General features: G+C 46.8%; 3 long non-coding RNA genes across 9 annotated transcripts; 2 read left to right on the top strand and 1 right to left on the bottom strand.

Annotated features, from left to right (window-relative positions):
• The first annotated feature begins 3,543 nt into the window (after window positions 1–3,543).
• LOC103160324 lies at window positions 3,544–24,645 on the top strand. 6 transcript variants are annotated; one of them, XR_003485809.2, is made up of 5 exons: window positions 3,544–3,646; window positions 3,800–3,880; window positions 4,942–5,051; window positions 13,008–13,118; window positions 17,814–19,602. It is a non-coding gene; the product is annotated as an uncharacterized LOC103160324 (long non-coding RNA). The 6 variants fall into 6 exon arrangements; XR_004770132.1 differs by lacking the exons at window positions 3,544–3,646; window positions 17,814–19,602 and adding an exon at window positions 24,508–24,645 and having other exon boundaries at window positions 3,676–3,880; XR_004770131.1 differs by lacking the exons at window positions 3,544–3,646; window positions 17,814–19,602 and adding an exon at window positions 13,289–13,348 and having other exon boundaries at window positions 3,676–3,880.
• On the bottom strand, window positions 13,464–41,013 carry LOC103160323. Of its 2 annotated transcripts, none has more exons than XR_003485816.2 (4): window positions 40,749–41,013; window positions 40,246–40,361; window positions 27,039–27,092; window positions 13,464–13,908 (listed from the first exon to the last, which is right to left on the bottom strand). It is a non-coding gene; the product is annotated as an uncharacterized LOC103160323 (long non-coding RNA). The 2 variants fall into 2 exon arrangements; XR_004770136.1 differs by lacking the exons at window positions 13,464–13,908; window positions 27,039–27,092 and adding exons at window positions 31,234–31,937; window positions 34,751–34,909.
• Window positions 24,711–30,223, top strand: LOC118238847. Its single transcript, XR_004770135.1, has 2 exons — window positions 24,711–26,278; window positions 28,628–30,223. It is a non-coding gene; the product is annotated as an uncharacterized LOC118238847 (long non-coding RNA).
• Window positions 41,014–62,958: the final 21,945 nt, after the last annotated feature.

Genomic DNA, 62,958 nt, shown 5'->3' with positions numbered 1-62,958 from the left:
GGGCTGGCATCCATGGTCTCTTAGTGTAGGTAGAATATCTATCCAGGACCTTCTGGCTTTCAGAGTTTCCAAGGAAAAGTCAGGGGTGATTCTGATAGGTTTGCCTTTACAGGTTACTTGACCTTTTTCCTTTGCTTCTCTTAATATTTTCTCTTTGCTGTGTATGCTTGGTGTTTTGATTATTATGTGTTGAGGTGACCTTTTTTTTGGTTCAGTCTATTTGGTGTTCTGTAGGCTTCTTGTATTTTCATTGGCGTGTCTTTCTTTAGGTTGGGAAAATTTTCTTCTATGGTTTTGTTGAATATGTTTTCTGCACCTTTGAGTTGGATTTCTTCACTTTCTTCTATACCTATTATTCTTAGTTTTGGTCTTTTCACAGTATCCCATATTTCCTGGATATTTTGTGTTAGGGATTTGTTGGACTTAAGATTTTCTTTGGTTGATGAATCTATTTCCACTAGTGTGTCTTCAACTCCTGAGATTCTCTCTTCCATCTCTTGTATTCTGTTGGTTATGCTTACATCTGTAGTTACTGATCGTTTACCCAGCTTTTCTATTTCCAGCATTGCCTCAGATTGTGCTTTCTTTATTTTCTCTATTTCAGTTTTTAGGTCTTGAACTGTTTCTTGTATTTTTTGGTTTGTTTTGTCTTCAATTTCTTTAAGGGATTTTCTCATGTCCTCTTTGAGTTCCTCTATCATTTTCCTGAAGATGTTTTTAAAGTCTTTTTAGTCTTTTAAAGTCTTTAAAGTTTTTAAAGATGTTTTAAAGGAGTCTTTCTGAAGGAGTAGCACGTCTTTATTCTCTTCTGGTTCATCTGCATTGTGATGTTGAGGTCTTACTGGTGTATGGTTCCTAGTCTCCAGTGGTGTCATATTGGGTTTTCTGTTGTTGGATGTGCTTTTATCTTGTCCTCTTCTCATCGTTTCTTCTGGTGGGTGTAGCAAGTGTTTCTTGTTCTCCTGGTGGGTGTGGGACCACATTTCCCTTCTGGTAGATGCAAACAGATCCAATACTCTGATGTCCGTTCTCTTCATGTGGATGGAGGTGCCACTGTTACCCGGGTGTTGGCAATGTCTGGGTGTGCCGAGTCCCGCTGGGAGGGCAGTTGGAGGCAGAGCTGTCATCAGGCCTCGGGGTGTCGGATCCCGCTGCCGAACTCAGTATGGTCACTGTGTCAGATGACTCTGAGCAGCGACGATGAACTGGAACTGGAAACAGTTCCTGGCCTACCTGGGCCGGCAGATGGAGGCCGGGCTGCCTCTGGGTGTTTGGTGTTTGGAACCCACTGGGCCCTGGTCACTAACTAATGTGGAGGACGAGAGGGGATGGTGGCCATACCACACTTGACTTAGAGTGGTCCACATCTCTCTGATGGCCTCAGCCATCCTTGATGGCTGCTTCTCCTGCCTACCTCCTCTCTTGCAGCTTCATTCCCAATCCAATCCTCAAATCCCTTCTCTTTCTTTTGTACTATACTGGTCCCCGCCCCGACACACACACACACACACTTTGTGTTTCCTCTTAGCCCATCCAGGCTTTACATAGTGGCGTCTCATTTCTTTTCCCAAGAGTCTTCCTGGTTCTGGGTTGGTCTGAGGCTCTCCAGGAGACCCTGACATCATCTTGTAAAGGAACCGTTTCCCTTTCTTCACAGTAGCAGTTTTGATGGTCACCTGAGGTATGATGGTCTCACGAAGGAGTCTTTCTGAAGGAGTAGCACGTCTTTATTTGTCTGACCTTCATTTATAGGCCCCTGTTGTTCCTTCTTTTTTGGAAATACTGTAAATATCCAAACAACTTTTAGAGCCAAATCCTTCCCTTTTCATTGCCTAGACTTCAGTTGTACATATGGTTCAAATAAGAAGATGATCAAACTATGAGTTCATGAGTCACACGGTCTATTGCCAAGGGCCAATTTTTATTTAGGTTCATAACCCTTTAAAGGGGAGAATAAATGTGAACAGCTCTCGCAGGGATGCGCGTAATAAATGAATGTGGTGGTTAATCTTGCTTGTCAACTCGATGGGATCTGCAATCCACTGGATGAGTCTGCCAGGACATTTGCAGTGTGCAGAGAAGAGCCTGCTTGGAGCATGGGGTTGTGCCTTCTGTTGAGTGGCCTACATAGAAACAAGTCTGAGGAGAAGGCTGTGATGCATGCCCATCATTGCTTCTTACCAAGCAAGTGCATCTATCCTGTCACTGCCGTTGCCATGCATTATCAGACCATAGTCTCTTCAGGTCCTGACACAGACTGATGATCAGTTTCTCTCAAGTCATCTTCAGCCACTTTCCACACCAGACTGACCTGCAGAGGCACCTAGCTTTATGGACAGAACAGCTCCCCATTTCTGAGGCTCTCTAGCATCCAGATGGCAATTCTAGCAACCCCCCACCCCTCCCCGCCCCGTGATTGGTTCTGTTTCTCTAGAGACCCTTGCCTGACACAATGAGGTACATTATTCATAACGTGAGTTCCAAAGTTATTAATCTGTTGCTCACTGAAGCAGGGCTCTGTGAACAGCAAGTTGTAATTAAAACCTGAACTCTTTATGTGAGGTGACCAGGAAAGGTGACATCCCACACAGTGCAGATTTACAAGGATTCCAAAAGTCCCTGCATGCTGGGAGGTGGGGCTAGGGACTGAAGAAAAGGTTCCCAGGTTCACATGCTTATAGGTTGTGGCCTTGGCATCGAGCTCTCAAATGTCTGTCAAATTCTTAAGTTTATATATGGTTTGAGTCTGGTATCTTAGACCATTTGGTCATCCTGACATCCTGTGAGGGTGTGCGTGCGCACACACCCACATCCCCCCCACACCCACGCATGGCTGCTCTTCCAGTGGTCCTGAGATCAATTCCCAGCAACCGCATGGAGGCTCACAACCATATGTAATAAGATCCGGTGCCCTCTTCTGGCCTGTAGAAGTCATACATACAGACAGAGCATTGTATACATACTAAATAAATAAACAATAAATCTAAAAAAAATACTTAATGAAATTTTTATTATTTATCTGTGCATGTGGGTGTGTTTGCCTGTGTGTGAGCATCCATGTGCATAAGTGAAGCTGCACACATGTGCTCATACATGTGAAGGCCTGCAGTTGACGTCAGGTGTCATACTCTACCACTCTTTGTCTTATGTATTGAGGCAGGCTCTCTCAGCTCTGCCTCCCAAGGGCTGGGATTATGGACGGACTGCTGGGCTACTTGCCACAGCTTCCCTGCTTTTACATGAGTTTCAAGAATCAGAATTCTGGTCCTCCCACCTGCATGACAAGTACTTTATCCGCCTAGCCATCTTCCCAGCCCTTATGGGATTGTAAGGACTTGTTGCATCTCGTAAGGACATCTGAAGCCATGTCCTTATCCTCTACCCTCTTCTGCCCATCACAAACATTCTTCGTTCTGACTCAGGATCCACACTCCAGTCTGCCTGCTGAAACAATTGTTCTTTGGACTGTCATTGACAATGAATTCCTTTAAATCATCTAAGAAAACATGTGTAATCCACTGGAAATTTCAAGGCATTGAGTCATCATCACTCGCCTTGTCCCCCTCAAATTCCCATCTCTTATGTAAGGCTGAGTCACATTTCATGAGGTCCGGGCACTGAAGAAAGGAACTGGAAAACTCTCAAGGTGTGTGTGTGTGTGTGTGTGTGTGTGTGTGTGTGTGTGTGCGCGCGCGCGCGCGCGCTCGAGTGTGTGCATCTTTGAGGCGCTGGCAGCAGCTGTCTTGCACGAGACCCCACATCCTCTGATCTCACTCTCTCTGCTTCATGTTCTACCCAGGGAAATGTCTGATGGAGTTTGCAAGAGTCAACTGCTGTTCTGCTCCCAAGCTCAGGAACATTGTGACTGGTGCCAGGACAGGTAGACGGTGCTCTGGAGAAGGGCTGGGTGGGAACCTTTTCTCTGTGCAGAGTCCAGAGGCAGATATGATATGTTTGGGGTCAGCTCGCAGGTGTGGATTCTGGCTAGAGCCGGTTTTCTCAGAAAAATGCAGAGGACATGGAGCAGAATCCAAGAGGATGAAGAATAGAGAATTGGGGGGTGCAGAACCGGGGAGCCCATTCCTTGGACGATGAGGTAGATCATTGAGAGTTAACCATAACATTGTCACATGGGAATCAAGCAGATGAAGGCAAAGTCTCCCCCAAAGGGAACAGAATGAGCCCCAGGCCAGCATGACTGACATATCTAAGGCTACAAAAAGGTGTGGGAAAGAGCTGTTCCCTAGTCTCATGATCACATCCATTTGACTATGCCGGTACAGAGATGCTGGGTGAGTCCTCCAGCAAGGAGAGAGTTTCTATTGGGGAGGTGGGGGCCTTGGATTGTCAGCCACCTTCTGTAGAGACATCTCTTTCTTCTGAGGCCAGGTACTTAGGACTCAAGAACAGTGTTTCCTGGGAAAAGGGGTGGGAGTACTCAGGAGCTCATCTTTCTTATGAATGAACAATGCCATCCTTGGGTTGATACCGCAGTCCTGTGTCCTTGCCTATCTGAATTCCTCCCTCCACTGCAAGAGACAGCCATCTGTCAAAGGTGACAAATAACCAGAAGTTGACGAATGTGAAGCTGTCTAGTAACTGCTGCCCCTTGGGGTCAGTGGGCCTCCAAAGGGATGTCCCCAGCATCACCGGAGACCTTGCCTCATGTTTTCCTAACTTCATGACCTTCCATAGAGATGGCCACTAACCACATGTGCTCATTAAACTCTTCATATGTGGGCAAACTGCTGTGATCATCAAAGACTTGTGGGATTTTTAAAGACTTAGTGTGAAAAAAAGTAAACACAGCACATCAAATGATTTTCTAGACATCAAAGATTACATGTTGAAATGATAATGTTTAGATATATTGGGCTAGATTACAATATGGCATTAAAATTAATCTCAACTGTTTCTTTTTACCTCTGGCCCCACTCCAAGGCCCATGAAATGAACAAAGGGACAAAGACAACAGAAGGATAAATGACAGCAACAGAGTCAAGGGGGGCCAAAACTCGGATGGATGCAGGGTCACTGACTTCAGCAACTAGGTAAGTCTGGGTCTAAAATGGTGCCTGAACTGTGTCCCTTGTCTCCATGGCCTTGGAATGTGATGTTATTTGAAAAGAGAGGGTCTTTGTATTGTAACTAATTATGATGAGATCTTACTGGTTTATGGTGGGTTATAAAGCCAGAACAGGTTTTCTTGTAAGAAGCCATGTTAATGTGCGAATGTGCGCACATGTGCGCGCGCACACACACACACACACACACACACACACACACACACACACACACGTGATGGAAGAGGTGGACCCTGGAGTGATGCAGCCACAAGCCAAGGAGTACCATGGGTTGTCCTCAGCCAGAGAAGCTGGGAGAGGCTTGAAGAGTGGGAAGACTTCTCTCAAGCCTTCACAGGGTTCTACCTACACCTTGGTTTCTGACACCCAGCCTCCTTAATGTGGGATGCTAAATTCTACTGTTTTAAGCAACTCAGTTTGTGGTACTTCACTGTAGAAGCTGAAGGAGAATATTGTTCTCACTATGGACAAATACCTTATTTGTAATTTCTATGAATTGTGAACAATCACTCAGAACATATTGAATATGTTGAATTGGACTAAATAAGATTTAAGACACAACTAAGCTGCCATCATGTCTCATACGGCTTACGTTATGTTCCTGCTGGGCAATACTACTTTAAGAGTGAACAAAAATGTGAGATCTTGGGTTCTTGGGCTCTTCATTTGAAGAGAGTGGAGAGGTGGTGGAACAAAAGCCACAAAGGCAAGAAATGATGTCCCATGCAGTCTAGCAGAATCAATAGCATCGGGTTATACTGGCATTTCGGGCATTTCAGGCCACAGGAAGTCAGGACATCAACTTCCTCCCCACACAGGATAGGAGTCTCGTGCTAGTCCCCCACCATCCCAGTGTCTCCCAGTGGGTCTTGTCCAGGGAAGACTGGTAAGGTGGAGGTATAAGATGGCCACAATGAACATCCCAGTCTCTCCTGAACTGGCTGGAGTTAGAGCCTGGTATTCTATTCCCAAAGCAGGGGTTCTAGGTGCCTGCTAGCCTGCATGTCCCTAGGCTGTGTGGGAATGGTGTCTTGGGGTATTTTATACAGTTCATCAGTATAAGAATGCAATGTTAGAACCCAGTTGTTGCTCAGGCCTCAATACACGTGCATCTGCCCTTCCCTCTCTTAGATATGACAAGCACCCTACTGAAACATTGTCTATGAAGCCTTAGCTTACAGACTTCAGGGAGTCTCTCACCTGGGGAAATGAGTTTACATCAGAGTGGATACCAGTGGCCACGCCCCCTGACCCCCACCCCCCACCCCCACCCCCGCGCCATCCCCTGGACTCCTACCTGGGAAGTGAAGAGCCTATCTACAGATTTTGCTATGAAACCTCCTCAATCCTCAGAAAGATATGAAAAAAAGTTCCTGCTCCTGCCACATAGGCCCTGATTTCCACACTTCAGAGCCTCTGCTATGATGTCTTTGTCTCTGGTGCTGGGGCCCTGCTTGTGTCTGCTAATCTCTTCCAATAAATCCCACACCCCCCAATAATCTGTCTGTGTCCCTTTTGAACTGGCATCCAGACCTTTCCATTGTCTCCAGAGTCAGTGGGATGGAGTGAAAAGTGGGAAAGAGAGAAGCCACCTGGCTTCATGTTTTCCTTGGCTAGAACTAGGATTCTACTCAAGGTTTCTGCCTGGGGATAGTAGTTTGGTTGAGCAGGGTGGCAGCTGGTTGCTGTATTTTTCTCTGTCTATCCAGGCTGAGAGGGGACTGAAGGTCGGTCACAGAATATGTAAACAGGAGGAGGTCTCCCTGAAAGCTTGCCATTCTGGAAGGGCCTGCATGTCTTCAGGGTTGGGAGTTCCAGGGCTAGAGTCCTGATGGGGGATCCTACCTGCTTTTAAGGGGGGCTTCATATACAGAGTGTTATAGACCAATCTGATATGATAAGTCTTCCAAGATCTAAGAGACCACAAAGGTGACCTAAAAACCACTCTCCAGAGCCCCTGTCTGAAGAGCGTTCCTTTTCTCAGTATAAGAGTTGTGCCTGCTGTTATGTCTAGTGGCTTTCCCAATAACACCTCAGACAGGCATAGCTCCCCTTCCCGAGCTGCCTGTATCTATTCAAGTTCTCGCACTTACTCTGAGGGACACCTGGTTGTTCTCTCTGTTTCTGAGATTCCATTCCTGGAGAGCCAGTCCTGGCTAACACTTTAGCTCACTGCAGGAGTTGGACAGCGGGTCATTCTTTATTAACCAAGTGCTTTGAGGCTACATGGGAGCACACAGCAGTGTGAACCCTAGTGATGGTGTTAGCTCTGCTTGTCTTCCTTTCTGGGAAAGTGTTGGGGGTAGCCTCAGAGTTTCTGACCAGTGAACTAGTGACTGGGCCTGTGAGTCAGACTATCCTGAACCCCACTGTGCAGTGTAAAGCAAGGTCTCTGCATACACATCAGCATGTGTCCGTGTGTTCCAGTAGGTTTAGGTGTCTGTCTATTGAGCTGACTTTTCTCCCTGGCCCCAGATTTGGTTCCCAAGTTCCCTAGCCTTCTCCCCTTGTCTGTTCCTTATCTCTGGCTTCAGTGTTTTAAAAAAATGTCATATTGAGCAGCCAGGACTACTCAGAGTCCAGAATGCAATAAGTTTACAGCAGGGGATGGGGCTCCGCCAGGGTCTGGCTTCACAGCCTGCAGCTGGTCAGAGTCAGAGGGGTTCTTGGAGACTAGCCATGCCTGCTGCAGGCTGTTCCCTGGCTTCCCACTCAGCCATCTCAGCCTCAGCTCAGGGAATTTCGGAGATTAGTAGTTATGATTGGGGGTGGGGGCTGAGGGTAGGGAAAGAGAATGATACTCTTCTTGTCTACCAGCATTTAAATAGGAGATGGAGGGACAGGGTTTCTCTTGGTTGGGACAAGACCCACTGGAACACCCCTCCCAGCAGGCAATTGAGTCAGCACTCCTGGGTGTTCTGGGGTGAGAGAGTTCTGGCTGCTCCCCACAAGCCCCCAGCCCCCCACTGCCCTTCTCTAAGATTCCAGAGAGACACAGATCACTGGCTCTTTCAGGATCTTGGCTGCTTTTCAGTTCCCACGAGGACTAACAAGAAGAAAAGGGCTTCCACCCTAGCAATGGGAAAGTAGCTAGGCCCCAGGTGGGGAGTGTCTCAAGATAGTCAGGGCTCTGACAGTTTCTCCAAGCTGAGTGTTCGAAGATCAACCTCTCCTCATGGACTCAGGTGTGCACCTAGAAGGGGCCCAGCCAGAGACAGATGTTTTCTCTGTCTTTCCAGACCATGGCTTTTGCAATTAGACCTAGGAAAACAATTTTTTCCCCTTTCTTCAGTTCTTTAAAAAAAATCAAGATTGGCTTAAATACAAAGTGATCATTTGGGTCTTTTGAAGGTTTAAAAAAAAGTTGGGGGAGAGATGACCTTTCGAGAATAAGGCTTTGTTTCCAGTTGCCTCCCACCCCCAGAGTTCCCAGCTCCTTCTTGGTCAGGAAAAGGCTTTGCTTGTCTTTGACTGAAGACTGGAGATGAGATAACACCCCTGTGTTTCAAAGACATTTCCCCAAGGGCCCAACTGCTTGCAAGGCCTCTGAGGAAACCTTGGCCAACCTCCTGGCTCCAGCAGCTGGCCTCAAAACTAAGACTGCTTGGCCTGTCCCGGAAGCCTGTGAATCCCCAAGTCGGCAAGAGGCTGCACTGCGAGATCACCCTGTGGCTCAGATGCCTGGCTGCAGGCCCTGGGCCTGCCTCAGCCAGGCTAGAAGCTAGGGTAAATAAGCACATTTATCTTATACAGACCTCATCTTCTGAGGAATTGTACTGTGTGGTGATGCTATCAGCATCAAAAGGTCTTTGCTCCTGTGGAGAGGGGGAGGCACAATTCTCCTCATCGGACACTTGATAATTATTGATGGCTGCTGTCATCTATAGGATTTTTTGGCCATCAGGTTGTAATTTTAGTAGAATGTTAACTTCTTTGCCCCAAGACAGAAGACGGTGGCTCTCCCAAAACCCATTTGACTATATAACCCACAAAGGCTAGTTTGCATGATGCTACTGTAGGCACCGCTTGAAGACAGGGCATCTGAGAGAGGCATATTGGGAGAAAAGAGGGAGTCTTAGTCTAGAGAGAGAACAGACTGGAAGCCTCAGGACCTGAGATCTTGACACCAAAGGGCAGCCAGTGTGGAATATGGAGCCCTACCATGACCTTGTGTCCAGGTGTGGTACAGAGGTAGCCAGATGCCTCATCAGACACTGGCATCATATGTGGCACAAGAGTGGCAGGCAGGGTCCAGGCTGTCTCACATGGATAAAACGTGTCAGTAGAGCAACTGTTTACTAGTTCTAGACCACCTTTACACGCTCAGTGGCCACCTGGCCCCATGGCCAGTCCCTTGAACTCGGTGTCTTATTTTCTTCCTCTGTGGTAGAAGATGGGGAGAAACACACACACACACACACACACACACACACACACACACACACACACACACAGAGTGAAACAGCCCAACGCAGGGGTCACCTGAGACAAAGGGACTGTTTTGGGACCACCAGCTAAGTATCACCAGCTGAGTTCTGTCTTGGGCCACAGAGGCAGGTTTATTGCCAAAAAACCAGCCTATTCCCAGTTGGCCAGGGCTGGTCTGCCTGCTGGAGAGATCTAGAGAGTTCTTGGTGGACGGCGGCTGCCTTGGGAGATTGCGGCTGGCCCTTTCCCTCTTGCTTGTGTTTGGGATTAACACGTAGCCCCTTTAACCTTTTCATTTTTCTAACGAGATGGAAACTTGGCTGGTGACCAAGCCTGGACGTGCTTGCAGAGTGGCTGGGCTCAGGCCCAGCGCACGGTAATTGTGGTCATATGTGAGATGCTGGCCTGCTGGGTGTTATAGCTGCAGGACAGGACTTCCAGGCAGAGAGAAGCTGAGGAAAGAAAGGCAAATGGTGTGGCTTTGGGCTCCCATCCTCACCTATCTGTCCCTTGGTTTTCCTGTTAAAAATAGTGGGATTGGCTTGTAGGACCTGGCTGATCTGAGAGTCCAGATGGCTTGAGAAACAGCCTAGCTCTCATAGAGTCCCTCTTCTCAGCTCTGGAATAACCTTCCGTGTACACAGGAAAGATGAGGTAAGAGGCTCCAGGGCTGTGAGTCTGCTCTGCCTCGTCAGTCTAAATGTGTTTTCACAGGACACACAGAAGGCTGGGTACCCTGAGCCACTACATACCTACGTAATGGTTGTGACTGCCACTATCCTAGGAAGGAGAATTCTGGGTCAAAGAGGCTAACAGAGTGGGATGGGAATGCAAGCAGAAGGGTATAAAAGTGGTTTACAGGAGCACACGGTGAAGTCCTGAGCATACAGAAGTGAACTTGTTAAATACCAGGAGCCAATAGCTTCAGGGGCTGGAGGTGGGGACTGGGAAAATCACTTGGCTTGTAAAGGGGCAGTAAGTATGACAGCTGAGAAGGAGACCCTGACTCTGGACCTCTTGGCTTGCCACTAATCCTAATAGTTAGGAGACAGAAGCAGGAGGATCCAGAGGTGAAGGCCAGCCTGGGCTGCAGAGGGAAACCCTGTGTGTGTGCGTGTGTAGTACTAGTATAGGAGTAATAGAAGGAGAAGGAGAAAGAGGAGAAGGAGGAGGAGGAGGAGGAGGAGGAGGAGGAGGAGGAGTTATCTACATAGCTCAGTCAGTAGAGGCCTGCACACAGGCCTGACAATCTAATCTCCTAAGAGTTCTTTTCTGACTTTTGTATCACACACACACAGCAGAAAAACTTAAAAAGAAAGGAAAAGCAAAACAAAGGACTTGAGTAGTTATTTTTTTCCAAAGAGAGTATATAGTTGACCCATCAACATGTGAAAAAGCACTTGGCTTCACAGGGAACAAGGGAAATGCATATCAAAAGCACAGGGAGCTACCACTTTGCATCCAGTAGGAAGGCAATAAAAAAAAAAAATGGAACCGGAAAATAACAAATGATAAATAAGCACTGCTGCTGGGAAGGTAGCCTGGTATAACTGCTGGGAGAAATGGCTGCCTGGCTCCCCGAAGCATTAAACACACAACGATCCACCCACTCCCCTCCCAGGTATATATAACCAAGAATGAGAGGCAGGAACACCAGAGCTGACAGCCAGTTGCAAATCAGTGTCCACAGCAGCATTCACAAGACACAAAGGTGGAAAAACCCAACTGCCTATCACTAGAAAAATGATAAAGATGCTATATGTATACCTGGCTGAATGTCATTGAGTCACAGAAGGAAATAGAATTTTGATATATACTGCAACATGGATGGACCTGAAATAAAATGGAAACAGAGGTAAAAATACTGCGTAATTCCATTCAGGCAAGGCACTGAGGTCAATTGAGCTACAGACAGAGAGTAGAATAGATGCTACCAGAGGGTGGGAGATGGGAAAGGGAGAGTTATTATTTAATGGGCATACAGTTCAGAAGAGGGATGATGAAAAAAATTCAGAGCATAGATAAATCTGCCTATCATGTGATAGACACACAACCTTCAATGTAGTTGATTTTCCTGGAGCAAACTGTCACAAGCTGGTTGGAATATTACATTGTACACTTTTATAACAAAAAAAAACGTATAAAAACTCAAACAGAAATGTGTCATTAGAATTATATATTACAAATCCCACAGTTATACAGCCGCTGCTTTAATACAAACGTGTGTGGGTGTGAGTTTGTTTGTATCCTCGAGCACAGGTACCCATGGAGACCAGAAGAAGCAACAGATCCTCTGGAGCTGGAGTTACAGGTGGTTATGTGCACCAGAAACCAAACTCAGGACCTCTGAAAGAACAGCCAGAGCTCTTAACCACTGAGCCCTCTCCCCAGCCCTATACCCTGCTTCTTCAAGTTACATTTTGTCATGGGCATTTCTCCTTTCTCTTTTCTTTCCCTCTCTCTCTGTGTCTCTCTTTCTTTCTTTTCTCTCTCTTTCTTCATTTTTCTTCTCTCTCTCTCTCTCTCTCTCTCTCTCTCTCTCTCTCTCTCTCTCTCTCTCTCTCTCTCTCTCAAGACAGGTTTTCTCTGTATTGCTTTGGAGCCTGTCCTTGAATCTCGAACTCACAGAGATCTGCCTGCCTCTGCCTCCCGAGTGCTGGGATTAAAGGCGTTGCACTACCAACCCCTGACTTTCTTTTCTCTTTCTTCTTTCTTGCTCTCTTCCTTCCTTCCTTCCTTCCTTCCTTCCTTCCTTTCTTTCTCTTTTCTTTTCTTTATCTTTTCTCCTTTCTTTCCTTCTTCCTTCCTTCCTTCCTTCCTTCCTTCCTTCCTTCCTTCCTTTCTCGTCAGCTTCTACTTTAAATGTTGCTTTGCATTCCATTCAGTGTCAAGGGCAAATACAGTTAACCACTTGTCTGCTTTAGGGCATGTCTGCCCACTCAACTTCATTTTTTTAAAGTAATACTGCAGAGGGTTTGTGTGTGCCTTTCCACATTTTTGAACCCTTGCCAAAATTTCCAGGGGGTAGAATTACTGTGGATGAGAACAAACATTTTTATAGTCTGCAATCTCTGTCACCATATTATTTTCCTTGAGCATTGCAAGAAGCTGGCAACACACTGAGCTGCCTATTTCACCATGCTTTCCTGAGTCCTTGAGTATCAGTTCAAACACTTCTTTCTATTTAGCTTTGTATTTTGTTGGTGATTAGCAAGCTGGGGCGTGTTCCTGCGAATCTGTCTACAAATTGTAATTTGTTTTATGTAAATTGCTTCATCATCTTTGTCCCCATTTATAAGTAAGCTTTTTGGTTCATTATTGTCAGTTAGCATAAACTCCTGATATAATATTCCTATCTGAAAACTTTTAAGGAAAGAGATAGAATACAAACGTGTGTGTGTGTGTGTGTGTGTGTATACATACACACATATGTTCTACTTTAAATGTTCTAAATATTTTGCCCTTTTTCATTCTTTGCTTGTTTTGTTTTGACAGGATCTCATGTAGCCCAGGTTGGACTCAAATTCTATAAGTAGCTGAGAAAGACCTTGACCTCTTCTGATCCTTCTGCCTCCATGTCCTGAGTGCTGAGATATTGAGATATAGGTATGCACCACCAGGCTCAGTTTGTGTAATCCCGGGTCTCTAATCCAGGACTTTGTGCACTAGGCAAACACTCTATCATTTTTTAAGTACAGAAACTTTGCATTACTTTGTACTCAAACCTGCTAGCCTTCCCTTGTGACTTAATCATCCATTTCTTTTCTTTTTTAAAGATTTGTTTATTGATTATATATACTACAGTGTTCTGCCTGCAGGCCAGAAGAAGGCACCAGATCTCATAACGGATGGTTGTGAGCCACCATGTGGTTGCTGGGAATTGAACTCAGGACCTCTGGAAGAGCAGCCAGTGCTCTTAACCTCTGAGCCATCTCTCCAGCCCCTTAATCATCCATTTCTAAGTATACTAAAATAAATGTTTCCTTCAGTTGAATGATCAAGTCTCTTTCTCAGTTTGCCTTGACTTATACTTAAGAGTATGGAACTCTAGTCCATGCAGGATGTCTCTGTAAAAACTGCCTTGGCCTGCGGAAGAGATGGTTCCCCAACCCCTGTCTCTGAGACAGACTTTTACTGTGTAGCCCAGATTGGCTTCAAGCTTGCAATCTCCCAGTCTCAGGCACTGCTATTAGAGGCATGTACAACTCTGATGAGAGATGTCCTTCTGTATATGTTTCTTTTATTGGTTGATGAATAAAACACTGATTGGCTGATTGGCCAGGCAGGAAGTATATATAGGCAGGGCTAGGAGATGAGGAGAATTCTGGGAAATGTAGGCAGAGAGGTCACCATGTAGGCTGCCAAAGGAGTAACAGGTTTCCAGTAACCCAAGACCCTGTGGAAATAGATAGATTAATAGAAATAGGTTAATAATTAAGACAGAACTAGCCAATAAGAAGCCCAAGCCACCAGCCAACAGTTTTATAATTAATATAGCGTCCGAGTGTTCATTTGGGGCTGAAGGGCAGAGGGACCAGCCAGGACCAAGAATCTCTCGTTATACAACTCACTACACCTGGGTAAGGAAGGGATGATTTCAGGGTGTAAGATTGTCAAAGTCTTGGGTTTCATTGACCTGGGTTCCTTGTTTGGTATGATGACTGGGCCCAAGCCTGGTCACATGACTTAGTCAGCTAAGTGTCTTAAGAAAGAGGTCACACAGAACTAGACAGTGCATCCTAATCCTCTAGGACTAACCTTGCTCCTGAGGATGGCAACAATGGTGGTTAAAAAAAAAAAAAAAGGCAGGACTCAGGGTTGAGTTTGAACTCTGGCTGTGTGTGAACTCTCAACCTCCAGCTGAAATCTGCAAGTGTGTCAACCATGCCTGACTGATGGCTCTGTAAGGACAGTATGAAGTGACATGAAGGATGTCCTCCACTAGTGCATGCTCTGCTATGGATCCCTTAGGGGCCCTGGGTCAAGGACTGTGAACAGAGGTGGCTCTGAGCCCCCTTCCCCAGAGAGTGGACAGGCTTCCAAAGTTGTCAACGCTGTACTGTCTGCTTTACTAACTGAGAAGGCCGAGGATCATCAAGACTGGATGGCAGAGAGTCTAAACAAGTGGTTCTCAACTTTCTTAATGTTTCAACCCTTTAATACAGTTCCTTACGTTGTGGTGACTGTGGCCATAAAAATCTGTTTTTGTTGTTAATCCATAATTGTAATTTTGCTACTGTTAAGAATCATAATGTAAACATCTGATGGCAGGATATCTAATATGTGACCCCATGTGGAAGGGTGGCTCGATCCCCAAAGGGTTTGCAACCCACAGGTTGAGAACCACTGCCCTAAACTGTCCCTGTATTTTCCCACAGCCTCCTGTGGGTACAACACAGCTAGCTCTACTGCTGACGGGTTATTTGTGATTAAGTGAACGGCTCTGAAAAGGTCATGGAAAAATCCAGAGGCAAGATAGAATGTCCTTGGACTGGTCAGCCTGTTCCCCCTCAGCTGGGGACACAGATGAAGCCTCTGTGCGAGTTCAAAGAGACTCCCCCCCCCCAATAGTCTGCTCCCCAGGAAAACCACACAGCCTCTTAAAGGTCCCTTGTGCCCATGGCTCGCCCATCAGGAAGCCTGGGGCTTGGCGGAGGCTCCAGGAAGCAGGGCCTGGGAGGTGAGTTACACCTCAAGTGCAGCTGTCCCAGCTTGGAGTGGCTTCTGATGTCTGTGAGAGCTTGGGAGTCTCAGGTCATTCTAGTGCCCCCATGGCACAGATGTGGAAGCCCAGGCAGGTAGCCAGTTAGCGGAGAGGCAGCATTTCGGTTGGCGAGCTAGGTTCCCAGTCCAGAGCTACCACAGTGACACCCTCTTGAAAAGGACTCTCCTGATCCTTCTGAAAAATTCTTTGCTACTGCTCAGTGTCCGGAGGATTAAAGCATTGGACAAGCTAGAAGCCTCCACAGTGGCGAGCAAGCGCGTTTCCTGGGGCTAAGAGGGCAGGGAGGCTTGGCTGTTTTGGAGCAGCTGGAAGACCATGTGGGCAGTGGCCTCCAGCTGGCCCAGGTGTGGGGGTGGGGTTGGGGTTGGGGAAGTCACGTGACACCAGCGAGCCACCCTGACAACTTGGCATTTAAAAATAAAGTTACTTTCTGTTAGCTTTTTTTTTTTTTTTTTTTTTTTTTTTTTTTTTTTTTTTTTTTTTTTTAAACAGAAGCCACCCAGCTCTTGCCAAGGTCTGAGCCGGTCCTCAATCCTGCCTGCCCATGAGAATGCCTCCGGCTGCTTCTGCAAACCCGAGAACTTGGCAGAGTGGGGAGGGATGCGCGCGCGCGCGCGTGCGCGTGCGCGTGCGCGTGCGCGTGCGCGTGTGTGTGTGTGTGTGTGTGTGTGTGTATGTGTGTGCGCATGCGCGCGCGTGCCTGTATGTGATGGGTGTGGGGAGGGGCAAGGAGTATCTGTGCTTCTGAACACTTCTCAGTCTTACCAAGAAGTCCTGACAACCTCCATGGTAGAGTGGGTACGAAAATGTGCCCACCACTCCGGTTGTCCAGGCCTCCCTCAGGAAGGCGCTAAAGGGTGGCCTATCACCCTCTCTTCCCCCTTCTCTCTTCATTAATCTTACTTGCTTTCTTCAGGGTCCTGCTCTGGGCCTCTAAGGAGCCATTCTGAATTCGGAGTGTCTGCTCTCTTCAAAGATTGCTAGCCGGAGGCTTTACCAGGGACCCACGGGTGAATTACTTGTGACTGTGATTATTTCTGTTTTGAGTCATGTGTATATCACCTCCCACCCAAGGGGGAAGAACCCTGAGGGCAAAACCCCTGCATGCTCCTCTCCCTCCTCTGGCCAGCCTGGAGACTGGTAAAGGAGAATTCATTGTTTCCACCCTGTCACACTCAACCCATTTAATTCTGACACAGTCATGGAAGATGAGACTGGATTTTTAAAAATATCCATTTTTATGGTGAGGATCAGTGAAACACCATGGAGTCAATGTCTTCCATAAAGTCACAGAGTACAGAGTTAGCCTGGGTGCCCTTCCCCAGCTCACAGTACAGTACATGCCAACAGTAAGGATGCCCCCAGAGCAGGCAGGACACAGCTCAGAAGCCTTGATTTATCAGAGACTAGGCCATGTATGAAGGTCTATTTTGGTTTTAATTTCTTGGGGCAAGGGTGTCAGCTCCCAGGGCACTGGGACAAAATGTGTGTTGAATAGGGGAGTACTGAAACACCGTTGTGTCTCTTGTAGCCCTCCTAGAGGAAGAGGACAGGCTGTTGAGGTGAAGGGGAAAAGTCTGAAGAGAGAACACGTGTGCTGTATACCATGTTCCTCTCACAGGAGTGCAAAGGGCCATGTCTCATACTGGAGGCTGCACTGGCTAGACACAAACAGAAAGACCACAGGCAGAAGAAAGGCAAAGATAAAGTTGCTTGTAATTTCACCAAGAGTTATGTTTGCTCAGAGCTCAATTCCATCCAGGGCATCAAGGAGATGGTGTGTGGGAACAGCAAAGAAATGTTTTCCAAGGGTTGTGGGTGATCTAGGTTAACTTATTGGATCTCCATGGAGACATGTATGTTATCTCCATGGATACCAGCAATCTGGGGGTAGCATCCTCCATTTACATGTGTGAATGGAGGGGCAAGCAGATTGATTAACTTACCCAGGGTCATAAAACAAGTAGCAAAGCAAAGATGTGAGCCTACACCTGCCTGATCCTGCTGCCTAATACGAAAGGCAGGGTTCTCTCTGATGCTGAAGGGATGTCCTTAAGTATCCCAATGAGCCTAGCCTGGGCTGTCCCTTAGCTGCTGCATCCCAATAGCTCCTGAGTGATTTGAATCACAGAAGGGTCAAGCCAGACGAGATCATAGCCTCTGCTGCCTAGCAGCTTACCCTGCTCTCAGGCATGGCAGGGGAAGGATGTGGGCCACTTATTCTGTGGAGGCCAGACCTTGGCTGGAAATTTTGGGCACCGAAGAGGCATTGGGTATTTTCCCTCTGTAAACCTTAAATACCCCGTAACTCTTAGAGTGGCTTGGACAGCTAATAGGGAAAGACCCTGAGTGGATTCCATGAGAGGCTAAGCTGGGAGAGGGAAAGCAGGGGTGTTGCTGGAGTTTCTTGTCCCTCCAGGTCCCACCACTCTTTCAGCCCCAAATAAACACACAAAGACTTATATTAATTATAAAACTGTTGGCCCATGGCTAGGGCTTCTTATTGGCTAGCTTTCTCTTAATGATTAACCTACAACTACTAATCTATGTATTTCTACATGGCCTTATCTTAACAGAGAATGCCAGGTGCGTCCTGTCTTCCCAGTCTCTACATGGCGTCTCTCAGTGGTCTCTCTCCACCTACCTTTCCCAGAGTTCTCCTCATCTCCTGCCTCTACTGGCCAAACAGCGTTTTATTCATCAACCAATAAAAGAAACATATATACAGAAGGATGTCCCCCATCACAGGGACTCTGGGCCAACCAAGACCCAGAGGTGGCAGCGGCATCCGTGAATCATGAAGAGGGCCACAGCCAATTGCTGTGAGCTGGAGAGGACAGGGGCATGTCTGCAGGATTATCCTGCCCCGGGGCTGCTGAACTTCCACCCACTTGTCTACTTCAGCTGGGTTTTGTGCCTCTGCAAAGCCCTCTCACTCCTCCTCCATGTAATCACAGGGCTATGTGTCCCCATCGTAGAACTTGTCACCCTGCACTGTAACTCTGCTCAGCTCCCATCTTCACCACTGTAGTACAAGTTCAGTGCATACTGATTTTCTCTAATTCCCCCAGTTGTAGGGCTGGCTCTAGCTCAGGAGGCAAGTGGGGGTGGCACTCAGTCCAGTGGAAGACTCAGCCAGGTGTGGGGAGGCTGGGAAGTCATTTAGGACAGGGAGCTTTTCTACAGAGAAAAGAGAAGATGGGTATCTTTCAGTTTCCTTTGCTTGTTTGTGTGTATCGGTCACCCTCCCCATGTGAAAGTCTGGGGCCACTTTCTGCTAGGTGATCTTGAGATCTTGCTATGTGACATGTGCATGCCTCAAAATCAGCACACCATGCAAAACTACACACCGAAACCCACAGGGCGTACTATTATTATACTCAACAAACTAAGAACATAAAGAAATTACATCAATGCAATCAAAGCCATTTACACAGCTAACATCATGGCCAATGATGGAAGATGGAAGCCTTTCTCCTAAGATCAGAGCAAGGCAAGGTTGCCTGGCCTGCTCTCACTTCAATTCAATTCAATTACAAAACATCGAGTAATGCTGATTTTAAAACCTTCAAGCGATTTAAACACACACTTCTCCAAAGACAATACACAAATAGTCAACACACATATGAAAAGATAATTACCATCCTTAATCTTTAAAGAGAAATGCACAGCAGACCATAAAGAGACATCATCTTACACCCCTCCAGATTCTACCATTACAAAAAAAAAGAAAGAAAAAAGAAAAAAGAAAAGAAAAGAAATAAAGAAAAGAAAAGAAAAGAAAATAACCAGTGTGGCAAGGAAGGTGGGGAATTGGAACTCTTGCTCGGTGGGATTGAAAAACAGTGCAATTGCTCTGGAAAACAGTTTGGCGGCTCCTTAAAATATTCAACATACAATTGCCATATAACCCACTAATCCCACTACTGGGTATATACGCCGAAGAATTCAAGTGGTGTCTGCAGGAGATGTTTACAAGTTCGAATTCAGTGCAGCATAGCTCCCAGCAGCCAGGAGATGGAAGCCACCCAAGTGTCTGTCAGTAGAAGAACAGATAAGCAGAATGCAATGTATACAAGTCTTTGAGCTGCTGTCAAGAAATGACCAATGCTTGGTATTTACAAAGAACAGAAACTTAGGCTGGGTGTGGTGACACATGGCAGTAAAGCCCGGCACTCTCGGGAGGTGGAGGTGAGAGGATTACGGATTTGAGGCTAGCCTGGGCTGCATAGTAAGACCCACACCCACTCACACACCCTAACCAAATCAAACCAAACAGCAACAAGAAAGCACTTCAGAAATTAATTTTTCTCTGTTCTGGAACCTGGGAGTCCAAATAATAAAGTCCCTGACAGAGTCAGTGTCTGCTGAGGGCTGTTCTCTGTTTCAGAAATGGCTGCATTGCTGTGTTGACGGGGTGGAAGGGGTCACCACTGTGTCCTTGTGTAATGCAAAGGCAAAGGGAGGAAGTGTTCTCTTTCAGTCTCTTCATAGGAGCACCAATCTCCTACACAGTTCAGTCACCTTGGGCTAAATTCTAAAATAACAATTTAGACAGACATTCAAGTCATAGCAGTACAGAAAGTAGTATATTAGCCTTAGAGGGGAAAAAGTCTGCCTTGCAGTGGTGGTGCACACCTTTAATCCCAGCACTGGGGAGGCAGAGGCAGGCAGATTTCTGTGAGTTTGGGGCCAGCCTGGTCTACAGAGCTACATAGAGAAACACTGTCTTGAAAAAAAAAATTCAATGAAAAAAATTGTGGAGTGGTTTTACAAGGTGAATCAATTTGATACTCCTGAATTACACACTGAAAAGTGGTTACTTTTATGCTATGTGATTTTTTTATCACAATAATATTAATTTTAAAGACTATCACAGTGTTTATGGCAAAATGAGATAAGAGCACATTAAAAACAGTTCCTTGGTAACACGCAGATAAAAAGAGATCAGACCATAATAAAAAGGTAGTTTGTAATACATATTAAGTGATGGGAATGCATAAACACTACAATAAATATTTTTTTTTCTTGAAAAGGCTCTGGAGTTGGTCTGTAGGGCAGGAGGGCTGTGCAAAGTCGGGAAAGGGCATCTGCCATCTAACAGAGTAGACTCCGCTGTGACTGGACAGGTCTTGTAGCCATTGGAGAAGTCACCAGTGGATTACTCTGTGGCTGGGTGATGATCTGTGTCTGGAAATGCCCTTGAAGACTTACCCAGAGGGATGCTTTATTCAGAGACTAAAAATCACTCAGCTCAGTTGAGTCAACTGTCACTACACACGGTCAGGGCTCCCACAAACTCCTTCAAAAGCCTGACAGTCTTCCAGCTCTGCGGGGCCATCTGTTCGAAATTCTTCAGTGTTTTAAAAGCAGCCTCAAGTTAGCGGTGAATGAACCAGTGCTGTGTGTCCCAATGAATCTTTATTCATAAAAACTGCCCTTCAGAACTGGGTGTTAGTGGCACACACCTTTAGTCCCAGCACTCAGGAGGCAGAGGCAGGTGGATCTCTCTGAGTTCAAGGCCAGCCTGGTCTACAGAGGGAATTCCAGGACAACCTCCAAAGCAATACAGAGAAGCCCTGTCTCAAAAAAACAAAAACAAAAACAACAGCAACAACAAAAAGAAAAAAACAACCAAACAAACAAAAAACAAAAACCAACCAAACAAACAAAAACTAAACAAAACTAAACAAAAAAAAACCTGCCCATCAGCCAACAGGTTGTAATTTGTCGATCACTGGCCACTGGCCGATCGTTTCTCATATGGAAAGTCACATGAGAGCTAAGTAAGATTTACTTCATACTCAGATTATTCCTTCATGTATGGATGGGTGGGAACAGAGTCACATTTTCAGCACAAGTTGTCAGAGCAGAGCTGAATGAAGCCCATTGGCTGTTATGGGGCTGGGGAAGTGAATTATAGCACGAGGTCCCGAGATATTGGTACTTCCACAGAAATAGACATTAGAAGTCACTGGCTGTTTCACGTTGCTATTGGGAACACTTTAATTTTGCTAAGTACTTAGGATGCGGTTTGAAATGATGCGTGACTTCGTCCTTCTAGAGCAACTTGAGGTTTGCAACATAATTGGGAGGAAGCTTCAGAGGTGTCCCCAGCCCTTTGCTGTGACAAGCCCACACTGGCCCATCACAGTTGCTCAAAGTCCATGCCCACTTCATGGCCCACTCTTCATGTAGGGTGTCCTATTGTTTTGGACAAAATATAGTGGCAGATGTCAATCATTATTATAATATCACACAGAATAGTTTTACTGCCCTAAAAATACTGTGTGCTCTTCACTGACTCCTGGCAGCCACCCATCTTCCTACCATCTCCATGGTCTTGCTTTTTTCATACCATACTCTTGCAATCATGTGGCATATAGCATTTTAAGATGACTTCTGTCACTTAAAACTCAACACTTTCTGAATAAAAGCATTTTATATAATTTTATTAATTTTATATAATTAATAAAAGTCATTATTGCCAAATATAAAAATTGCATTAAAAGGGGGGGTGCTGGTGAGAAGGCTCAGTGAGTAAAGGCGATTGCTGTGCAAACCTGGCAACCTGAGTTCAATCCCTGGAACTGACATAATGATGGAAAGAGAGAATTGACTTCACAAGGTTGTGTTTCCTGACAGCTACATTGTGCATACCCTCTCCAACAAACAGCGTGTGCACACACACACACACACACACACACACACACACACACACACCAATAATACAACTTTAAAAATGGGATAAAGTACACAAATTATATAAAATGTACTGTTTCAATTGAAGCACATAGCCTGGCACGAGCATTTGGTACATTTGTAGCTCTATGCTAACTTCATGACTGTCTAGTTTGAAAATGTTTTCATCACCTCGAGAGGAAGCTCATTCCTTTAGGCCATCAATTCCTATCCCATCCTCTTGCGGAATCTGGAAGATCCTTAGAACACACACACACACACACACACACACACACACACACACACACACACACACACTATACACATGCATACACGCATACACACACACACCACACACAAACACCACCCATACACACACCACACACATACCATACACACACACATACACCACACACACACCACACACACACCATACACACACATACAAACATTTACACAGATACATACACACACACCACACACACACAAATAAATACATACACACATCACACACATACCACACACATAAACACCACACATTCACACACCATGCACACACACACCACACACACAAATGTACATGCACACACACACCACACACACAAATGTACATGCACACATGCTTGCTCATGTCTGAGGTGGAGCTGTGCTTACAGTCAAGAGTATACTATATGTGCTGTTTGAGTAAGCACACTCTTGATCATATTCTTAAGTGAGTTTTGTGCAGGCAGGCTTGGGTGTTACATTGGTCTGATAACGGCCATCTATCTAAAGTGCTTGCAGAATGCCATGCTTCAGCAGAGAGATGAATTGTGGAGCCTGAAGAATGATGGGCAGAGTAGAAAGGCATACATTTGTTATTAATGAGACGAATTATTCATCATTGGAGGAGCAACTGCAGCCGACATCTTCCAAAGCAACAAGCAAGTGCCCTGTGGGACAGGAGAGGAAGACACAAATAGACGAAGCTGTGTCAGGCTTGGTTCCTGAGACGTATTTAAAAAGATGGCCTGTCACATTGCAAGCAAGGCAACCAAAGGCGGGGGGATTGTGAAATCCCTTGGAATAAACAGCAAAAAATTCAAACTGATGAAAAGTTGGTGTGACTGGCTTGCATGTCATGTGGGACTGGTTTTAAAGCATTATGACTCAGTTTAATGGCGGTATCATCTTTCTCCATGGTGTGTAAATAACAGTGCATCTTACCAGCGACAGCCCTTAAAAATGATACTACAGTAGAATTATCTGTTTGGGTTATTTCCATTTACTTGTCTGTTTTCCCTCTGGACTGCCAATGCTTGTTTGTAGTTTTTAACTGGTGATGGTAGCATGCTCAAAATAATAATCGTTGCTCCAAGATGGAGGCTGATTACACTGCAGATAAACAGGGAGTGGGAACAGCTGAGTCACCAGGTTCTTGAGTTTTAGTTCCCTGCCATCACAAACATGGCATTCACCTTATGGCCCCAAAGGCTGCTCTAGCTCTCGTCATCATGTTACTACTATGGAGGGAAGCAGAGGGGGAAACTTTTATGAATACTTCTTCAAAGTCATAAATGACACTGTTGATACCCTGTGGCCAGAACTGATTAGAAGGAGTCTAGATAGAAAGTACAGGCTTCTGTCTAGACATCATGTGGCTAAGACCCAAGGGTCCTATTACTGGGGAAGAAGGGGAGAATGGGTGTTGAGGGAGAGGTGCCACAATTATTAAACTTCATGGCGCCAATTCAAGTGCATTGTGGGACCTACGAGGTCTGTTCTGTAAGTACGGTGGAGCTCTCTCGTGGAGAAGGGGAGTGAGATAAATAACACTTAAAGTGAGAAGAAATAAAAATAGAGACGGGAGCAGGCCTGGTGGCATCCACCTGTAACCCCAGAACTTAGGAAGCAGAGGCAAAGAGTCACAGTTCAAGGCCAGTCTGGGCCACACAGTGAGACCCAGTCCCAACAACAAAATAGGCGAAGGTATTTGAGACAGAGGATGACCAAGCAAAGGCCCTGGTGCAGGGGAACTTTAAGTTAAGCTTAAGACCTGATAAAGTTGTCTTGGTTGGTGTGGGGTGGGGTGGAGGGGTTGTTCCAGAGAAAAGGGCCACACAGACAGCTGGCTAGCTGGAGCTCAGGCTGGGAGGGCCCCTGTGGTGCTGTGTGGTCAGCAAGGACTCATCCAACCCTTTGATCTTGTACTTCCTGTTGCGCACACCATGTTTGTCATGAGTATGTGGTGAGGAGCCCATGAAACGAAGCAAAAGGAAGTCCTTGTAAACTATCAGCGCCCCACATATGTTTGAAAGATGGCTGAGTATTTGCCATCAGGGCAAAGGCCGAGGGTGGGCACGGAAGGCATGACGTGTGTGCTTCTTCAGTCCTTCTACTGTCTGCCTGTCACCTTGGGTGGGCAATTTGCTTTGCCCATTCTCTCCATTCCCTTGGCAAAGCAAATTCAGACAAAGCCAAAGGAATTTTTAGTGGGACACAGTCAAGACACATGGGTGTTTCTAGGATGGCTGAAAGACAAGGACAGGTAGAATGGAGGATGGACAGTTCTGGGTTGTCCTGAGACCCATTTTTCTCTCTCTTTTCCAGGAGGCACAGACACACAGTGACCTGTGCAGCCAGAGACCAGTTCAAGAAGTCAATCTGGGCTCACAGGAGTCAATCTGCAAGGTTCCTGATGCCTGGGCTAGAGCGAGGGTTTAAGGGGAAGTGAGGCACACAGCTCAATTGCAGAGATCCTAGACCTCCTTCCCTCCCTCCCTCCCTCCCTCCCTCCTCCCTCCCTCCTCCCTCCCTCCCCTCCCTTCTTCCCTCTCTCCCACCTTCCCTTCCTCCTGCTTCACTGCCTCGTACAGTCTCAAGCAAGTCACTGCTCAGAGTGAAGCCCAGGGCATAGGCTCTGAGGTGTCATAGGAACATGGCCGGGGCTGCTCAGCATCAAGTCAGAATTGGTTCCTTCAGCAGAGTGGGATAATGGAATCATTCTTTGTAAATAAAGACATCGAAGACAGAGGTTAGAGCTGAAAAATGTCACCTGAGGTCAGCTGGTCCCACTCTCCCAGAATACAGAGAGGAGCAAGCCCTTGATGCAAAGCTCCACAACCAGACTTGACTTTTGAAGACCTGCTTCTCAGTGTCTAGAGTCTGACTTGCCTGAGTTTTTCAAGTGCTTCCTCAGTGGCGCTCACAACAGTCCTGGGGTGTAGGCAAGAGAATTTCTAGTTATAGGGAAGCTGAGGCTGGCCAGTGTCCAAGGTCACAGGGCCACTTGAGGTAGAGCTGGTGCTAGAACTGAGAAGGATCCAGACTTTCTTTCTTTGCTATGTAACTTGGAGCTTGTCTTCCACAGCAGAAACAGTAGTAACTGTGTTAGGCCAAGACAGCCTCTGGCCTTCCCCCTCCCAGCCCCAAACAGTTATTGCTGGATAAGGGTTACCTCAGGAGCCCTCGTGTATCTTCCTGACCCAGACAGTCCATCCCTGACTAAGACATTCTTTTTCCTGGCAGGAGTTTGGTTTTCCATGGGTCACTCTTTTTAATAAATGTCCTCTTCTCACCCTCTGCCCCCAAGCTACCCTCAGTTCCCGACACCTTAGTTTAGATGGGTGTGGCAGCCACTTGGTCCCCTTTCGTACAAGAGGCTTCAGGCAGCTGCCACACAATGCTGTGTGGTCTGATGTAGGATATGAATATTTTAGATCTGAGTTGTTCTTAGAGACTGGAACATGTAATTGCCAGAGGCATGTGGACTCTGGTTCCCCGGTGATAGGGATGGATGTAAGAAAGATGCATTGAAAACAGGAAAGATGATGGGGTAGGGTGAGGACATTATTTGCAAATTCCCAGCTTCTCCAGGGCTGGCGTTGGGAGATGGTTGCTAGCCCCTCAGACATAGGTCAGCCCCTCTTTGACCCAGAAACCCTTCTATCTCAGGCCCCCCCTCCCAGCACTTGTTTCTTTAGTAGCAGCTGCAGTAGTAACTGGTCTCTGTATGTGACCCCAAAGTTACCCCCAGTGAACTCACTCTACCCTTAGCTAATGTTCCCAAGGCTTTGCTCTCTGTCAGGAGGCATCACTGTAGGTGACAGGGGCCACCAGGGAACTGTCAATACAAGACAACAGGGTGTTGAACTCATCAACCAGCTGCAAAAATGTCAGTCCCGTGTGGCACCCTAGGAGTGAGTGTATGTGACCAACTGGCTGGCTAGACCTCAGCCCTCAGAGTGACACCTGAAGGAGTGGCCAAAGGTGGCTGGTGAGAGTCCAGAGATGGACGACTGCTATCAACTATTACGCTGATGGCTCCTTAGTTTGCCCAGAAGACACAAAAGGAGGGACCTTCAATGCCAAGGTGTCAAAGGTTAGTGGGGCTCTGCTTCCCAGACTCTAAATGCAACTCAGTGTCCTTTAAGGCAAGGCATCCCCCTACTGAGCTGGCCAGTTAGCCACCCCATCATATAGGCTATTCGCACACAAGGGGTTCCTGAGAAGGTCATCTCAAGGGGCCTTCCCCTCTTCTGCCAGCTCCATGTCAGGCTCCAACCTTGAGGAGAAGATTCTAGGGGTACAGAGCCATGAGAACTTGGGCAGAAAGGACTATTTGGGGGTAACTTTCCTCCCAGGGGCTTTGAGAGAGGTGGGTACTTAGGGTTCCCTGGATTGATCTTCAGGACCTCAAGATAGAGTTCCTGCATTCACTCACAGGGCATTTATTGTCTACTGTGTGCTGGTCTCTTAATGCTGGGCACATCATCCTAACTTGAATGGACTTCAATGGCTGCCAGGGAGGTCATAGAAAAAAAAAAAAAAACCTGTTATCAAGTCAAATGTGACCAAACTCCATTGGGGAGGAATAGTCCAGGTTCATATGTGAGTTAAGTGAGATGCTAAGTTAAGTGAGTGTGCACACATGCTCACAAGTGTGTGTGTGTGTGTGTGTGTGTGTGTGTGTGTAGAATTTGGAAGAGTCTTCCTGGTAAACGGAACAGCTAGGGCAAGCGCAGGTGAGACTTTCCAGAAATGACTCCTAGGGCAGGTGTGGGGAGCTGGGGCTACTGAAATAGGCAGGAGCCCCTCCCTCAGAGAGAGCCCTTCCTGCAAGCCTTGGTTTTTTTTCTTACCTGTCTAGACTCTGCATCCAGAATCGTTCGGGCCATCCAGTTCTTGCAGGAAACCTGGGGAGGGATAAAGGCTTATTTCCTGTCCTGTGAATCATGAAGGAAACAAAACTTCCAGCCACGTTTGCCTACACCAGGGTCAAAGGTGACTCATGCTGGTGGAGTGACCTTCACTCTCAGACAGGCTCAGTGCATCCATGCTGTGTAGGGAAAGCATTAGGGGGAGAATAAAACCTCAGATAATCTTTACATGGAGAGAACCAATGAAGTATCTCTCTCTCTCTCTCTCTCTCTCTCTCTCTCTCTCTCTCTCTCTCTCTCTGTGTGTGTGTGTGTGTGTGTGTGTGTGTGTGTGTGTGTGTATAGGATCTCATGATGTAGCCCAGGCTGGCCTGGTATTGCTGATCCTCCTGACTCAGCTTCCTGAATCCTGGGATTATAGGCATCATGTACCACCACACTCAGCTCTCTGCTTCCCCCCCCTGTATGTTTTATTTTGTTACATAGTAGAGGTAAAGTATGCATAGATTTCTTACTTCCCTTACACTCTTAACATAGCTGTTCCCATGATATTACAATGCTCCTTGCTTTGCAGGCTGCACACATTCCATCAAACCACGACATCTTTCTGGGCCATTTCCACATGGTGGCTTTTTGGGGGTGAGGGAGTGGTTCGAGACAGGGTTTCTCTGTGGCTTTTTGAGGCTGTCCTGCAACTAGCTCTTATAGACCATATAAGTGGTGGCTTTTTCTGGGGTTCCCTAGGCTCCCCGGCTGCCTGTGAGATCCCAGGCCTTGACAGTCCTGGTGCCCAAGCTAATACCGCATCCAGAATCACTTGGGGAGCCCAAAGAAGATTCAGGCTTCTGAAGCCAAAGTGTAGGAAGCAGGATGGGGTGTCTGTTATGATAAAGCGCAAGGGAAACCTGGGCCGATTCCATGGCAGGTGAGGGTGACTGAGGTGGGGGACAAACAACCCAGGCAGACAGCTCAGTGAGAAGTTTTATTAGAAAGGGAAAGGGGGAAGGTAAGAAAAGAGGTAAAGAGACACAGAGACAGAGACAGGACAGAGGAGAAGAGGGAGACAGGAAAAGTCCTGTCTGCCCCAGGGGAATAGCGGAAAGAGAGGAAAAGAGAGCGGGAAAGAGGGAAAGAAAGAGAGAAAAGAGAGCAGAAATAGAAAAGCGGGAAAGAGAGCGTAAGTGGGTGGGGTCTGTCTTTTAAAGGGGTCCTTTGCACCTGTCTGCAGATTAGCAGTCATGGAACCCTGGGCTGATCAGGGAACTGCCTGAGTGCATTCTGCTAGATGACATGGGCAGGCTAGCATAATGCCTGAGTCCTAACAGTGGGGGATTTTAAAAACTGCCCAGCATCTTCAGAAGCCATGGTATGTTAAAGCCTCCATGGTTGCACAGATCCTTCTAGGAACTTAAAACAAGATGCTTCATCTTAAACTAGATAGAGCAATGCCTGCCTTGCAGAGTCATTGGGGAAAAGGTTTTGTGGAACTGAGAAGGGATTTTAGGGCAGTGTTGAGAACCAAATGGACTCTTTGCCCTACTGCTCAGCTTGGATTGTTTTCTTTCCTCCAGGGAGAGTGTTGCTGATTTAGAACCCAGGTCTCCTTGTTCTCCTTGGCTTCCACGTAGAACGCATGCTTGGCCTTTCAGGTATACATCTACTGAATGGCACAAATGAAAAGTCAGAATGCATTGAGGACCACACGAGCTATGTGTACTCAGGACACTGCGGCAGAGTGCACGACCTTACTGACCAGGGAGCTTCTAACAGATGTGGAGGACAGGTAGGAACACTGCCTCGCCCATCACGGATGGGGGTAGACTCCAGAAGGAAAAGAGGAAGTTAGCCTGTACTGTATTTGGCTTGTGGTTGTGGTCTGGCGAAAACTGTTGGTGCTTGCACATGAGATAAGCACAGAAACTCTGAGTGAATGCTTAGAAGTCGTTACCGCAGTTTCCCACCAGGCCCAAGACACGGTCGTTTTTCTAGAGATTCATTTTGATAACATTTCACAAAAGCATTTATCCACAACTGATCCTTCACCGCCGAGAGCTTGAGATGCACACCCTGCAACTGCTCAGTGGTATCTGTGGCACCCCTCTCCCCGCTTTGGTCATTGCTGTTGTTAGGACTGTGACTCCCCAGGAAGAGGCCCAGAAGAATCTGGGGGAAATCCAGATGTCCCCAGGAAGACAGGGCTGTGGAAGCTTGAGGACAGCATGAAGCTAGGGGAACGTCCTGCTCCCGGAATGTTCTCCCTGAAGATAACCTCAGCATCCCACATTGCCTCTGCTCTCAGCACCCCCTGCTGTGGCTGAGGTCCTATCCTTTCCGCTGCAGACTGAGCCTGGTTTTCTGGTTTTAGCTGCTCCCAGGCACGTCAAACGTCAAACGGAGACATTTTTGTTAAACACTTACTCTGATGAACTCATTTGCTTTTTCCCAGTGGCCTTGTGAGATACGCTCTATTTTTAATCTTCAATCTTAAAACAAAATAGAGATGGCTTTTCAAAATTCACTCTGTAAGTGGCAGGAGTGGAAGAGGGCTTCCAGACTGCCCATTCCAGGCTCAGGATCCAAACTAGCTTTTGACATATTGGCTGGCTCTACCTTCTAGGGCCTTCAAATCTGGTTCGGTTGGTGAGACCTGGAGTCTTAGCCATCTGACAGTCCTGACTGTACACCCAGGTGAAGGGCCAGACCCTTACCCAGCCCCCTGCTTTAGCAGTCATGACAGGCTGCAGAAAAGACCCAACAAGACAAAGGCCCCTGACTCAGCAACGTGTGCTTGCCTGACTTTGCCAGACCTCCTAGTCACCAGGAACTCAGATACCTCCATGTGGCAAGGAACCAATCAGAAGTTAGCTGGCGGACTCTAGGCATGCTTTACGGTAAAAGTGGGTAACAGTGGTATGCAGAGCATAGGAACCACCCTGAGAGGGCTTATAGGTCATAGCAACCAGCTGACCAATCAACACAGGACATGTTGCCCAACCCTGGAAGTGCACCAATCCTGAGACTGTTGTGGACTTCAGACACTCCCCTTACACACCCCAATAAATTCCCTGCCTTGTGGTTTCCCCAGGTCCTTCTCTCCACCTGCCGTGATGAACGGGACAAAAGGCAGTTAACTCGTTAATAATAAAAGATTCTTTGCTTTTGCATTAGAATGGATCTCTTGGTGATTTTGGGGTTCAGAATTTGGGCACAACAGAAGGGACTCAGAGAAAGGAAGAAGCCTTGGGGACCTTAGGAAGGCGGCCATTCTCTGGCCTGCTGTCACATCCCTTGTTCCCCAGAAGGCATACTCTATCAGTGCTCCTATTCCTTCTCTCTAGGATCCTGATTCCACCCCCTCCTCCCAGGAGCTCCAGAGGGGCGCCTATGGCTTCATCCTCACAGTGAGCTTAGAGATTTGAATGAGGGCTCTGTCACCTGGTGCAATAATGACAGGGATGAGTGACTGCCAGTGCCCTTAGCTCCTCAGGCCCTGACGCCCTTCATCATCCCACAGCCTCTCAGCCTTGAGCTGTCTCTTTTGCCTGGGCTTTTCCAATGGGAAATGCCTGGGGCAGTCTTTGCAAGCTCTAAGGGGCTCTGGCCGGCCTGGCTTCTTATTGACTCTAGGCCTGTTCAAGTCTGGCTTGGCCTTAAAGGCTGAGCTGAGGTTACCTGCATCCAGAGAGATATTCCCGCACTGGTGTGGTGGACTCGCCACATGGTGACAGGCTCTAGGGCGCTGTGGCCTCAACACACAACCCTACCATCATCACGCTGCCCCCATCCTAGTCCCTAACTCCCTATAGTCCTGACTTTGCTTTACCACTTGTTGGCTTCCCAAGCCTTTCTACTGGGATCATCAAACTTGGGTGTGTGTGTGGGGGGGGGGCTCAACTACCCAGGAGATGGTTTGATGAGAAAGTTCTTGTTATTCTTATTATACTAGTCAGGAAAAGACAACCAGAAAGGTCAAAAGACAAGGCCGAGACCACAGAGATAGTGGATTTTAGTGGCATAATTCGCCCTCAAGTTCTGATGTCTGGAGCACCCTAAAAACAAAGCCCAAACATGCATATCACACTTATTTCACCTCTTATTTTATTCTCTCATTAATTTATTTAAGAAATTTCATACTAGGATATTTATACATGGGTCCTATTTCCTGTATGGATTTTACTTTTTTTTTTTCCTTCTGTCTCTAGGTCCCTTTTCCTGTTCTCCTGGCGTCTCTGAGTCCTCCCAGAGCCTTCTCAGAGCTGTTCCTCCCAGCCAGCCTCTCAGATCTCCCTCAGTGAGCTAGGTGGAGAGAGCTCCAGCCAGGGCTGCATAAGCAGACCCTATACCCTACATATGTCCTTGGGATCCTGGATCCGGAGGGTGGGGCTTCGTTCCTGGCAGGACAAACAGTCCCGGTTCTGAAGGCCCCAGAGGCCAGGACAGAGTTTTAAATAATCAGCGCAAGGCTGGTTGTGTTGTCGGCATTGACTGAATCAGGGTTAATTGTTGGTTGGTGCTGAAATGATGAATGAGACAGGCTTTAAATAGGAACCCTATGGGTTTCAGCCTCACCCTGAGTGAGAACTGAGTGCCTGTGTCTCCTATCCAGAGTCCCCCGGAGGCAGAGGCAAAGGCTAAGGCTGTGGAGGGCTGCCAGGTCCAGCTCTACCTGCTTTGTAGGGGTGGGTTTGGAGTTCCTGGACAGAGATCCAAGGGCCCGATGAAGGTTAGAGAAGCCGAGAACTTGATGATTTAATAATCCATGGATCAATCCATCTCTCCATCTGTCATTTTTCTGGCTGAGCCTGCCTGTCACAGGCCCCATGGTGGCCCACCTGCTGCTTTCCTGGCTCCACTTTGTACCCTATTCATCAGAGGAGGCATCTGCAAAGAAAGCAGGTTTATCATTGGAGCTCAAACTCAAATGTCCTGGCTCTGTTCCCAAGCTAGCTGTCACCATGTCACGGGCTCCCAGTCTTCCTTTGCTGGCCAACCTGAAGAAGGGCCTATCTGACCCAGCGAAGACTAGGAGAGGAGATGAGGTGGCCAGGAGAAGACCAGCACTGTGCCAAAGAAGAGCTGGGGTGCAAACGGGTTCTTGAGCTCCTCATCTACCTCACAGCCTGCTGGGGTTGTTCAAGGGAAGGTTCCAGAGAGAAAGACAGTAAGCTTTGAAGGGCGGGCAGAGGCCTTCACATGGATGCGTCTGGCTGACGATTCCTCCTTCGCTTCTGGCCTCCAGTCACAGTCCTTGTGGGTATTAGTGGTCCCTTCCACATACACACCCTTGCTCTTCTTGTCTGTAAGTCTTTGAGATGTGTGCCTATCCTCGGCCATCTCTTGACTTTTGACCACAAACCTCCACGTTAGGGGGTTTACATGACTCTTTTTAGATCATTGAGAGTGTGAAGATGGCCGCAGAACCCTAGGTACATGTAACGGTACGATGACGAAAGGGTTTTTTTTTTTTTTTTCTAATGCCAGGTGCCTTCCTAAAATGTACTGGTTGAATCTGCTACGATAACAGGAGGAAAGGCACAGGACTCAAAATGTAAGATATCGAGAAGGCTGTGTGGAGACTGGAGAGGGGCTGGGGGTTAAGAGCACTTGCTGTTCTTGCAGGAGACCGGGGCTAAGTTCCCAGCAGCCACCTGGTGACTCACAACCATCTGTAACGTCAGTTCCAGAGGTTCTGGCGCCCTCTTCTGACCTTTATAAGAACTGCATGCACTTGGTGCACAAAGGGAAAAAATACCTACACAAATAATACAAAAATAAATAAATAAGCCCTTTTTAAAAATGGGGAGGGGGTGGGCATTGGTGGCGCATGCCTTTAACCCCAGCACTCGGGAGGCAGAGGCAGGAGAATCTCTGTGAGTTCGAGGCCAGTCTGGTCTACAGAGTGAGTGCCAGGATAGGCTCCAAAGCTACACAGAGAACCCCTGTCTTGAAAAACCAAAATTAATTAATTAATTAAATAAATAAAATGAGGGCAGGTGGCTAAGTTTAAATATCACTGGATTATAGAGAAGGAAAGACCAAGGGCTTAGGATGGATTCCAGGGAACAGGCAGAGGATGAACACTGTGGGGTGAACAAAGGCCATTTTTTTTTTTTGTGGTTGTTGTTTTTGTTTTGTTTTGTTTTTTGAGACAGGATTTCTCTGTGTAGCCCAGGATGTCTTGAAACTCACTTTGTAGACCAGGGTGGCCTCAAACTCTCAGAGATCCCCTTGCATCTGCCTCCCGAGTGCTGGGATTAAAGGTGTGAGCCACCACCACCCAGATAAAAGCCATCTTTGGAATAGAAGGGTTATTGCAGCAGGTCTTTGTGGGAAAGCTATCTGATCTGTGATCCCCTTTTCCTCTGAGTTTAGTGGGGGACCAGGGAGGAGACTGTGACAACTACAACTTCCCTGGAACATCTCTCCCTCATAGTTGAGGGAGCTGCAGAAAAAAAAAAAAAACCCTCTTTTTCTATGCTCCAGGAGGGAAAAAAGAGAAGAGACACAGAGACCCCAGTTCTGTAGTTCAAAGTTCTTGGCATGCCAAAATTCCACACTTTGGAGAGTTTTCTGAGCCCCAACATTATCTTTAGCTTTTTTTTTTTTTTTTTTTTTTTTTTTTTTTTTTTTTTTTGCTTTTGTTTTGTATGAAAAAGGCTCCCAGGAGCTGAGGTATAGAATTGAGGCTTTTGAAGAGAAGATAAGACAATCCTGTCATCCCTAGTGGGAGATTAGGAGACAGGATGCTACACATCTAACCAGGGTAGCTGCACTGAACTGTGGAGTAAAGAGCTCTCTCCAATCTGTCATCACCTGCTCCCCCAAACTCAGGAAGCTGGGATTACCAGAACACTCACTTTCGATGAAGGAAAAAACCTGAAGTAACTGTAGTCTGTAATACCCACTCAAGCGAAGTCAAGGTTTGGAAAGACTCAGAGTTGTGCTAGAGGATGAAGCTGTGAAAGTCGCCACTGACTGGCCAATCATAGGTGGGCGGTGGGTAAAGGGTTTCAGACACCCTCCTTTCTGGTCCTTAACCATCAGACACAGTAGATGTAATCCTTCCTCTTTGATGGAAGCTCGAAAGTACTAAGAGATGTGCTCACACATCCCATGGCTAGGCAGTGAGAGGCAAGTCTGGTCTCCCACACCCCACTGGTCCTGGGGTTGGAACAGGAATGGCAGAGGGTCACCTGGGGCCATCTTCTCATGCCTAAAGGATAGTCATGGCCAAGGGCAGAGATAGGGACTTCTTCTCTGCCTGAAGCTAGGTTTAGGGTTTGGGTGATTCATGGGTAAAAATGACAAGGGGACAAATATTAGCTTAACTCCTCCAGAAGCCCTGTCCTCAAGCTTTCCAAAGGTTTAAGGAAGAGAGACAGGCTCAAAGTCCGGATGAGCTTCCAGCCCAAGTGCTTCAGAAGAAAGTCCCATGACTTGGGGCAGGCCGAGCCTCAACTTAGACAACATCCTGGTTCTACTACTGACCTGCCTCCTTTGTGACTTGATTGACTGCTTATCCTCTCCAGGTCATCATTTCCATGTTTGTGAATGTGGGGAAGCCAGGCTTTTGGGTGAGCTATGAATTAGGGTACAAAAATATTCTGCAGTGGCATTCCCTGTGTGGGCCCACCTTGGGGGCATGGACGAGGGGACACTAGCCACCCATTGCAGCTCAATGTGACTTTACTCACCATGCTGGCTACAGGCCCTGGCTTGTTGTGGTATTTGCTGCAGGAAGCCAAATACACAGGTGGGAATATGGCAGAGTTGTGGAGAAGATTCGGAGAGAGCTATCTGTTGGGTTGACTGCAGCTCATGGCATCAGTTGAACTTCTTTTTGGAGGTGAGCCCTGAGAGAGGAGAGGTGACTCTCATGATCTGTCTGAAGGCCAGCTCTCATCTCATTTCCTTCTCTGGCCTCCACACATGGCTGTGATGGTGCCGTGGATGTGCCTGGGAGAGTAACGGGAATGGACAGTGGCCTGGGCCACATTCTCTAGCCCTCTCCCACAGAGGCGTCCAGAGCAGAGGAACTGGCCCTCTCTGCAGTGCCAAAATAAACTTGCATTGTTTCCAAATGCATAAGAGGCCTCAAGTGAAGTGTTTGCCAAACTCTAAAAGGAAGGAAGGCTGTGGGGAGGAGGGAAAGGGTGCCTGGACCAAGGGAGTAGATCCCTGCTGCCCTCCCACCTCTAGCTTTCTCCCAGCTTTCAGAAAACTCCAGAGAAGCAAACCCTAAAACAAATCCTAGAGGACACTGGGAAAACCCAGGCCCTTAAGGGGACAAAGAAGGGACCATCATCCCCTTTTATTGGGTGGCAGTTACCCTCTCAGTACTTAGCTCTGTGGTCAGGGTCACGTGAGTGGGCTTGGGAGTATACACACAATGACTTCGGTTCAAATGCTGAATCTGCCATTCATTTGCTGTGTGGCCTAGGCAGTCAACTAACTTCTCTGAGCTTCTGTGTCCTGTAGGTGAAATGGGATCATAACTATCATATGTAGGATGGCTGTCTTGAAGGCTACGTCAGGTGGTACAGTAAAGGGCATAGTGCATAGTGCATAGTGCAGAAATCACTCGGCATGTGTTATTCATTATGTTGCTTGTAATAATTATAACATTAAAAAAACTTTCTGAACAATACCAAGAGGCAGTTATTGTTGTATAAAAACATTACACCGGGGTGGTGGTGGCGCACACCTTTAATCTCAGCACTCGAGAGGCAAGAGGCAGGCAGATCTCTGTGAGTTGAGACCAGCCTGGTCTACAGAGCGAGTTCCCGGACAGCCAAGTCTGTTACATGGAGAAACCCTGTTTCAAACTACAACAACAAACAACAACAAAATTACAGGAAAGTTAGGGTCGAGAGAAGTAGGTAGAGGCTCCATTCTAAGTGATAGGCCCTGAGACCCATCTGGACAGCACCTCATCTGAGATGAGGGTCTGACAGGGCTTCCTGGTTCAGATACCAGGTAGCTCTAAGACTGGGAAGTGAGAAAGCCTCAGAGGTCATGGGTATCTCCCTAGATTCCACAGGTTTGGCCATGATCTATCTGGAACTGGCTGATCACCAAAGTCTTTGCTTCCTATTGCCAGCTCCAGGTTCCCTTGTCTCTAGATCATCTGTCTGGAGTGAGTGCCTGCAGATTGGGCTCCATTCCCCAGCTTCATCTGCACAGCTGGACCCCAGGCCCTGCACAGCTGGCCTCCCTTCCACACACAGATGGTTTATGAAGCTGAGTCAGAGAGGCCAGGCATCGACTCCTGGCTCAGTTGCTCACTAGCTGGGTGACTTGTGATGAGCTCCTTGCCCTCCCTGAGCCTCAGTTTTCTTGTGTGCAACACTGAGCCTTGCATCCAGCTTCCTGGATTCCTGCAGGACCTACTGGCAAGTGTTTGAGGGCGTCGGCTCTCCTCCTTCCCTTTCCCATCTGGAGATGGGTGCTCCTGGCTCTGCCACTTGCTCTTGACCACGGGAACGTGCATCCAGGGCAGGAGCCTATTTTTCATTCTGATATGTATTTTCTGCATGTCATCCCTAATGAAAGACGAATAACTCATGTGTTTGTTTCATTAAATGCTGCCCCCACAAAAGTGTGGGCTGGTGCAAGCTCCAGAGACTGTCAACTGGAAGATATCTCCAGAATTCCTCGTAAATCACACAGTTTCATTTTGCTGCCAAGCCTGTCAACCTTCTCTGCCTTGAATAAAGAGGGGTGGTGGTTCTGGGCTTGGGCGGGGTCTGACCCGCTGGCTAGTCTGGGTTCTGCTAGCTAACTCTGGACAAGAGCAAACTTCCTCTTGTCTCCAAGCTTCGGGGTCCACTGCTAAAACCGTATGGCATGTGTCCTGCAGGATTCCATTCCTTTTCCAGTCTTAAAATTCTAGAACTTCATTTTTCCTTCCCCTGTGCCTCCCTCTTCCCAGCCCTGCCTCCCCATCTTGTAGCCCCCCCCCCCATCTTCTTCCCCCTGCCCTCCCACAGCTCTATCTCTCCCGTCAATCAGGTCAAATCAGCCTAGACTGTGGAGAAAACAAAACAAAACACATCTTTGCATTCCTGGCAGAGGACAATCTTCCAGTGCCCCTTATTGCAAAAACAGCCCTTCTTTGGGGTGGAAGGGAGGGCAGCCAGCAATCTGTGGCTCTGTCTTGGGGTTCAGGAAAGGGCAGGGAAAGCTTTGTTGGTGGAGCTGTGGAGACATAAATGTAGAAGTCAGAATACAGTCTCTTCCCTGGCTGTGGCTTTAGAACTGACTCTCAGGGCAGCTGGAGAGCGTCCAGGTCAGCCAGTGGAACACAGGGGTCTGTGGGTTGTGGAGAACTGGAGCTTGGAGTACACAGAGGAAGATCTCTGGGGGCGAAGGTCTTAGAGGGAATTCAGCCTCCTGAAAACCAGTTAGAGCTGGTTTCTAGAGGAGGGAAGGACTGGAGAGCTAACATGTCTCAGTGTCTTGACCACTAGGTCATCTCTCTGACTGAGGGCAAGAGCTGTAAGCAGGGGATCAGAAGGGTTGTTGAGAATATGGACTGAAAAGGAGCAGGATTAAGAGCAAGTGATCAGGAGAAGGGTGGTGGGACAGAGGGGACAAGGCAAGAAACTAAACATAAGAAAGGGGGGAGATGGGTAGAGACATGGGAGAAAACGGGAAGGAGGAGAGAAGGGGGAAGGAGAGATAGGAAGAGGAAGGGGATAAGGAATGGGGAAGGAGAGCAAAGAAGGAAAAAGAAAGAGGGAGTCTGATGACGCTTTTAATCCCAGCACTCTGGGAGGCTGAGGCAGGTGGATCTCTGTGAGTTTTAGGCTAGCCTGGTCTACAGAGCGAGTTCCAGGACAGGCAGGGCTACACAGAAGAAACCCTGCCTTGGGAAAAACAAAGAGGGAGCAGAGTGAGGGTCTAATGCTGCCCTAGTGCCCATCCTCCATACAGTGGTGGGAAGCAAACACCAAGCAGGGGCTGCAGAGCCTTCCTAGCATTTACATTTCTGGGTCTACGTGGGACACGGTACTCATTGCCCCATGGGCTCCCCAGCGAATGTGGATTCAGAACTTGCCATCACACTACACAAAGAACAAAGGAAAACCGTAACTCTGGAACTTTTCAAAGATTTGGCAGGCACCATGTGGTTGGCAGGTCTCTGTGGACATGATTAGACATGGATGTGATAGGACTTAAAAATACAGACTTCAAGCCGGGTGGTGGTGGTGGCGCATGTCTTTAATCCTGGCATTCAAGGCAGAGGCAGGTAGATCTCTGTGAGTTTGAGACCAGCCTGGTCTACAGAGCGAGTTCCAGGACAGGCTTTAAATCTACAGAGAAACCCTGCCTTGAAAAACCAAAACCAAAACCCAAAAACTACAATACTTTCTCCATGAAGTCATTCAGTATAGTACAGTCTTGGGGGTGCACTGAGTCCATATAGAGACTTAGAGAAACTGAACTCTTCACAATACCAATGAATACAGGAAGGACTTCTGGAAGAACAGCCAGTGCGGGGCCATCTCTCCAGCCCCCATACATAACTTTTGTTGCAAATATAAATGATTACTTTAGATTTTCTTTTTCTCAGTGATTATTGGTAATATGCATATTGATTATCTATCAATGGAAATGTATTTTTTTGCATGTCACTTTTATACCCAGCAATCTTGCTAAACTTGGGTTAACCATATTTGTACATGCTTAGATATTTCTATCCACAGAATGATAATATATATATATATATATATATATATATATATATATATATATATATATACTTAAAGTTTATTTCTCAACTCTTAAAATGTATTTTTCTTTCCATAATGAAATGGGTTGGATAATATGGATAAGAGGTGAGAGTAACTACCCTTGCTTGTTCTCCGCCCCACAGGCAGGGATTTGACAAGATGATCCCTGGAGTCCTTCCCAGTAGAAAGCCCTTGTTTCTGTTCATGTTCATCTTTCTGTCAAAGGCAGCTGCTCTTAGCTTTATAGGTTTTCCTCCTGGTTCAAGATAAGAAATCGTACTTGATATCCAGCCTTTTGATAGTTGCATGTTTGTAGCCTAAATGTAGAAGACTCCAGGGTCTGACTGATTATTTTGTAACATTTTATACTGGTTGAGTCATTTCCTTCCCAAACTCTCAACATTTCTAGTTCACATTTTGGAGCATGACTAATCTTCACAAGAACTGTGATAACAGAGATTGGCTCTGCCCTCTCCCTTTTAATGTCCCTTTTAATGGGAGAGATGAGCAGTAGCTCTGCTTCTGTGTCCAAAACCTGCCTGAAAGATGTAGTGCCCACTGGGCTATTCTGCTTTTGAAAGGGTGTCCAGGCTACATTCAGGTTTCAGAACACTAGCGACGGCACCACCGGGCTTGCCAATATTTACCTTCCTTCTGCAGAGAAATGCATGATGTTCTAGCAGACTTTTCTTGAGAGCTGGTGTGACAGACAGCTGGTGGAAGAATGTCTGTAGTGTTGAAGACAGTGTGCATATTGTTTAGTGTCTCCCACCCCTTACGGGGACCTAGAATGTGTTTATTTTGGAATTGAAAGTCAGCACAACTGGAAGCTCCTATTGGACCTCTATTTGTGGGGTTACACTTCCTGGGATGATTGTTAGATTAAACCATTGCCTATAAATATTGCTATTCTGGGTTTTGTTGTTCGTGGAAGCAATGCTTGGTTCTCAGATTTTTGGAAAGCAAGCCATTGTCAAGAAAAAAATAAGGGCTTACTTTGTAAATGAATCTCATTTAGCTTGTGAAGTGTGAGGCCTGACTGAGTAGATCTTGAGATAATGATGGGTAAGTCTGAGCTCTCTGTCACTGTGATCTGTGGGAAGAGGGAAGGGAGAGACCAGCCAAATCAGGCCTGGGGTCTTTCTTGTCACTTCCATTGTCAGCTTCACCTCTCTCTTCCCCAGTATGCCAGGGCACAGCCTGGCAGGTTGGGAGTTTTTGAAGAATACAGAATATGAGTGTGACAGTGGGTATCTGAGTTAGACCCGCGGGTGTGCTGGGTCCATGGGCAGCTCGTGACTTTGGGGAGCTAGCTTCACCCCTCATTCAGAAGACAGTAAGGATTCAGGATGCGCAGGAGAATGCAGACCGCTTCCCCCAGCAGCTGGGGAAACATAACACCGAATCATTTGGCATGCTGGGGCCCAAGGGATATTCAAAAGGCTGGGGTTTACCTGTGTCATCCAAGCATCCATGAACGATGATTTTCAACTGCTAAAGCAGGTCAGGAGTTTGTCAAATTGGATAATGGGAGTTCTCCCCATGCCTCTACCCAGAGAGAATAGATAAACTGCAAGGAAAACAAATGAAAGCACATTTCCCCATAATCACGTGACACAGAATGTAAGCACACCCCACTGCACATACTCTATGACCCCTAATCTCATCGCATGTCACAAGTCCTCCAGTGCAGGCATGACCGGCTTGAGTTTGAAGCCCAGGCTGTACTACAAGGTTGGGGACTCCAGGTACTTTGACATATGTCATCCTCTTTTCTCCCCGAAAATTGAATACAATTTTGTTGGCATACAGAGTGATCCATTAATATTAGACATTAATGCATTTTCCTTAACCTAATTAATGGTTCTCCTATGGTTCTCAATAAACTCTAGTTCTAAAGGAAAATTTTAGATTTTCCATGCTCGCTAAAATATACTTAGGGACCTCAGCGACCCACCTTTCCCTCAGCTCGAGCCACACCTCATCGTTCCCGTCGCCCTCTTTTGTAAAGTGGAATGTCTGGACAAAAGGAAGGACTTTGGCACAGTAGTGATAGGTAACACAGGCTTCCCTTTCTTCATTCCCATGGCTTGATGTTTCAATTTTTAACTCAGTGATCTTGCTTCATATGTGGTTTTTCATTGTGAGTCACCTTTAAAATTCTCTTTGGAAGTAGGTGGGGTATAAATTATAAATAAGAATTCCTTTTTACTTCCTCAGCATTTAGCACAATGCCTGTCTTTGTGTTCTCAGCCCTTGTTTGTTGACTGTGCCGGTAAATGGCTGCCTCCCCTCCCAACCTCCACCCACCACCGTGTCCCACCAGGCCTAGTGGAGTCTGGGAGTATGACCCTTGCTTTCTTCCTCCTCTTTCTTCTCTCTCTGGAGAATCCCCAGTTCCTGCGGCCTGTGCCCCCCGGGCTGTCAGTTGGAGGAGGCCCCCACTTACTGTCAGGCAGATTGGGTATGCAACCTGTGGCCAGCTCCGCCTGGGTTGCTGCTTAGCAAGCAGCTGGAAGAGGACTGAGCCTGTGTCCCCTGACCGCCATGGGAAAGTGATGGGTGCTAGCCTCTATGATTTCAGCCTCCCGAGATCAGAGTGGATTTCTCGCCACAGCTTAAGTCAAGTCCTATCTCCATCCCTGGATGTGTGCGCTCAGCTTTTGCCAATCAGGTCCCACCATTCACCATGCTGGAAGCTTGTGCTGAAACCTGCCACAGTGGAGGGAGCGTGCCAGAAGCTAGGGTGGGTTAACAGCCGGAGCTGGGGGCTTCAAATGGCTTCATTCATTACCCAGCCCTTTGAGGGCTTGTCACCCACCAGGCACCGGGACCTTAAGATTGCATCGGAGCCTTCGTGTCATAGCGAGGGCCTGGGATTGGCAGCTGGTCAGCATGTATGTAGAACCACATACATACACGAGGGGTGCTCACACATTTTGCACCCGCCAAGGCTGCCTACTGGAAAGAAACAAGTTAAAAAAAAAAAATCTTCCCACTCACTCAAGAGAAGGCAAAACAAAAGTTGCCCCATGGTAGGGCAGAATCTGCAATTTAAAAAGGGAAGCGTGTGCGAGCCTATTTAAGTCCTATTACACCAACGCCTCCCTTCTCCACCCCTAGCCCACCCCCTCAATCTGTCGCATTCAGGGATCTGGGGCTCTGAGCCTTGGAATGAATTAAGCAGATTCGATGACATGTCAGTGTTTGGAGGAGGGGGAGGAGGAGAAGGGAAGGTGGGCGAATAAGATGGAGGGATAAATTAAAACACAAGCAGGTGTGGGAAGTCAATTCACGAATCTCCCGGAGAGGAGATGAGGTCAGCCAGAGGGACCTGGAACGTTCCAGTGGGAACAATCACAGTAATAACGGGGCACGTTTATTAAAAGCTTCCAGGGCCAGCCGCTGTTCTAAATCTTTTACATGGATTAGCATATTTAACCTCCCAGCTGCCCACTGAGGCAGCTTTCTGTTGTAAACTCCAGATTATTGATGAGAACCATTCTGGGCTCAGAGAAGGAAGTGATTTCCCGGGGGGGGGGGGTACAACTGCCAAGACACAGCCCTTCACCTGGAGCCTCTGCTCATCCCATGGCCTCTGAATAAGTGCCTGAGACCTTGCATGACAGGAGAGAGCAAGGTGGGCTGTGTGCTATCATTGTGGGTTGGGTGGGGGTTAAGGTAAAGGGTAAGGAGTAGGATCGGGGGAGTGTAAGGATTCAGGCATTGTGCTGGCCTGCCCCTGTCACCTGGCAGAATGCACTCAGGCAGGGCCTTGGTCAGCCCAGGGTTCCATGAATACTAGTCTGTACGCAGGTGCAAAGGACCCTTTAAAAGACAGACCCTTTAAAAGACCCTACCCACTTACGCTCTCTTTCTGGCTCTTCTATCTCTCTGTTTTCTGCTCTTTTCCAGCTCTCTTCCCACTCTTTCTTCCTGCTTTCCCCCTGGGGCAGACAGGACTTTTCCTGTCTCCCTCTTCTCTCTGTCCTCTCTCTGTGTCTCTATACCTCTTTTCTCTTTCCTACCCCTCCCCCTTTCCCTTTCTAATAAAACTTGTCACCTAAGCTCTGTCTGCCTGGCATGTTTGTCCCTCTGCCTCGGCCACCCTCGCCTGCCATGGTCCCCCACCCAAAGTCCCCCTTTGCATTTTATCCTAACAGAGTTTGAACCCCGACTTACCGTTCCTTCTTCTGTGACCCTGGGCAACCTCTTTAATTCCTGTGTCTCTGTGCCCTTAAAATTGGGGGCCGAGGGTGGTGACAATGACATGGCTGGAAGGAGTTGTGTAACTCTGTAGCCAATGGTTTAGGGAATTGTCCTGATTGTCTTGGCAGACCCACTGATAACACCACTTTCTTGAGGTCACAACTGGCTTCATAGGTAAGGTTTCCTTTCCCCTCAACCACCTATGCTTTCTTTTTTTGTAGTTAAAGAGAAATGGGATAATTTAAGTTAGAAAAGCTGGCTAGAAACAAGCCAAGCTACGGCTGGACATTAATAAGTAAGAATCAAGTCTCCTTGTATTTATTTGGAAGCTGGGTGGTGGGCCCCCAAAGAGTTAAAAAAAAAACAAACAAACAAACCAAACAACCATACTCCTAATTATCAAATGGCAGAGTGGCTAGTGAGTTGAGCTGGAACTGACAGCAGGCAGAGGCAGAGAAAAAGGTGAGGGAACCAGAGAGTGTGGAGGTTACTGTGCCGAAAGGAAGCAACCCAACCACCTCAGGGACTATCTTCAGGCATCGCTCCTCCCCTTCAGCAGAGCCTCCAGATCTTAGCCTGGCATGAATTGTCTTGTCCCCTTTTCTCCTTTCAGGGGAGGGTTTGTGGCCATGTGTGAGGTCCAGGCAGACCCCATGTCTACCTGTCTAGAGCTGCTCTGGGCTGAGATAACTAAACCCTGTGTGTGCAGGGCTCATTCTGTGGGATGCCTCTAAATGTGCCAGTGACGAAGCTCTTTAGAGATGTGTTTGTGTGCCTGGGGTTGTCCCACCTGTCACAGAAGAGGCGCTGTGTCCATCTGTTGGACACACTCCCACCCCTCTGTTCCTTTTTAACCACAGATTTTCACAGTTTGCCTTACTTATTTAAATCTGTTATTTAGGAGGATGCGTGAACTGCTAAGTAAAGCTCTCGCCCATTGAAACCTGTTCTATCCATACTCTGTAGGTGGCTGTGGTCCCATAAGAGACTCTCAAGCCTGGGCATCCCTTAACCAGGCTAGAATTAGGGATGGGTCCTACTTGGACTGCTCAGAGCTTGTTACATTTTTTTTTCCCCCAAGAGTAACAATGTGACCACAGTTTCTGGACCTGTATTGCCAGGAATGGGACTCCCGTACTGCCAGGAACAGTACCACATGTTGTGGACATTTGATACTCTCGATTTGTGTTGTGCAGCAGGCCACTGGTTCATTTACTTAGCACCTACTATACGTCAAGCACCTGTGATACCCCAGAATGAACACTACCATAGAGAAAGACAGATCAGAAAGCCAAGGACCAATTGAGTTAGTGTTATGGAAAGCACAGACTACAACAGAGTGGCCCATAAAGATGAGGGCCCCTGTAGGGGGACACAAAACTGGGTGCTGGAGGAGGAAAGATGGACAGAGAAGTGTGTGGAGCAGTCTGGCTCTGGGCCTCGTTCCCTTCTTTGCCTAGAGGACCTCCCACCCTTCCTTCTCTGTCTCTGTGAATCCCTGGGAAAGGCCAAGCTCTGTGCACCGCCCATCACCAGCATCGCTTGGCTGCTTAGCCCGCCTGCTTACCCAGCCACTCATCTGCGGCATGAGTCTCAGCGGCATGTCAGACCCTCCCTAGACATACCTGTGCTATGGAATATTATTTTAAGATGTGTTACATTTGTCTATGCTGTGGGATGTTTGTTTAATGATGCAAAGATGCGTTGCATCCTTTTATGCCACATTTAACTCTGTGAAGCTGTGTTACTTTGCCTGTCTAAAAACACCCAGTTGGTCCAATAAAGAGCTGAACATCCCATAGCTAGGCAGCAGAGAGAAATAGGTGGGGTTGGCAGGCAGAGAATAAATAGGAGGAGAAATCTGGGAAGAGAGATAGGGGATCGAGAAAAGAAGAAGATGAGGATATCAGGGGCCAGCCACCCAGCTATGCAGCAAGCCACAGTAAGAAGTAAAGAAAAGCATATAGAATAGAGAAAGATAAAAGTCCAAAGGCAAAATATAGAGGGATAATGTAAGTTAGAAAAGCTTGGCTAGAAATAAGTTAAGGTAAGGCTGGGCATTCATAAGGAAGAATAAGCCTCTGTGTGATTATTTGGGAGCTGGATGGTGGGCCCACCAAAGAGTAAAGAGTAAAACAAACAAAACGAAACGAAACAAAACCTACACACCTGCTTCTACCTTGCCCCACAAACCCCACCTCAGTATCAGAGCTCATGACCTTCTTCCATCTCTGGCCATCTTGCTACAGCCTAGTCATTTTGTTCCTGGCAAAGCCCCAAGAGCCTGCCACACCTCAGCCTCTAGCCCACAGTAGGGGATGCCCCCCAACCTTCCTCTTTGCTTCCTGGTGACACATGTCAACCATTTTCAGGATGCCCAACTCCTTCCCTCCTCCCTCTCACACTCTGTTCTTGACATTTCACTATATGGTCACTGGTGTGATTTGAGTGTGACATGTTCACAGGCTCAAGTGTTTGAACACTTGGTCACCAGCTGGTGGCAATATTTTAAAAGCTTGTCTAGGAGATGGAACCCCCGCTGGAGGTAATGGGTCACAGGAGTGGGCCTTGAGGTTTTATGATCCAGCCCCACTTTTTGTCAGCTCTCTGCATCCTCCCCAGGTTCTACATATGCTTGCCCCTATGGAGCCAGGCACCATATGTTCCCCTCCACAATGGACTGTATCCCCTCAACTTGTAAGACAAAACAGCTTTTCTCCCCAGAGTTGCTTCATGTCAGATATTTGTTCACAGCAAAAAGAAAAGAAACTGGTATACTATTACTATTTGTTAATGTGCATGTGGTGTGTGTGTGTGTGTGTGTGTGTGTGTGTGTGTGTGTGTGTGTGTGTGTGTGAAATGGGTTTCCCCATGTTGCCCTGAAACTTATGATCCTACTGCCTGATAGGGGTTGCCCTTCTGTATATATGTTTCTCTTATTGATTAATGAATAAAACACTGTCTGGCCAATGAGGCAGGAAGATAGGTGGGACTAGCGCGAGGAGAATTCTGGGAAAGGTAGGTCGAGAGAGAGCCCGCCAAAGACAGTCACCGTGTAGTCAACAAAGGAGGAGAACATCCGGACATTCTCCGGTAAGCCAAGACCACATGGAAATACATAGATTAATAGAAATGGGTTAATAATTAAGACAGAGCTAGCCAGAAAGAAGCCTTAGTTGTTGGCCAACAGTTTTATAATTTATATAAGTCTCTGTGCTTGTTTAGGGCTGAGAAGGGCAGCAGGGCCTGGTGGAACAAGAAAACCTCCATCAACAACTGCCCACCCTTCTCAGTAATATGTTGGGTTTGCTAACCAACCTGTTACTTTAAGCAAAGTCTCCCAGGAGCTAAAGAAGAGTGCATTATCAATAGGGTCGTTGATTGCATCCCTCGTGAGCCCCTTGGAGTAAGGAATTGCATTTATTCAGTATCTCTTTAAAAACTCTGTTCCATTTCATGCTTTTGCCACTCTTTTGTGATAAGCTGCGACCTCTTGCATGGGTAGGAAGGCAGATAAAGGTTACAGGATTTATCTCCCATTGCATGCAGATTGATGGAAGTTCTGAGACAGTCTTTCCTCATAGCCCAGAGTTCTTTGTCAATGTGCAGTCAGAAAAAGCATGTTTCTCAAGCTCTGTGCTTTATGGTGCCAGAAATAAGTGTACATTCCTGTGTCTACATCATCCTCTAAATGTTCATCTTCAAATATGAGATAGCATCTAGGTACAGTGTCTCAGTGCCTGCCATCACAGCCTTTGGGAAGCTGAGGCAGGAGGATAGGTAGCCAAAAATAGTTTTAGGCTACCCTAGGACATAGGGGTAAATCCTTGTGTGAAAGGGGTGTGGGGGGGGAAGTAGAGAAGAGATTGGGAGAGGAGGAGGGAATTGGAGAGGGGAGGAGGAGGAGGTCCTCTAGCCTCTGGCCACTTACTTGAGAAGCATTTATTGAACTCCTACTGGACCCTGAACTTATCACCCTGGGAAACACCAAAGATTGAAAGTCCCTTCCTTCATTGTACTCATAATTATTTAGGGGAAAGGACCAGGGTATTGTTGAATGGAGAATGGAACTCAGTATGGGACAACATGCAGCTGGGTGAGGGGAGATACCCTGGATAGGGCAGGCTTAGTGCAGAGAGGCCCTTGGAACAAAGAATGCAGAAACCATTCCTTCAGGGGAGGAGGGCTGGGAGCAGCAATGGAAAGGTGCAGGGGAAGCAGCAGACCTGGAGTAAGAAGCTGCCTCTGAGGACAGGCGACAGCCAGAGGTGATCTTCCTGAATTTTGTGCCCAGAAGCAAAGTGGCTTCTCTTCCGCATTTGTCAGCAGCAGTTTCAAGGAGCCCAAACTCCATCTCTTCAAATGGCAGATGTCTCATCCCAGAGGGTTCTACTGGGCCTGGTCTTGTTTCTCCAACTTACTTAAGTTCAGCTCAGTTCAATTCCTCAGCTCAGTCTCAATTTTCCCTGTGTGACTTCAGCTGCAGTAGACAAAGCTAGGACACTGGGTAAGGCACACAGAGCTTTCTATCTCCTCTCAGTCACGACAAGAGTCACTATCATCTCCATAAACCTCATCCCAGGTGCTCATAAAGAGAACCAAAACAGGCCACTGAGTGAGAAACCCATCACACAGGGCATTAGTGAGCCAAGAAAAAAGACACGAGCACAGGGAAGTGTAGTGAGATATCCACCCTGCCCATAACTGTAGTGGCTATCTCACTGCAGGGGAGTTCTTACAGCCTGTGAGAAACCAACAAGCACAATGAGGTAGATGGAACAGTAAACACAGGGTGAGTTCCAGCCAGGTGAGCCCCACCTGGGTGAGCATCCACTTGGTGTTAAATATTCTTTCTGGACTTAATAGCTCATCTCATTGCAGGTACCTTCATATCTCTGTTCTAGAAACAAGGATACTGGAGCTCAGGGATGAGGCTAGCTGCCCGATGTCACAGTGGTCAAGCACAAAGCACATAGTTAAACAACCCTGCAATATCCATTTATTTGAAAACCATCTGCAGATTGTCTCCTGCGTGCCATGCACTGTTCTAGGCATCAAGAACACACACAGCTACAAACACATGGACAAATAGCTCTGCCTCGTTCCCAGAATCACTGCTGCCATGGAGACCAAAGTGATGATGCCCAGATTGGAAAAAAAAAAAAAGACGCCCAAAGACTCTGAGTGACATGCTCTTGGTCACTCAGAAAGTCAACAGGCAGATCCAGGTGCCTTGACTCTTGACCTCCTTGCTGTTCCTCCCAGCTTTGGAAGCAAATCTTTCATAGGCAGACAAAAGACCCATTCATGTTCTGGGTTCCTACACAGTCCTCTGCATCTCTTTGGAGGGTTTCTTCTTGCCTGGTGGGATCCTAGTTCATGAACTTCAGCATGCAGAGCTTCTAGAGAGGTTGCTCTGGGCTGTGGATTTTCATTTTGGGGCAATATGTAAATGCCCAGCACTGATTTTTTTTTTTTTAATGCATGGTATTTATGAGGACTTTCCCCCTGGGGCTGCCCCATGTTCTGAAAAAGAGAACATGGCAAGCAGGATGGATACATTTTTAGCACAATAAGTATAACCAGATGTGGGGATGGGGCTGAAGAAACACAGCACGCTTTTGTAAGGGCTACAGAGCCAGAGACACGGCCTGTTTCCCTCCTCTCTGGGGAAATGAATTCATGACTGGCAAAAGCCTGGAGAAGGATACCAGCTCTGTGACCCCCTGCCAGACCTGGGGGCCTGGTCCTACCATCCGCCTAGCCCTCAGTAACAGCAGTAACCAGGTGTTTGACACAATCCTTTCATCTCCTTCCAATGGAACTCACCCATGAGGAGCAAGCAGAGTCTGAGTTTGGCCAGAGCCCCACAGATGAGCAGTGGGCATGGATGAGACGAAGGCAGCTGGCTTGGGCTGAAAGCTCATTTTCCTTCTGCTTCACATCTCTCTAGATTAGCCTTCATGTCCCAGATGCTTATGTCAGCAGCGGTCCAGCAAGGCTGAGAAGCTCCACCCTAGGCAGCAATGAGAAATCCCTCCTGGTATTTCTATAGCAGCTAATGATAAGGCTTCAAAACTGCCTGAGTTTAAAACCAATGGAGAAGCAAGATGCAGATGCATCCAGGCAAGCCGGGAAAGACACATGCCAATAGTCATCCTTGACAGATTCCAAATAAATAAGAGGTGAACGCTTCCAGAGCTCCAGGTTGTGGACTATGAAGCAGTCAGGCTGGAAGATTTTAAGAGGCACTCAAAAGATGGAGAGTTTAGAGAGACAAAGGCACGAGAGAAACATACTAGGCTAGGAGTGTAAAAATGGCAGGGTTGCAGACGGAAAGCAAAGTGGTAGGCTTGGGGGAGATGAGAAGAACATTTGCTTGGTACCATTTGTGTTTTACTTGTTTGTTTTCTCTGTGTAGCTTTGGAGGCTGTCCTGGAACTTGCTCTGTAGACCAGGCTGGCCTTGAACTCACAGAGATCTGCCTGCCTCTGCCTCCCTGATGCTAGGATTAAAAGCATGTACCACCACTGCCTGGCCATTTTGTGTATTGTAGATAGCGCTGGGGACTTGAACATACATTTATTTAAGTCAAGTAATTTTAGTTTTAGTTTACTTATAAGAAAAACATAGATGTTTCACTGCACAGGTCAATGAGCTTTGATAAATGTATGTATCTTTAATGAATGTAAATATCTCTATCACCGCAATCACTGTATACATTTATGCTATCACCAAGAATGCCTGCAGTATTCTGTCTGTGGTTGGCTGCTTCATCCATCTAACCAATCATTAATCTAATTTCTATCACTAAAGATTAGGTTTGCTTTTTCTTGATCTCACGTACACAGAACTGACAGCTTGGCTCAGCCTGTCACTCCAGGCATCTGTAGCTGCTCCTTTGCGCTACTAAGTAGTATCTCACGGTCAGGTCATATGGCATTTGCTTATGCTCTCACCTACAGAAGAGTGTCTGAATTGCTTCCATCTTGAGCTGACTATGGATAAATTTTCATGCACATTTGTGTACATTTTACTGTGTAGTCATGTTTTCATTTCTCCTGGATGAATACATAGAAGTGGAATTTCTGAACAGATGAGTGTAGGCTAACTTTTGTAATAATTGAATTGTTTTCCAAAGTAGATTCATCATATTGCATTTCTAATAGCAATAGTTCAAATTGCCCCACCTACGCATCAACACTTGGTGTTGTCAGTCTTTTAAACGTTAGCAATTCTGGTGAGTATGCAGTAACAGCTCACCGTGGCTTGGATTTGCATTTTCCTGGTGGTTGCTGATGTTACATATCATCTCATGCTTATTTGCCATTTTTATATCTTTTATGAAGTGCCTGAATTAGGTTAACATAGTTTGTCCTTTATGTGTGTGCTGGAACACCTTGCTTTTTCACTCCTCAACTGTGTCATTTTAAGAGCAGAAAAAGTTGATTTTTAAAAAAATGAAATCCAATGGTTTATTTAAAGTTGTAAAGACTTTCTCCTGTATTTTAGTTAAGCTGTTTTAAAACTTCTAGCATTTGTATTCAGGTCTATGACTAGTTCAGTCACCCAAAACTTGAGTTACTGGTGATCGTGAGCTGCCAGACATGGGTGCTGGGAACAGAATTTGGGTTCTTTGCAGAAGCTTAACCCCTCAACCCTCTTTCCAGACCTTTGTATTGCCACACTTGAAAGATGTCCTTTTTTGTAAGGATAACTCTTTCTGCCAGCCGCCTGAGTTCCGCTGCCACCTTAGGGCCCCAAAATAACACACAGTCTTATATTAGTTACAATGCTGCTGGCCAATGACTAGGATTTCTTATTTCTAGCTCAGTCTTAACTATCAACCATAACTACTAATCTATATATTCTTATAAGGACTTATCATACCGAGGACGCTGGTCTTATGCATCCTTACTTCCTGGCGATCACATGGCGACTCCTCCTCTTTACTACATTTCCCAGAATCCTCCTTCTCTCCTACTCCCACCTAACTTGCTTACCTATTGGCCAACAGTGCTTTATTTATCAACCAATAAGACAAACATATACACACAAGGACCTCCCCCATCACTTTTTTTTTTAATTCCTGTTTTCAAGATGTTTGGTTATATTGTATTTCGTAATAAACACTTGGAACCATCAAATTTCTGAGGTGGCTCACCTTTTTGGTTGTTATCTCATTTCTCTTTCAGGAACTTTAATTTTGTAGGTATTACACACTTTGGTATTGTTCCGGAGTGTAAATGAAGTTCTTAATTGGTCTAGATAATAAAAATCTGGACTCAGATATAGAGAAAAATGCAGAGAGATCAGAGAGAAGGAGCAAGCCACAGCAAGCATACATTACCTCCTTTGAGTCTCAGTGTTGACAAGAGAGTTATTTCCTGTTTCTCCCTCCTTATATCCTGTTTCTACCCAGCTACATCACTTTCTGTCTGTCCGTATAGACCTCCAGACCTCTATGGTTAGCTAGTGGCAAGCTCCATTCTCTGACCTTCAGACAGGCTTTATTTGTACAAACAAGATGTCACCACCCCAGAGGGCACTGTGACTCTGTTAGATTCCCCCCACCTGCACCCCAGGGATTGGGTCTCAGTATATAGCCTTGGCTTTCCTGGAGCTTGTTATATAGACAAGGCTGTCCCCGAACTCACTGAGAGCCTCGTGCTCCTGAGTGCTGAAACTAAAGGCCTGCACCACCATGTCCGGCTCCATCTCCTCTTCTGTCCTTCAGATTCAATACTTTCTATTGTCATATCTCCAAATGAAGTCTTTCCCATAGCATCACATCTGCTACTAACCATCCACAGTGTTCAGCTGATTTTTACTTCTTATATTTTCCATTTCTTGAAATTCCTCGGGTTCTTTTGCTTGTTTGTTTTGTTTTTTGAGACAAGGTTTCTCTGTGGCTTTCGAGGCCGTCCTGGTACTCGATCTGTAGACCAGGCTGGTCTTGCACTCACAGAGATCCGCCTGCCTCTGCCTCCTGAGTGCTGGGATTAAAAGTGTGTGTCACCTACTCCCGGCTGGTTCTTTTTTATGTATATATATCTTCCTTTTCTTTCTCATTCTCATTATGTTCACAATTTTCTTTGACTACTTGAATTTATTTATAATAGCTATTTTTAAAGCTCTGTATGCTGATTTTATTTTGTGGCTATTTATTATTTATTATTACTGGCTGACTTTTCTCCTTGTCACTCACAGTTTCTGTGTCCTTATAAGTCTAAGTCTAGTTATTGTACTGGGTGCTGGGCATTGTAGGATTTATTTTATGCCATGCTTTAGTATTTGTTTATTTATTTACTTTAATTTTTATTTTATGTACATTGTGTTTTGCCATGGGTGTCAAGTCCCCTGGAACCGGAATTACAGAGTTATGAGCTGCCTCGTGGGTGCTGGGAATTGAACAGGGGTCCTCTGGAAGAGAGTCAGTGCTCTTAGCCACTGAGCCATCTCTCCAGCCCCCTGTTTCTTTATTTTGAGACAGTGTCCTGACTGCCCTGGAAGTTGCTATGCAGACCAAGCTGGCCTCTTAACTCATAGAGATCCACCTGCCTCTTTCTCTTGAGTGCTGGTATGGCATGTGCCACCACTACCCAGCCTATGCCATGTTATGTTCCTGGAAAGTGTCTTCATTGCATTGTATCAGTTTGAAATCAAATGTCTTAGTCCTTGGTGACCATGAGGAACTGTTCAGCTTATATCTCCCACATAATTCTTCCTTATTCTCATGAGATTTTATCCTATTCATGTTCTGTTGACTGTTCAAAAGCAAGTTCAAGCAGAATGTGTAGGAAGATCATGGAAACTCTCCCAGTAGAGCCCTCTCCTCGATAGTAGTTTGTCAGAGGAACTCACTTGCTTCAGATTACCTAACTTCAGGTTTCTGTCTCTTCAGCTTGGAGAGACCACTGTGCTGTTTGTAATTCTAGCTTCTTGTAATGTAGTCCCAGAAATTGCCTTGGAGTAGAACATTTGAGGTTAACTGTAGTACTTAACCTTATAGTTTGGATTTTAATTACCCCAAGTGGCCATGTGGTTAAAAACTTTGGTCCCAGGTCTGGAGAGATGGCTCAGCGGTTAAGAGCACTGACTGTGCTTCTGGAGATTGGAGCTCAATTCCCAGCACCCACATGGCAGCTCACAACTGTCTGTGACTCCAGTTCCAGGGGATTTGACATCCTCACACAGACATGTATGACAGCAAAAACACCAATGTGTATAAAATAAAAAACTAAACCTTGGTTTTGTTTGGTGGATGCTCTAGGAGGTAGAGCCTAGTTGGAGCAAATAGGTCATGGGGCCATGCTTTTGAAAATGTATTTTGTCCTGGACTCTTCTGTTTTGTTCTCCCTTCCATTTCCCTTTTATTTTCCTTCTTTCTCTAGTTGGAGGAAGATGAAAGAGTCCATATAGGTGTACAGAGTTCTGAGCAGGGTACAGAATGTGTCATCTGGAACCCTGATTGAGCAAACAGTAATACTGTGGTTTGGGTGTGGTTTGTCCCCACCCAAATCCATGTTGAAATGTTACTGCAATAGGAAGCTGCTGGGAAGTGGTGCCTTTAGGAAATAATTATGTGACAGAGGCTTTACCCTTATGAATGAATTAATATCTTCCTTGGGTTAGCTTAGTATCTTAGGGTTTCTATTGCTGCACCAAAACACCAAGACCAAAAAGCAAGTTGGGGAGGAAAGGGTTTATTTGGCTTATACTTCCACATGGCCGTTCATCACCAATGAAGTCAGGACAAGAACTCAAACAGGGCAGGATCCTAGAAGCAGGAGCTGAAGTAGATGCTGTGGAGAGGAACTGCTTCTTACTGTCTTGCTTCCCATGGCTTACTCAGCCTGCTTTCTTATATAACCCAGGACCACCTGCCAGGGATGGTACCACCCACCATGTTCTGGGCCCTCCCCGTTGATCACTAATTGAGAAAATGCCTTATAGCTGGGTCCTATGGAGGCATTCTCTCAACTGAGGCTCCTTTCTCTCTGGTGACTCTAGGTTGTGTCAAGTTGACACAAGACCAGCCAGTTACACACAGGAATGAGTTAGTTGAGAGTGAGTTGTTCCAAAGCAAGCCTGACATCTCCTCTCTCCATTTTGTACACATGCTGTCTCTTCTGTGTGTGCTCACTTACACACCCCTGCTGGCTGGAGGCATCTGCCTGTCAGTATATCCACAGGGGCTTGCTAGAGGAGGCTGCCCAGTCTTGGACATTTCTTCCTCCAGGACTCCTCTTCTCCATAAATTATCCAGCCTCAAGATAATAATAACTACAACTATCAAGGGAATGCATTGTTTTATATAAGACCTTCTATCCTCTGGAAATGGCCTCCTCCTCCTAGGTGCACTTTCCAGCATGCGTAATCAGATTCTCACCTGGCGTAGCCCCTAGAGGCAGGAACATTGGTTGTTTCCAGTTGGGTTGTGACTCCAGAAGCATGAATCTAATTCATCTGAATAAGAAATCGGGAGTCAAATATTGGGGGGAACCTGGAAGATTAGAGAACTGGGAACAGCTGCCAGGAAGCTGAGACAGGTAGGAAGCAACTGGAGGCTGCTTTAGTTCTTCCATTTCGCTCCCTGGTGAAGCAGAGGTCAGCAGAGACTAAGCCAGGGCAGGTGAGTTAAGAGGTGCAAACAAAAGATGAAAACAGTTTCTCTCTGTGGCTGAGAACCTGGGCCTCCCTGCTGCAGAAATGCTTCCAAACGCCCACCTTGGGACCTGTGACACATTCCAGTTTGGGTTTTTAAAAAAAATCTTCATTTTATATGTTAGTTCAGTATGAGGGTACATGCTCAACACCCACACTTCTGCATCCCCAGACTCAATCAACCACAACAGAACATATGGGGGTGAATACCATATCTGTCCCAAACAGACTTCTTTCTCTCATTATTTCTCTGAACAATATAACAATAGCTTATATAGCCTTGATATTTCTTAAAGTACTTAGGAAAGGTAAAGAGTACTTAAAGTATAGGGGGAGGATGTGTGTGGGTTTTCTGTAAACATGCTATGTTGTGTAAGAGATGAGCATCTGTGGATTTTATTATTCAACAGTGCAACCATTTCCCCGAAGATCCCAAAGGATGACTGTGTTTAACAGCAATGAAATCTGTATCTGGTCTTCCTTACGACAAAAGTTAACAGGAGCTGAGGTGCAACCAAAACCATGGATGTATGAAAAGCAATGTGGAAACCTGCTATTTTATAAGCTTATTAAAAATATCACAAAGTGGGTTTTGAATGGAAGTACCCTCCATGGGTGGATAATACTTCTCACAGAAGTCATAGATTTCGAAATGAAAATCCCATTGCTGGTTGTGGGATACTCCCCTATGACCATTGGTCAGGGAGGTCCCCAAAGCCCCCTTCCCAATACAGGCTATTGCCATTGTTCTTGGTTTCCTCCCAGAATTTTTTTTTTCAAGGCAGAGTTTTTCTGTGTAGCCCTGGGTGTCCTGGAATTCACTTTGTAGACAAAGTTGGCCTTGAACTCAGAACTCCACCTTCCTCTGCCTCCTGACTGCTAGGATTAAAGCAGTGTACCACTACTCCGGGCTTTGCCTACTAGAATTTTATGGTAAGACTTATTGCTAAAGTCACTGCACATTTTGGTCACAGGGTATGAAGAACTCAAGCTGGAACTGATCTGGAAGCCTCCTCCCTCCTGGCTGGCTTTTATGGTGCCAGGAGATGTCATCAATGTTTTACAGAGTTATGATTCCCGTGAATCATAATAACAATGCCAGGCAAGACACGCCCTCTGGTGCAATAGTGGTATGCCCATTATGGGAATAACAAACTTTCTGATTGGATACAACACAGAAGTGAATACTTGCCTTGCTGTGTAAACCTGTTCAAGAACCTTTGGCTGAGGACATATAATAGGCCCCTGGTGGGGGATGTCCTTCTGTATATATGTTTCTCTTATGGGTTGATGAATAAAAACACTGTTTGGCCAAAAGAGGAAGGAAGATAGGAGGGACTAGGAGATAAGGAGAATTCTAGAAAAGGTAGGCAGAGAGAGAGAGAGACTGGGAAGATACCGTGGAGGATGCCATGTAGCTGCCAAAGGAGAAATGGGTCCGGGCATTCTCCGGTAAGCGAAGACCACGTGGAAATAGATAGATTTATAGAAATGGGTTGATAATTAAGAGAGAGAGATAGCCAGTAAGAAGCGCTAGCCATCATCCAACAGTTTCATAATTAATATAGTATCTCTGTGTGTTCATTTGGGGGTGAAGCAGCAGGACCTGGCAGGACAAGAAAATACCAGCAACAGGCCCCAGTATGGAACATACTATTATTGGTTTGCTAAGTGGTCATGTTGTCAAACTGCCTTCTTAATGCTCATCCTTATATATCCATACATTAGTTCTGTATTCATCCCTTCATCGGGGAAGCTTCTTACTGTAGTAGGCAATGGTTAATGCAGAAACACATAGCTGACCAAAATGCCTAGATTAAATGACGGTGGCATGGTTCAGTCCTCAATGGGACATCCATACCATCCTCTGCAGAGCTCAGAGAACATGGAGGAAGAGAGGGAAGGGAGAATGTAAGAGCCAAATGTGCAACCAAAAATTGTCTTGTGGACATGGAGTAAGTATTGCACTCGTGAACTTAGGGCAGCAGTGGCTATCTGAAGAAGACATGCACAAGACTGGTCCACCAAGAGCTCTCCATAGATGGAGGAAGGACCACAAGGCCCACCCATCTCTAAGAGAGTAGCAGCAGTTAATGGTATCATTTTCTTCAGTGGTGTGGCCATTGATGAGTTGCATGTGCTTCAGTAAATGACCTCCAATTCACAGAAGTGCTAGAAACCAATTATAAACTCTGGGCCAGTCACCAACAAAAAGAGCACGTGAAAGTGGAGGGGGCGGGGCTTGTTGGGAGGGTTTCAGTGGGAAAGAGGAAGAAAAATTCATACATGTACGAAACTGTCAAAGAATAAAGGGGAAGGGAGGAATAGAAGAGAGGGAGAGGGAGAGAGAGAGAGAGAGAGAGAGAGAGAGAGAGAGAGAGAGAGAGAGATATTAGATTCTCTGGGTGCAGAGGTTTCCTATACACATGAAGTGAGCTGTGTGGATGCAATCTGACCAGCTCCCCAAGGTCCTGCTGCAGCAACTTCTCTGCCATGAGGGACTGTAACCTGAACTGCAAGCCAGAATAAATCCTTCCCCCCTTAAACTGCCTTTATCAGGGTATTTCACTGCAGCTGCAGGAAAAGGAAGTAAGACAGGGACCAATGAATTCAGTGAGAGACCTCAGGTCCCCTTTGAGATTCTGAGACTCCCATCTGCGAGGCAGGCTCTGAGGCAGGCTCTGTCCTGCCAGGGGCTGGGCAGCAGGAATGGGCCTGGAGAGGGTTGGGAGTTCGAAGAGTTGCTGCTTCCAGCGCACAGCCAAAATTGCCAGGAAGGCACGGAGCAGTTCCTCGACATGTAACTACTCCTAGGTAGCAAAAGGCCAAGAGCCAGGATGTCAGAAGTGCTGGGGGCATCTGAATTCTGCTGGACCCAAACCTGATACAGACAAGGCGCAGGCCACCTCACCCATGGTCACAGAGTCACAAGGAGACCACATTTTATTACTGCTTCTGTCATAGCAACGCAAAGTGACACGTGCTGTCCACATTCTCTGCCACATCTGGAGGCCTTGAGAGGCAAAACAAAACAAAACAAATACCCCCCCCCCCAATTTGTCACTAGTCTAGCCTTTAGAGATTTAGAGATTTGGGTAGACTTGGTCCTGAGCTCAGTGCCACATAGGGTCAGATACAGTGGACATGAAGACTCAGATGCCAGCCAGATTCCAAGGTTCCAGCCAAGTGTGGCCATCTCCAGGACCAGGACGTGGGCATCTCTGGAAAGACAGCATGTGTTAGGAAGGCTGGCCAAGAGGATACATGCCCAGAAGATAGGTTGCTGCCCCCAGGCGCAATTCAGACTACTCTTGAAATAGTGCTGACTTGCCTAGCAAGAGGTACCTTGGGGCTTCTGCCACAGGGTGAAGCCACACAGACAACCTGTGTTCCTAGGACAGTGCCACTTTCAGCCAGGTCACATTAGCCTGTGTTTTGGACACAACAACACCAGTCCTTGCCTTACTTCTGTTTTATTAGCACAAAAATGAAAGCCCAAAAGTGGACGGGCTCTGACATAAAAATGGAATGGCAGCCCTCGGAGAGCTTTCTAACTCAAAGAACATATTTTACTAACCACAAAAGCCCAGTCTTCCTTAAGAAGGGAAGACAATGGAAATTCCAGTGCAAATATTTTAAACACACACACACACACACACACACACACACACACACACACACACACGGGAATACTGGGCCCAACCCAAGTCATTAGATGACATTTCCAACTCTACCCCTTAGAAGACTTGACCAAGCTTTTTTTCTTTTCTTTTTTTCCCAGTACTTGGACTTGAACCTAAGGCCTTGTGAGTGCCACATAGCGCTTTACTAACTGACCTAGATCCCAAATTCTTCTTTCATAAAAAATAACCCACCTTCCTCCTTTGTCTTTCTTTAGAGCAGGAAAGTTTTTCTGTTGGATTCCAACTACACACTTTTGGCCAGGGCTTAGGATCTCACTTCAGACCATTTGGCCAGGGCTTAGGATCTCACTTCAGACCATTTGTCCTTAGCTTGGCTATTTTGAGTCTATTTTGCCATGTGTAATGTGTAAGAATGCAGGTATTATGCTTGCCACCCCCTGTCACCTGGCAGAATGCACTCAGGCAGTACCCCGGTCAGCCCGGGGTTCCATGACTACTAATCTGCAGGCAGGTGCAAAGGACCCTTTAAAAGACAGACACCCACCCCCCACTTATGCTGTCTTTCCCGCTGCTCCCTGGGGCAGACAAGACGTTTCCTGTCTCCCTCTTCTCTTCTGTCCTCTCTCTGTCTCTGTGTCTCTTACCTCTTTTCTTACCTCTCCCTCAATAAAACTTTCAATATGAGGTTTCTGTTTTCCCCATCCACTCCAGCCATCACCCGTCAGGGACTGCGATCCTCATGGTCCCGGGTGGGATGGGGCACTGATACTTGAAGTCCCAACCCATGCTGCATTATTGCTAACATAATTCAGGAATCAGGGGAGAGAGGATTTGAGCATCATTTTCTAACCCCAGGCCCTCTGTATTTCTAGTCCATGTAAACGGCCGCTGATGGGCCCTACCCTTGATGATAACAGCCAAGCATTCAGCACCAGGGGAACAACATAGGTGAAGGAAAGGCTACCAACAGTCACACACTGGCACTAACCCCCCCCCCCCGGGGGGACTTCCCAGCACAGAACTCAAAACACAGTACCCAGAAAAGAGCCACAGTGTCCCATTTTATCTCCAGGAGTTAGACTCAACTAAGCAGGCTCTGAGCAGCTGGTCCGCACACGCCACGACAGGAAGGCTTCTGCATCTGCCTCTCCCTCCACTACAGGTCTTCCTCATCCCCTCAAATCAACCAGATTGGGTGGGAAACAAGGCTTAGCAGCACGCAGTCAACTCTGTTCATTAATACCGCAGCTTTACTGGTTTCCTTATTGGGTGCTGGAAAATGTGATTGGCGTAAGGTTTGTCTGGTGATCACTACTGTTGGGAAATGATGTGACCAGGAAAAAGGAAAGGAAGCAAGAAAGGTTGGGGAGGGGACAGAGAAGCTACATTCAACACCCATGGAGCCCTTCTAGGTGCTAGGTGCAGTGAGGATGTGGGTGATCCCCAGGTTTGTAAGACACTGACTGCTCTTGCTTTTTAGGCATTCACAGCGAAGGGCCTGGTATGAAAACATGAATTGATTACAAGCAAAAAAGGAAAGTTATAATGGAGATGTGTACAGAATACTGACATACTCAAGGTAGGTGGGGAGGTGGCAGGGAAAAAAACAGGAAGTGGGAAAAGGGCCCGGAGGGCACAAATATGGTGAGCATATAGCAGGGTGAACAGTCCCCGAGGCGGATGGCAGCGGGCACACAGGAGCTGAGGCAATGGGCATGTGAGGGATTCCAGAGTGGTTGGAGTATAGTGTCTGAGTGGAGCGTGGCTAGAGAAGACATGGTTGGACCACAAGGTGGTGATGGTACACGCCTTTAATACCAGCACTTGGGAGGCAGAGGCAGAGGCAGAGGCAGAGGAGGTGGATCTCTGTGAGGCCAGCTTGGTTTACAGAGCAAGTTCCAGGACAGCCAAGGAATAGATAGAGAAACCCTGTCTCGAAAAACAACAACAAAAACCCCCACCTCCTTTAGAAACAAAGATTTTCATTAGAAGAAAAGAGCTGTGTTTGGAGTAAGAAAGCCAATAGACCAAAAACACAATTTCCAAATTGCCGACAGAAAGTGTACTACTGAACGGAGGAGAACAATTAAGTATCTCTCTCTCTCTCTCTCACACACACACACACACACATACATACACACATACACACACACATACACACATGAAAAATACATGAACTACATAGTTAGCTCTGGAGAACCCCAGAGAAGAGAATGTCACGTCATAGTTGGCATCTTAGTCACCATGACCACAACAACTCTTACAAAGGAGAGCATTTAAATGGGGCTGGTTTACTCGTTTAGAAGTTCAGTCCATTATCATCATGGCAGGAAGCATGGCAGCCCACTGTAGGCAGACACGGTGCTGGAGAGGTAGCTGAGAGTTCTACATCTGGTTGCTCAGGTAGCAAGAAAAGGGGCAGGGGAGAGGGAGAGAGGGAGAGAGGGAGAGAAGGAGGGCAGGGGGCTCCCTGACTTGAGCATTTGAAACCCCAAAGTCCACCACAGTGACATACTTCCTCCAACAAGGACACATTTCTAATCCTTGTCACATAGAGCCACTCCCTAATGACAAAGCATCATGAGCCTATGGGGGCCATTCTCATTCAAACCACTACATTGGGAGAAATTTCTATTTAAACCGCCATAGTTGAATTCCCTAGAAGGGCTGCTTATGCAGAATTTGGGATGCAAAATATTGTTAGGACTGGACACTAGTGAAAGGGAGAGAGGAAAAGAGAGAAGGCGGGAGGAGATCTGAATCCCAACAAAACTCCAGGTTACTCTGGTCCTGCAGCCAACATCTGGGCATCCTGTCTTGTGCTTCTGTTACCGGATATTGTGCTCTGGCACAAAAATTACCCTGACTGAGCAAAGCAGCCCTATGAGGGAAATGGGGAAAGTTATAATGGAAGTGTGTAGAGAATACTGAGAGAGCCCACAGCAAGCAGAGAGAACAACGGGAAGGGAAGTCACAGGGCCTGGAAGGCAGATGGGTGGGCGTGCATATCAAGAGAGTTCTTTGCAGCCTTTGAAGGAGCTCACAGCTGGATTGCCAACCAGGCTTCCTGGAAGCCAGGCAGGAAGCAAGCAGACTCTGAGAAGGGAACCGAGATGGTTCAGTCCACATTAACCACAGACAACTGTACCCCAGTGTCCTTGGTCATCTTTACTTTGACAACCCCTTTGGCCAAGGCTCTGTTTCTCTTGGCTCATTTTCCCTTCTCCCTGTTAAATAAACAAAGGGCAGTTTGAAGGTGGGATGATGAAGAAGAAAAGGAGCATTCAGGTCCTTTCCCTTTCCCTCTCGGGCAGGCAACCGGTCCTCCGTGGTCATGGAAACCACTGGTCCCTGGTGTAACCCTTCCTCTGTGCCTCTGTATGTCCTTCAAGTGTTTTAAAGTCTCACCACAGCAGAGGGAAAATATGAAAAACAAACCCCAAGTCCCTTCACGATTGCATTTGCTGTATTTGTCGTCTGTAAGACCCCCAGAAGCTCAGGCCTCCAGGATCTCAGCCTAGGACTGTGGTCACCCCAATCACCAGGTGGAGTCGAAAGCTTGATGCAAACTGCACGAGGCTTTATTATAGTTGTTTAACGAGCTAACTCCAGGTTAGCTCGGGCCTTTCATCCACCAGCCATGGCGGATGGCTAGAAAGACAGCTCGAAGCCTGCATAGAGATCTTATAGGACAGCATAAGGGGAGTGTCTAGTGGTAGGCACAGGCTCAGGATTGGTGTGCCTCCAGGCTTGGAGGGTTTGCCTTGTGTTGATTGGTCAACTGGTTGTTATGGCCCATAGGCCCTCCCAGGGTGGTTGTTATGCTCTGTGTGTCATTGCTGTGCACTTGTCTGTAAAGCACACCCAGAGCCATAAAGCATAGCGCCGCCACCAGCTAACTTCTGATTGGTTCCTTGCCACAAGGCAGGCATCTGACCTCTTAGTGACTAAGACAAGGTCAGACAAGCACGTGTTCTGCTGTTATGGCTGCCGAAAGGGGCAGGCATCTGACCTTAGTGACCAAGACAAGGTCAGGCAAGTGCATGTTCGGCTGTTATGGCTGCCGAAATGGGGAGCTGGTTCCTTCAGTCTATGCACACATGTTTGGTTTCATTTGAGGGGATGTTTAAACTCTTAAGATCTCGTCTGTTTCATGCAATTGGACTCCGGATGAAGGTTTAGGCACGTGTTCTTTCTGTATCCTCTGAGGTGTCTACATAGTACTGGGCACGTGACATGTACTCATGGGTTCTGGTACTGAATCAAATGCAATTTCTTTGAGGAGGAATGTTCCAAATGCAATTAAATCACAACCATATATAAACACTTCTCGCTGCTGCGGTTTCCTCTTTGAAGGAAAGCAGGAGGCCATGAAGGGATCTGGGGGAGCCGCAAATGGGAATTCAACTTCATTCATGACTAAAGCAGGAGGGAGGGGCTTTGTTTCTAGCTTCTCAGTGAGGACTGAATGGGCTTCCAGAGTCACACTGAAAAGGTACAAGAACTTAATGGACCCAAGTTAGGATCTATGGCTCTCTATTAACCCTCAGGGCCACCGAGTCTCTTAAGTCATTCGAAGTGTTAGCAAGCCCTGCAATCTAATTTTAAGTTTGACAAGGTGCATCAAATAAAAAAAAAATGTGATAT

The sequence above is a fragment of the Cricetulus griseus genome, chromosome 5, assembly GCF_003668045.3.
Source record: "Cricetulus griseus strain 17A/GY chromosome 5, alternate assembly CriGri-PICRH-1.0, whole genome shotgun sequence".
Lineage (NCBI taxonomy): Eukaryota > Metazoa > Chordata > Mammalia > Rodentia > Cricetidae > Cricetulus > Cricetulus griseus.
This window is presented reverse-complemented; position numbering and strand designations above follow the sequence as displayed.